General features: G+C 37.9%; 1 protein-coding gene across 1 annotated transcript; it reads left to right on the top strand.

The window, feature by feature from the left end:
• The first annotated feature begins 43000 nt into the window (after positions 1 to 43000).
• LOC149834912 (uncharacterized) lies at positions 43001 to 43534 on the top strand. Its single transcript, XM_090009483.1, has one exon. It carries the CDS (start codon positions 43001 to 43003, stop codon positions 43532 to 43534), a length of 534 nt encoding a protein of 177 aa, XP_089865609.1.
• Positions 43535 to 72089: the final 28555 nt, after the last annotated feature.

The raw sequence follows: 72089 nt of genomic DNA, 5'->3' as shown, positions 1-72089 counted from the left end.
CTTTATTCGAGCTCTGATTTGAGCTCTTCATTTTCTTTTGTTGGTCCGAGTTCCGACTCATGATCTCATTACTTTACTCGAGCCCTGACTCGAGCTCTTCATTTTCTTCTGTTGATCCGAGTTCCGACTCGCAATCCCATTATCTTATTTGAGCTCTGATTCGAGCCTTTCATTTTCCTTTGTTGATACGAGTTCCGACTCGCGATCTCTTTATCTTATCCAAGCTCAGATGCGAGCTCTTCATTTTCTTTTGTTGATCCAGGTTCCGACTCGTGATCTCTGTATTTTATTCGAGCTCTGACTTGAACTCATTATTCTCCTTTGATTGATCCAAGTCATTTCAATCATCTGGGTCTGTCAAATGCTCAAATTTGATATTTTGCCCTCCAAATTTCAATTTAAATCTTCAAATCAGGCAATTCTCCAATTCCGACCTCTGGGGTCACCCAATTTCCAATTCTCAATTTCAATTACCAATTTCCAATTTTCGACCTTCAGGTCAATCAATTTCCAATTTTCGACCTTCGGGTCAATCAATTTCCAATTTTCGACCTCCGGGTCAATCAATTTCCAATTTTCGACCCTCGGGTCAATCAATTTCCAATTTTCGACCCTCGGGTCAATCAATTTCCAATTTTCGACCTTCAGGTCAATCAATTTCCAAATTTTCGACCTCCGGGTCACCCAATTTCCAAATTTCGACCTTCGGGTCACTCAATTCCAAATTTCGACCTTTGGGTCGCTCAATTCACAATTTCGACCTTTTGGTCAACCAATTCTCAATTTCGACCGTCAGGTCATCCAATTTCGACCTTCGGGTCATTCAATTTCCAGTAACCAATTTTCCAATTTCCAATTTCGACCTTTGGGCCAATCAATCTCAATATCCGATTTCAATCATTTTCTCTTGCGAGAGACCCTTTTTAGGGAGAGTTCGAGGGAGCTCGTTCTTTTCGCATGCTATCCAATTTGTTCACTTAGCCCCTTTTCAGGGAGAGTTTGAAGGGACTCACATCTTTGTGAACCGTTTGCAAAACAATTTCTAATTTCACACAAGGAACCCTTTTAAAAGGGAGAGGCTCGACGGAGACTCGCTTTTCTTGTGACACCCCCAATTTCATACTAGGCCATTTTTCGTCATGAAGGACCCTCTTTGCAGGGAGAGTGTGATGGACTCGATCCTTTCATGACCCATATTTCAGACCTCACTATTATCGGCCCCCTTTCCATAAGAGAAGCCTAATATTAGAGAGCTTTAACGAAAGCTCAATTTCTCTTCGAAAGTCCGTTTTGCAAACACCTCCTCTTCAGGGAAGAGAGGAGTATTTCCCATTTTCCATTCAGGTAAGGGCTAAGCCTGAGTCTCTCTTTTTGGGGAAAACGAGAGGAGAATTTTCGTCACAGATGTATTGAGCCGGATTTCAAATACTCACTTTCACCAAGGATTTCAAGAAAATTTTGTCAATCAATTGTTGATTTCAAAATCTTTATTGCACAAATCTTTATTTCAGTTTACCTTCAGCATTACTCCCAAGAGAGTGAAGCTTTTGGCGAAAAGAGATTCAAACTTCAAATTCTTTCTATTGGCCAACCAAAAAGGATGAAGGATAAGTCCTCGATATGGCTAGAAAAGAAGATTCAATGTTATTGAAAAGCCGTAGATGATCGATATTGATCGCAGTTAATGGCGCATCCTTAAAGGCTATTCTTGTAAAGACGAGGCAGTGGAAATATCCTCAGTGCTAGAAAAGAGAGCATTTACCCAAGCCCTGTCTCCTCAAAATCACCTAAGCTGTAATTAAATATCCGCAAAAGGGATCTCTCACCTGTCGTCAAGATGAAGGCGAATTAGGCGAGTAAACCCTCGGGGCCAAAGAAGATTCGAAATATCTCCAAGATGACGGAGTTTGTGACGGATCCTTCCAGGGAAAGTCCAAAGCACTGTCAAGATAAAGGCAGATGCGATGAACCTCTCGACAATCCCTAAAAGATATTTAATTTCAGCTATCATCCAAAGATCTCCAAACCCATCGCCCAAGAAGGATCGAAACATCTCCAAGATGAAGGAGCTTGTGACGTACCCTCTCAAAAGAGAGAAAGAGAGGAAAAAGAAAGAGAGAAAAAGTAAGAACATCTCCAAAATGAAGGACAATGTAGCCAAAACACCAAAGAGTCAAAAGAGTGCAGAAAGAGTATCAGGAGAGAAGCTCCCAGGATATCAAACTGCCAAATCTATCAAGAATTCTCTTTAAATTCGTGAAATTCTACTATGTCATTCTCTGCTCTTCTTAGAAAAAGCAAATGACACATGTCATTTTCTGCCTCCTTCAGAAAAAGCAACAATTCAAATATTCAAACTCCAGGCTGAGGTGGCGCAAATCCTGAAGTCTCCTCCCTAAATTCATTTTTTGAGATGGAGCCACATGTCCCTTTCCCTCCTTTTCCTCCCTCTTGCCACATGTCATTGTAGGAGCCACCCTGAGATGGCGCCACATGTCAGTCTCTCATTTCCTCAAGAAAAAGCAGAAATTTAAATTTCAAACTCTCTCTGAGGTGGCACCATCTGAATCCTCTGCCTTTCCTTCTGACACATGTGAATGAAGATGCTCTGAGATGGCGCCACATGTCAGTCTCTCCTTTTATCAGAAAAAGTAGAATTCAAACCCCTCTGAGGTGGCATCTTCTGCTTCTTCTGCTCCTACCTTCTGACACATGGCAGTGTGGAGCCACCCTGAGGTGGCACCACATGGCAATCTCTTCTTTTTCCAGGAAAACCAAGATTTGAATTTCAAACTCCAAGAGTACATCCTCTGAGGTGGCGCCATTTGGGAGACTCCTGCAGAGAAAATCAAGCAAGCTTTTTGAAAAATTCCAAATTCCCCTGCTGAGGTGTCTCACTCACAAAATTCTTATTTTTATTTTCTTAAAAAATCAAAATGGCATGCCCTGAGATGGCGCCACATGGAAGGTCCAGATTCACTGTGTTTGAATTTTGAAAATCTCCAAAATTTCTACAAATACCCTAGCCCATGCTCAGCTCAGGGAGAGCCCTGTTTGAGAATTGAACTTCATAATTCCATTTTCTTTCTTTCTTGGTTTCCTCTGGATTCACGCCCCTCTGGAACCCCTTATCAAGGTAGTCGCTCTTTTCGGGAGTTTTAAAACCGCTAGAGAACACAAGGTAAGCCTCCATTCCTATTGATTTCACCATGATAATGCCTTTGGTTTGATTCACGTGTCGTTTGAAGAAAGAGCTCATCCGAGGAATGAATCGAGCTATTCTCATGAAACGACATATATAAAAATATTCAATTATGCTTCCTTGATGATTTTTAGCATTCATGCATTTAGCTAGATTTAATTTGCATTTTATTTCGTTAATTTAGCATGTTCCATGAGTTAATTAAGATTAATTTAGCATTTATTTCAATTCTGATCAGTTTCAGTAGTTCTCTGTTTTTGTCAGTCAGTCCACACGTCATTTCATGCGTGTAATGTTTGTTAAAAAATCCAAAACAATCGTGGAATGCGCCCTTAGGTGTCCATAAAAAGGTGCCAAAAATTCAGAAGCATTTGAATTCGTTTACTGTGGTAAACGTTCAAAAAGGTGAGTCGAGTTTTACTACCCGGGATGCATTTTAAATTTTTATTTCTGACTTGTAAAATCGAGATATCCCTCATGGGAGATCCGATTTTACATTCGAAAGTTGTTCTGAACTCGGTAAGATGTCTAGTTTTTAATATGATTTTTTCAGATTTTTTTGATTTTTTTTATATCTGACAAAAATCCGAGAGTGCGGGACACGTGTAAGAGCCTGATTTGGGCCTTTGAGATTTTGGATCGACTTAGGTCTATGGGTTCTCTTTGGATGTTGCTCCAAATCTGAATCTGTAAAAAGTGAAAGTTATTTCTGAGATGTCCTCTGTTTGAATATGAAAGCTTGTGATTTTTAGAACAGTAGTAATACCTGTTTCGGATTTTTCTTGTCAGTTCTCTGTTTTGTCACATTTGTCTGTTCTCTCAATTTAAGATTAAAAGGTTATATTTGTATCCATGTCTATGTTGGTCAAATGCCAAAGTCATGAAAATAAAAGTTGTTTATAGGTGTCTTGAGTAGCTCTGTTAAATATCAGAAATTTCCATGGCTGTTTTCTATTTGTTTAGCATTTTATATCAGATTAGGTCGATTTTACCTTCATCAGAATCAAATCCCCATTACCGAACTCACCATAGTTCAAATCCCGAGGCTGTAAAAACCAAAAGTGTTCCATTTCGAGTCCTTTAGCAGTCTGCAAAATATCAGAAGTTTTCATGATGTAAATATTGCATTATCATATTAAGCATTGCATTTGGTTCGGGTCCGTAGGCAAAATCCACCCTTTTTAGGACTTTCTTTAAATTTTAGCATTCAAATCATATCATTTCGTGATTTTTAGCATTCTAGGTTGTTCATCAGAGTAGGAATATGCTTCATACCGAATTTGGTGTAATTTGGAATTCATTTGAGGCTTGATTTAGCCATATCATCAAAACAGGGCCCCGCGGGACCTTGATCCAAGCGAAAAACAAGCAAAATTCGTTATTTTGGATAAATTGCAAAATGTCAAATTCTGATTTTACAGTCTTAATGTTTTTAGCAGCATGTCATCATGCCTCATACTGCATTTCATCATCATTTGAATCCATTTGAATTTCGAAATCTCAATTTTACCAAGTTTTCCTTCAAAAAACCCAGATTTTAAAGGTATAACTTTATAATTAGGGTTATTTTGGTCATTTTGACTACCATTTCGAATTTCAAACTATTTTCTACTGAATTTCTTGAATTCTCATTATTTCAAATATCAAGGAAGCATGAGAATAGGGTTTATATCCAATTAAGTCCAATAATTTCATAATATTATTGGAAAATCTTGGAAAAACCCACATATTTGAGCTAACCTTATTTCAAGTTGGCAGAGACATTCAAAAGAAAGAGCTCAAGTCTGCAATTTCCATTTATTTCATTTATTTAGTGATGTAATAAAGTGAATTTTGGAATAAGAGATTTAATTTTCTGCTTAGACTATGATGCATATCATATAGTTTGAATTCCTGCAATACCATGTTTATGTGATTCATGCACATTATTTCAAAAGCACTATGGATGTCCACGAATGGCACGTGCACCAACTCTTAGGGAGTTGATAGACTCGGTGGAATCCATATTTATGGCCCTAGTCGGAATATGGACGAGACCCAGATCCATCATCTTTCTACTAGTCACATTGAGACTTCACTCTTAGGCTATCTTAAAATGCACATCATATTTCTAATGTTTTCAAAATATTGTGCATTAAATCAACTAAACTCTGAACATATTCATGGCCACAGTCAGGATATGTGAAGGATTTATTTTGACTTAATGCACATTTTCCAACAAGTTTCTTAGGAAATATTTCAAAGTGCATTCATTCACTCATATCATTTGCATCATGAAATCATTGATTTTCTCAGGATTTTCCCAAAAAAGTTTCATTCTCAAGAAAATCGATTTCTCAAGAAACTCTCAGTATTTTCCAAAATCGGTTTTCCCAAAAGTCAAGTTTTCACAGTTTTCCATGGAAACCAGTCTCTCAAGAAACTTCTAAGTTGGATTTCCAAAATCAAAGTTTTCCCTCGATTTTCCCTGGAAAATGTTATTTTCTTAAGATTTTCAAAAAGAGTTTTCCAATCTTTCTCAAGAATCAAAAATCAATTTTCAAAGGGGTTTAAGGCTAAGATTCCCAAGATTTCAATTTCCCAAGTTAAGTTTTCTTCTCCAATGAGTTTTCCTATAAATTTTCCATCATTTTCCTAAGAAAATTCTCAAAGTCTGAGTTTTCCTAAGAAGTGTTTCCCTTTTTTTTTCAAATGTTCACCTTTTTTCTCAAGAATCACTTCTATTTTCCCAAGATTTTCAACTATTTATGATTTTCCCACATCTTTATGAACTTTCACGTGATTTCAAAAACCCTTTTTCATCTGAGTTTCCTGAGAAATTGACCTTTTTCCTGAGAAATGTTTTTCAACTCCAAAGTTTTCCAAGCATACATCATAGTTTTCCAACTTATATTTTACAAAGTCTCATAGCACATGCCTGAATTCTCTGTGCATTTAGGATAGAACACGATTTTGATGATTTAACTAAGTCAAGCATGGTTTTGGTCCTTGGTTCGATTACCCCTGTTAATGGCGGCAGGAACGGTCGAACCTCGTACCGACAAGTCGAGCCATCCCATGGATTTTCCCACAATTTTCAAAACGGAGGCGAGTATTTCAAAACAATTTCCAAAATCCAGTCAAGTTTGAATCGCGAAAGCATTTCTCCCTCTCTCTTCCGCAAGGAAGGGAAGACGGGGAAAAATTTTGCGACGATAACAGGATTGGCGACCGTGATGGGACCTGTCCTTGTCTGATTAAAATTATGCTTGATTTAATTCAATTATCAAAACTATGTTCACAAAATGTCAACTCTTTACTTTCTGATATCATGCGAACCTAGGAGCCTAGATTTTGACCTAGCTGACATTAACTGCATATAGACTAGGCATGGTTTGGTAGGACCAAATTGAGGAGATACTTTCATGTTCACATAGACTTAGGTCTAAACACAACTCTCCTCAATTTAGGATCTGAATACAAACAATGTATGCTTCTTCAAAGTTTTCAAAATCTATCTCTCTAGGATTTAGAGCCCTCTATTTCTTGCATGTGATCATTTTTCAAAATCTCCATTACCTATCATTACCCGGTCTTCACGTTGCTGGGCTCTCTTCCAGAACCCTAGTTCGGGACAGAGCCTCACAACTGGGCCACCTATTTGGGTTAACTCCCCCCTACCACGTACCGCGGGCCACAGTCCGAAGTATATCGATAGGCGCTCAAGGATGTTGGAAAACTTTACCTTAGAACCGGAGTTGAAATCATATGCCACGTACCTCGAATTTCAATTCAGGTATATCGGCATAACTGGATTGGACAAAGATGATCTGAGCCTAGAGTTAGGATTAAGGTCCTACAGTTGTTTTTAATGATGCATCTAGAGTCAGCCTTTTAGGGAGTGTTGTATGTGCATAAATATTTGTGCAAGATGTGATTGCTCGTATATTACCTCTATTTTCTTACATTTTTCCCAAAATATTTTCAAATTTCCATATTCTCATCCTTCCACTTTACTTTTTCAAACCCTGGATGACTTTCTCAAATATCCAATTTTTTTCAAAACTCCAGGTGATTTTCCATTCTACCTTTCTATTGGATCTCGAATTTTCAGCTGCATTTTTATCCTGCATGCAATTTTCAAAAATCATATGTTTTCTCTCATTGTATTTTCAATCCTTTTGTCTATTTGCAAAATTCTTCATCTTATTTTCCCCGTGCATACCTTGATTTTTTGCGGTGAAAATTGTTTACCCACTTGCCGTCTCCTTATTCTAAATCCATTTTCGGATTGTTTTTCTAAAAGATATCTCTTTCCTTCAAAATGGCATTTTCCTCGTGGTTGACGACCTCGCCTAGGTAACAAGGCACATTTTTCGTTGTTCATTTCTCTTGCAAAAGGATGACAACCCAATTGTCGTAATGCTTACGACGACTCAATCCCTAGTAATGGGATAATCTTCCAATGGTCTACCATATTTTTCTCAATATTTTCTTCCAAAAATCCAAAAATTTGATCATGTCTTTGCCCTGTAGAGTCCTGCAGAGAGCCTTCTTTAAATTTTATTCCCTCTTCCCAGTTACACTGGGGCATCTATTTGAAAATTTGTTTTCAAACATTCTGTATGCAGGCAGGGTCAAATAAAATCTCTCACCATTCATTTGCATTTCAGGTGCATGCGCATTGCATTTGCATTAACTATGCACCCAATTCCAGTTCCCATTCAGGATAAGGGATAAATCCTGAGACTATGAAGGATTTCTCATCCTAATCATCAATCTCTAACTCCAGTTTACAATCTCTGTTGATTTCTCCTCAAAATTCTGCAGATAGAATCCTCTTTTCAAAAATCCAGTTCTTGCACTAACAATTTGCAAAATTTTGTTCCCCTAACCGGGTTCTCCTCTTAAGATCTGAATTCCGATCCAACTTTCAAGTTGGTCCACATTTTTTTCTTTAAAAAACCGAGTTTCGACTCGGATTTTCCTTCAAATTATATTTTCTTTGAAAAACCGAGTTCCGACTCGGATTTTCCTTCAAATTATATTTTCCTTGAAAAACCGAGTTCCGACTCGGATTTTCCTTCAAATTATATTTTCTTTGAAAAACCGAGTTCCGACTCAGGTTTTCCTGTAAATCATTTTCATTTGTTGATCCGGGTTCCAACTCAAGATTTCTTTATTCATTCGAGCTCAGATTCGAGCTCTTCATTTTCATTTGTTGATCCGGGATCCGACTCGAGATCTCTCTACCTCATTCGAGCTCAGATTCGAGCTCTTCATTTTTCTTTGTTGATCCGGGTTCCGACTAGAGATCTCTTTATCTTATCCAAGCTCTAATTCGAGCTCTTCATCATTTTCCTTTGTTGATCCGGGTTCCGACTCGAGATCTATTTATTCGAGCTCTGATTTGAGCTCTTCATTTTCTTTTGTTGGTCCGAGTTCCGACTCATGATCTCATTACTTTACTCGAGCCCTGACTCGAGCTCTTCATTTTCTTCTGTTGATCCGAGTTCCGACTCGCGATCCTATTATCTTATTTGAGCTCTGATTCGAGCCTTTCATTTTCCTTTGTTGATACGAGTTCCGACTCGCGATCTCTTTATCTTATCCAAGCTCAGATGCGAGCTCTTCATTTTCTTTTGTTGATCCAGGTTCCGACTCGTGATCTCTGTATTTTATTCGGGTCACTCAATTCCAAATTTCGACCTTCGGGTTGCTCAATTCAGAATTTCGACCTTTTGGTCAACCAATTCTCAATTTCGACCGTCAGGTCATCCAATTTCGACCTTCGGGTCATTCAATTTCCAATTTCGACCTTTGGGCCAATCAATCTCAATATCCGATTTCAATCATTTTCTCTTGCGAGAGACCCTTTTTAGGGAGAGTTCGAGGGAGCTCGTTCTTTTCGCATGCTATCCAATTCGTTCACTTAGCCCCTTTTCAGGGAGAGTTTGAAGGGACTCACATCTTTGTGAACCGTTTGCAAAATAATTTCTAATTTCACACAAGGAACCCTTTTAAAAGGGAGAGGCTCGACGGAGACTCGCTTTTCTTGTGACACCCGCAATTTCATACTAGGCCATTTTTCGTCATGAAGGACCCTCTTTGCAGCGAGAGTGTGATGGACTCGATCCTTTCATGACCAATATTTCAGACCTCACTATTATCGGCCCCCTTTCCATAAGAGAAGCCTAATATTAGAGAGCTTTGACGAAAGCTCAATTTCTCTTCGAAAGTCCGTTTTGCAAACACGTCCTCTTCAGGGAAGAGAGGAGTATTTCCCATTTCCCATTCAGGTAAGGGCTAAGCCTGAGTCTCTCTTTTTGGGGAAAAAGAGAGGAGAATTTTCGTCACAGATGTATTGAGCCGGATTTCAAATACTCACTTTCACAAAGGATTTCAAGAAAATTTTGTCAATCAATTGTTGATTTCAAAATCTTTATTGCACAAATCTTTATTTCAGTTTACCTTCAGCATTACTCCCAAGAGAGTGAAGCTTTTGGCGAAAAGAGATTCAAACTTCAAATTCTTTCTATTGGCCAACCAAAAAGGATGAAGGATAAGTCCTCGATATGGCCAGAAAAGAAGATTCAATGTTATTGAAAAGCCGTAGATGATCGATATTGATCGCAGTCAATGGCGCATCCTTAAAGGCTATTCTTGTAAAGACGAGGCAGTGGAAATATCCTCAGTGCTAGAAAAGAGAGCATTTACCCAAGCCCAGTCTCCTCAAAATCACCTAAGCTGTAATTAAATATCCGCAAAAGGGATCTCTCACCTGTCGTCAAGATGAAGGCGAATTAGGCGAGTAAACCCCCGGGGCCAAAGAAGATTCGAAACATCTCCAAGATGACGGAGTTTGTGACGGATCATTCCAGGGAAAGTCCAAAGCACTGTCAAGATAAAGGCAGATGCGATGAACCTCTCGACAATCCCTAAAAGATATTTAATTTCAGCTATCATCCAAACATCTCCAAACCCATCGCCCAAGAAGGATCGAAACATCTCCAAGATGAAGGAGCTTGTGACATACCCTTTCAAAAGAGAGAAAGAGAGGAAAAAGAAAGAGAGAAAAAGTAAGAACATCTCCAAAATGAAGGAGAATGTAGCCAAAACACCAGAGAGTCAAAAGAGTGCAGAAAGAGTATCAGGAGAGAAGCTCCAGGATATCAAACTGCCAAATCTATCAAGAATCCTCTTTAAATTCGTGAAATTCTACTATCAGTACTCTTTCATCAACTGCTTTCACAATATCAAATTCTCTTTTCTGTTCATATCAAGGAAATTGATAACTTCCTTAAAGAAGGTCAATCGCAAGTAATTTGGATGCTAAATCTTGATTCTACGAAGTGAATCTCGTTTGGAGGTAATACTTTGGGTAGAAAAGAAAGAATATTTTACAACAATGCGTATCATTTTCAAATACTTTGCATCAACAACAAAATTCTTAACATTTTGACAATATTTTCTAGTTATCCTGACGTGAAGTGAGAGCTTGATGTCCGTTTTTGACACATCCTGACACCAATTTTAAATCCCTCCTAAGGACTTGATTCCTTCCCTTCTTTGAGAGCATGAACTCTCAGAATTGCACACTTCCCTGTGTCCCCACTGAACCACCATAAACAGTCCCATTTCGGTTCGAGGTTGAACCACCAATCATTTCCCGCAAAAGGCAATTTCAAAAGCTATTTAGTCTCAGCAATGAGACACCCAAAATCAATCCCTTTTCAAGCTTTAGGGACCCCATTTTCCTTACTTTTGCAAAAACCCTATCGGATTTATTGTGCAAGATCCAAAGGTTCCATCATAGTCTCTTCCTTCGAGGATTCCATCCATTTTCGGCCCGATCAGGATAAGGGTACAAACCTGAGCCTCATCTAATGAGGTATTCCATTTTCCACCCGATCAAGATAAGGGTACAAACCTGAGCCTCCGTTGATGAGGTATTCCATTTCCCACCCGATCAGGTTAAGGGTACAAACCTGAGCCTCATTCAAAGAGGTATTCCATTTTTCGCCTGATCAGGATAAGGGTACAAACCTGAGCCTCATTCAAGGAGATATTCAATTTTCCGCCCAATTAGGATAAGGGTACAAACCTGAGCCTCCGTTGATGAGGTATTCCATTTCCCACCCAATCAGGTTAAGGGTACAAACCTGAGCCTCATTCAAAACGGTATTCCATTTTTCGCTCGATCAGGGTACAAACCTGAGCCTCATTCAAAGAGGTATCTCATTTTCTGCCCGATCAGGATAAGGGTACAAACTTGAGCCTCAATCAATAAGGTACTCCATTTTCCACCCGATCAGGATAAGGGTACAAACCTGAGCCTCATTCAAAGAGGTATTTCATTTTCCGCCCGATCAAGTTAAGGGTACAAACCTGAGTCTCATTTCGATGAGATATTTCATTCCCCAATCAGGTCAAGGGTTCAAACCTGAGCTTCGTTCCATACGAGGTATTTCTGTCCCATCCAGGTTAAGGGCAAAAATCTGAACTTCACTCTCATAGATTTAATCTTTCCTCTTCATTCTCCATTTCATATCTACCATCTTCCTTGGGATAATTTCTTCATACTCAGTTAGATCCTTCTAAATGGGGCATTTTTATATATATATAACCCAAATTTGGTGTGTTTTTCTTTGCCACTAAGCTCGGCCATGAGCCGGCTTAGTAGCAAAGAGGGGCATCTGTAAACACCCCAAATTTTCACTCACCTCCACGACATTTTCACCAAACATCATCATCCAGCCTTTTGAAATCGTCGGAGGGCAAAATGGTCATTTTCTGAGACCGGACCTTGCAAAAGTCTAAATTTCATCTGCAACTCCCAAAATTTCTCTATTTTTAGCTCAGATGTTCAAAATTTTATTCCTGACAGAAAACAGGAATCTCCAAGTCTTGGTTCAAGATTATATTGCATAAGACATGGCATTGCATATCATTGCATGAGCATCCCATATCACTGCACTGCACAACATGCCAATTAGTCCAGGTGTTATGAAAATTCCAAAAAGAGGTTTTGTTGTCTTGTCTTTATAAAGAAGCAATGTGGGACCCACATTAAGGTGGTGTCACATAGGCTTTTCTTTTGAAAAACCTGAATTTTGAAAAAACCCAAAAATATAGGAGCCTTGTCCCCTGGATTGGTGCCACTTGTCTTTTTCTCTCTCCTCCCATTTACCTGCCAAATGTCAGCGTGGGGTTCACCTAGAGGTGGCACCACATGTCATTTCTCTCTCCTTCCATCCTCCGACACGTGTCAGTGTGGGGGCCATCTTAAGAAGCCGCCACATGTCATTAGACATCCTCTTCATTTTATGCCATGTGTCAGTGTCCACCATCTTCACCCTGTGTCATGTGTCATTCCAAGGTCACCATGAGATGCCACGTGTCATGTGTTGTCCTGTTTACAAAAAGTAGAGCTTGTCTCCCCTGAGGTGGCACCATTTGAATTATGTCTCCTGCAAGTGACACATGTCACTCTCTCCTTTCCTTAAGAAAAGTAGAAGACATATGTCACACTCTGCTCTTCTCAGAAAAAGCAAATGACACATGTCATTCTCTGCTCTTCTTAGAAAAAGCAAATGACACATGTCATTATCTGCTCTTCTCAGAAAAAGCAAATGACACATGTCATTCTCTGCTCTTCTTAGAAAAAGCAAATGACACGTCATTTTCTGCCTCCTTCAGAAAAAGCAACAATTCAAATATTCAAACTCCAGGCTGAGGTGGCGCAAATCCTGAAGTCTCCTCCCTAAATTCATTTTTTGAGATGGTGCCACGTGTCCCTTTCCCTCCTTTTCCTCCCTCTTGCCACATGTCATTGTAGGAGCCACCCTGAGATGGCGCCACATGTCAGTCTCTCATTTCCTCAAGAAAAAGCAGAAATTTAAATTTCAAACTCTCTCTGAGGTGGCACCATCTGAATCCTCTGCCTTTCCTTCTGACACATGTCAATGAAGATGCTCTAAGATGGCGCCACATGTCAGTCTCTCCTTTCATCAGAAAAAGTAGAATTCAAACCCCTCTGAGGTGGCATCTTCTGCTTCTTCTGCTCCTACCTTCTGACACATGGCAGTGTGGAGCCACCCTGAGGTGGCGCCACATGGCAATCTCTCCTTCTTCCAGGAAAACCAAGATTTGAATTTCAAACTCCAAGAGTACATCCTCTGAGGTGGCGCCATTTGGGAGACTCCTGCAAAGAAAATCAAGCAAGCTTTTTGAAAAAATCCAAATTCCCCTACTGAGGTGTCTCACTCACAAAATTCTTATTTTTATTTTCTAAAAAAATCAGAATGGCATGCCCTGAGATGGCGCCACATGGAAGGTCCAGATTCACTGTGTTTGAATTTTGAAAATCTCCACAATTTCTACAAATACCCTAGCCCATGCCCAGCTCAGGGAGAGCCCTGTTTGAGAATTGAACTTCAGAATTCCATTTTCTTTCTTTCTTGGTTTCCTCTGGATTCACGCCCCTCTGGAACCCCTTACCAAGGTAGCCGCTCTTTTCGGGAGTTACAAAACCGCTGGAGAACACAAGGTAAGCCTCCATTCCTATTGATTTCACCATGATAATGCCTTTGGTTTGATTCACGTGTCGTTTGAAGAAAGAGCTCATCCGAGGAATGGATCGAGCTATTCTCATGAAACGACATATATAAAAATATTCAATTATGCTTCCTTGATGATTTTTAGCATTCATGTATTTAGCTAGATTTAATTTGCATTTTATTTCATTAATTTAGCATGTTCCATGAGTTAATTAAGATTAATTTAGCATTTATTTCAATTCTGATCAGTTTCAGTAGTTCTCTATTTTTGTCAGTCAGTCCACACGTCATTTCATGCGTGTAATTTTTGTTAAAAACTCCAAAAAAATCGTGGAATGCTCCCTTAGGTGTCCGTAAAAATGTGGCAAAAATTCGGAAGCATTTGAATTCGTTTACTGTGGTAAACGTTCAAAAAGGTGAGTCGGGTTTTACAACCTGGGATGCATTTTAAATTTTTATTTCCGACTTGTAAAATCGAGATAGATCCGATTTTCGATTCGAAAGATGTTCGGAACTCGGAAAGATGTCTAGTTTTTAACATGATTTTCTAAAATTTTTATGATGTTTTTTGTATCTGTCAAAAATCCGAGAGTGCGGGACACGTATCAGAGCCTGATTTGAGCCTCAGAGATTTTGGATCGAATTAGGTCTATGGGTTCTCTTTGGATGTTGCTCCAAATCCAAATCTGTAAAAAGTGAAAGTTATGTCCGAGATTTCCTTTGTTTGAATATGAAAGTTTGTGATTTTTAGAACAGTAGTGATACCTGTTTCGGATTTTTCTTTTCAGTCCTCTGTTTTGTCACATTTGTTTATTCTGTCAATTTAAGATTAAAATGTTATATTGTTATCCATGTTTATGTTGGTCAAATGCCAAAGTCATGAACATGAAAGTTTTCCATGTAGGTGTCGTGAGTAGCTCTGTTAAAAATCAGAAATTTATATGGCTGTTTTATATTTTTTTAGCATTTTATATCAGATTAGGTCGATTTTACCTCCATCAGAATCAAATCCCCATTACCGAACTCACCATAGTTCAAATCCCGAGGCTGTAAAAACCAAAACTGTTCCATTTCGAATCCTTTAGCAGTCTGAAAAATATCAGAAGTTTTCAAGGTGTAAATATTGCATTATCATATTAAGCATTGCATTTGGTTCGGGTCCGTAGGCAAAATCCACCCTTTTTAGGACTTTCTTTAAATTTTAGCATTCAAATCATATCATTTCATGATTTTTAGCATTGTAGGTTGTTCATCAGAGTAGGAAGATGCTTCATACCGAATTTGGTATAATTTGGAATTCATTTGAGGCTTGATTTAGCCATATCGTCAAAACAGGGCCCCGCGGGACCCTGATCCAAGCGAAAAACAAGCGAAATTCGTTATTTTGGATAAATTGCAAAATGTCAAATTCTGATTTTACAGTCTTAATGTTTTTAGCAGCATGTCATCATGCCTCATACTGCATTTGATCATCATTTGATTCCATTTAAATTTCGAAATCTCAGTTTTACCAAGTTTTCCTTCAAAAAACCCTGATTTTAAAGGTATAACTTTATAATTAGGGGTATTTTGGTCATTTTGACTACCATTTCGAATTTCAAACTATTTTCTACTGAATTTCTTGCATTTTCATCATTTCAAATATCAAGGAAGCATGAGAATAGGGTTTATATCCAATTAAGTCCAATAATTTCATAATATTATTGGAAAATCTTGGAAAAACCCACATATTTGAGCTAACCTTATTTCAAGTTGGCAGGGACATTCAAAAGAAAGAGCTCAAGTCTGCAATTTCCATTTATTTCATTTATTTAGTGATGTAATAAAGTGAATTTTGGAATAAGAGATTTAATTTTCTGCTTAGACTAGGATGCATATCATATAGTTTGAATTCCTGCAATACCATGTTTATGTGATTCATGCACATTATTTCAAAAGCACAATGGATGTCCACAAATGGCACGTGCACCAACTCTTAGGGAGTTGATAGACTTGGTGGAATCCATATTTACGGCCCTAGTCGGAATATGGACGAGACCCAGATCCATCATCTTTCTACTAGTCACATTGAGCCTACACTCTTAGGCTATCTTAAAATGCACATCATATTTCTAATGTTTTCAAAATATTGTGCATTAAATCAACTAAACTCTGAACATATTCATGGCCACAGTCAGGATATGTGAAGGATTTATTTTGACTTAATGCACATTTTCCAACAAGTTTCTTAGAAAATATTTCAAAGTGCATTCATTCACTCATATCATTTGCATCATGAAATCATTGATTTTCTCAGGATTTTCCCAAAAAAGTTTCATTCTCAAGAAAATCGATTTCTCAAGAAACTCTCAGTATTTTCCAAAATCGGTTTTCCCAAAAGTCAAGTTTTCACAGTTTTCCATGGAAACCAGTCTCTCAAGAAACTTCTATGTTGGATTTCCAAAATCAAAGTTTTCCCTCGATTTTCCCTGGAAAATGTTATTTTCTTAAGATTTTCAAAAAGAGTTTTCCAATCTTTCTCAAGAATCAAAAATCAATTTTCAAAGGGGTTTAAGGCTAAGATTCCCAGGATTTCAATTTCCCAAGTTCAGTTTTCTTCTCCAATGAGTTTTCCTATAAATTTTCCATCATTTTCCTAAGAAAATTCTCAAAGTCTGAGTTTTCTAAAGAAATGTTTCCCTTTTTTTCAAATGTTCACCTTTTTTCTCAAGAATCACTTCTATTTTCCCAAGATTTTCAACTATTTCTGATTTTCCCACATCTTTATGAACTTTCCCGTGATTTCAAAAACCCTTTTTCATCTGAGTTTCTTGAGAAATTGATCTTTTTCCTGAGAAATGTTTTTCAATTCCAAAGTTTTCCAAGCATACATCATAGTTTTCCAACTTATATTTTACAAAGTCTCATAGCACATGCCTGAATTCTCTGTGCATTTAGGATAGAACACGATTTTGATGATTTAACTAAGTCAAGCATGGTTTTGGTCCTTGGTTCGATTACCCCTGTTAAAGGCGGCAGGAACGGTCGAACCTCATACCGACAGGTCGACCCCCATCCCATGGATTTTTCCGCAATTTTCAAAAGGGAGGCGAGTATTTCAAAACAATTTTCAAAATCCGGTCAAGTTTGAAGCGCGAAAGCGTTTCCCTCTCTCTTTCGCAAGGAAACTAGAAATGACATGTGTCCTCTACTTTTTCTGAAGGAAACTAGAAATGACATGTGTCACCTACTTTTCTGAGAAAAGTAGGGGAAGACATTTGTCATCCTGCTTTTTCTGAAAGAAGCAGAGGATGACACATGGCAGAGGGAAGAGAAGGAGGGCCAAGTACATGTGGTGCCATCTCAGACAAAATAGAAAAGGTGAAGTTCAGGATTTGCGCCACCTCTCGAAGGATTTGAATATTTGAATTCTAGCTTTTTCTGAAGAGAGCAGAAAATGACATGTGTCATTTGCTTTTTCTGAGAAGAGCAGAGAATGATATGTGTCATTTGCTTTTTCTGAGAAGAGCAAAGAATGACATGTGTCACTTGCTTTTTCTGAAGAAGGGAGAGATTGACACGTGTCCTCTGCAAGAGACACACTTCATCTAGCTGTTATCGTCGCAAAATTTTTCCCGTCTTCCCTTCCTTGCGGAAGAGAGAGGGAAATGCTTTCGCGCTTCAAACTTGACCGGATTTTGGAAATTGTTTTGAAATACTCGCCTCCATTTTTTAAAATTACGGGAAAATCCATGGGATGGGGCTCGACCTGTCGGTACGAGGTTCGACCGTTCCTGCCGCCTTTAACAGGGGTAATCGAACCAAGGACCAAAATTGTGCTTGACTTAGTGAAATTATCGAAATTATGTTCTATCATAAATGCACAGAGAATTCAGGCATGTGCTAGGAGATTTTGGAAAATGTAAGTTAGAAAATATGATGTATGCTCAGAAAACCTTTGGGATTGGAAAACATTTCTCAAGAAAAAGGTGAAAGTCAATTTCTCAGGAAACTCAGATGAAAAGGGTTTTTGAAATCACGAGAAAGTTCATAAAGATGGGGGGAAATCAAGAATAGTTGAAAATTCTGGGAAAATAGAAGTGATTCTTGAGAAAAGGTGAACATTTGAAAAGGGAAACACTTCTCAGGAAAACTCGGACTTTGAGAATTTTCTTAGGAAAATGATGGAAAATTTATAGGAAAACTCATTGGAGAAGAAAAACTGAACTTGGGAAATTGAAATCCCGGGAATCTTACCCTTGAAATACTTGGAAATCGATTTTGATCTTTGAGAAAGGTGAGAGACTTTTTTTTTGAAAATCTTGAGAAAATAACCTTTTCCATGAAAAACTGTGGAAAAACTTGACTTGGGAAAACCGATTTTGGAAAATCCTCAGAGTTTCTTGAGAAATTGATTTCTTGAGAATGAAACTTTCTTTAAGAAAATCATGAGAAAACCAATGATTTCATGATGCAAATGATATGAATGTATGAATGCACTTTGGAAGATTTTCTAAGAAATTTGTTGGAAAAATGTGTATTAAGTCAAAATAAATCCTTCACATATTCTGACTGTGGCCATGAATATGTTCAGAGTTTAATTGATTTAATGCATAATACTTTGAAAATATTAGAAATATGATGTGCATTTTAAGATAGCCTAAGAGTGTAGGCTCAATGTGACTAGTAGAAAGATGATGGATCTGGGTCTCGTCCATATTCCGACTAGGGCCGTAAATATGGACTCCACCGAGTTCATCAACTCCCTAAGAGTTGGCGCATGTGCCATTCGTGTACATCCATAGTGCTTTTGAAATAAAATGCATGAATCACATAAACAGGATATTGCATAAATTCAAACTATATGATATGCATCCTAGTCTAAGCAGAAAATTAAATCTCTTATTCCAAAATTTACATTATTACATCACTAAATAAATGAAATAAAAGGAAATTGCAGACATCAGCTCCTTCTTTTGAATATCCCTGCCAAACTTGAAATAAGGTTAGCTCAAATATGTGGGTTTTTCCAAGATTTTCCAATAATATTACGAATTTATTGGACTTAATTGGATATAAACCCTATTCTCATGCTTCCTTGATATTTGAAATGATGAAAATGCAGGAAATTCAGTAGAAAATAGTTTAAAATTTGAAATGGTGGTCAAAATGACCAAAATACCCCTAATTATAAAGTTATACCTTTAAAATCAGGGTTTTTTGAAGGAAAACTTGGTAAAATTGAGATTTTGAAATTCAAATTGAATCAAATGATTATGAAATGCAGTATGAGGCATGATGACATGCTGCTAAACACATTAGGACTGTAAAATCAGAATTTGACATTTTAAATTTATCCAAAATAACGAATTTCGCTTGTTTTTTGCTTGGATCTAGGTCCTGCGGGGCCCTGTTTTGATATTATGGCTAAACCAAGACTCAAATGAATTCCAAATTACACCAAATTCGGTATGAAGTATTTACCTACTCTGATAAACAGCCTAGAATGCTAAAAATCATGAAATGATATGATTTGAATGCTAAACTTTAAAGAAAGTCCTAAAAAGGGTGGATTTCGCCTATGGACCCGAACCAAATGCAATGCTTAATATGATAATGCAAAATTTACACCATAAAAACTTTTGATATTTTGCAGACTGCTAAAGGACTCAAAATGGAACACTTTTGGTTTTTACAGCCTAGGGATTTGAGCTATGGTGAGTTCGGTAACAAGGATTTGGTTCTGACGGAGGTAAAATAAACCTAATCTAATATAAAATGCTACAAAACTAGAAAACAGCCATAGAAATTTCTGGTATTTAACAGAGATACTCATGACGCCTACAAAGACAACTTTTATGTTCATGACTTTTGGCATTTGATCAACAGAAACACAGGTAAAAATATAACTTTTCATTTCTAAATCGACAGAACAGACAAATGTGACCAAACAAGTGACTGAAAAGAAAAATCCGAAACAGATATCACAACTCTTCTACAAATCACAGGCTTTCAGATGCAAACATAGGACATCCCGAACATGACATTCACTTTTTACAGATTCAGATTTAGAGCAATACCCAAAGAGAACCCATCGACCTAAGTCGATCCAAAGTCTCAGAGGCCCAAATCAGGCTCTGACACGTGTCCTGCACTCTCGGATTTTTGTCAGATATTAAAAAAAATCAGAAAAATATGCGAAATACATGTTAAAAACTATCCATTCTCCTGAGTTCGGAACATCTTTAGGATCTAAAATCGGATCTCCCATGAGGGAGATCTCGATTTTACAAGTCGGAAAAGAGATTTTAAAATGCATCCCTGGTAATAAAACCCGACTCACCTTTTTGAATGTTTACCACAGTAAATGAATTCAAATGCTTTTGAATTTTTTGCACATTTTTAGGGACGTCTAAAGGCGCATTCCAGGATTTTTTTAGAATTTTTAATGAAAATTAAATGCATGAAATGACAAGTGGACTGACTGACAAAAACAGAGAGCTACTGAAATTGAGCAGAATTGAAATAAATGCTTAATTAAACCTAATTAACCTATAAAACATGCTAAATTAATGAAATGAAATACAAATTAAATCTAGCTAAATGCATGAATGCTAAAAATCATCAAGGAAGTATAATTATATATTTTTATATTTGTCATTTTATGAGAATAGCTCAATCCATTCCTCGGATGAGCTCTTTCTTCAAACGACACATGAATCAAATCATGATATGAAATCAAGAGGAAAAAAGGTGCACCTTGATTCGTTATGCAGCTTGAAACTCTTGAAAGGGACTGCTACCAAGGGCTTCGTTCGTCCTTCGATCCGGGCTTCGGATGATTCTCCAAGGTCGACCCACGCTTGAATCGAATTGGCCACAGCACGAGCACTGTAGGTACTTCACTGCACCTTCTCCACTGAGCCCAAAGGGGGCGTGAATTCCAAGGTTCAAAATTGTGTTCTGAAGAAAATCTAGGTTGAATTTCAAGGTCCAAAAGAAGCCCCCTTAGGCTGGGCGTGGGGCCTTGTATTTGTAGCATTCTTCTGAAAATTTCGAATTTCAAACAGGCTCAATCTGAGCCCTCCATGTGGCGCCATCTCAGGGCATGCCATTTTGATTTTTGAGAAATTAAAAATGAGAATTTTGTGGGTGAGACACCTCAGCAGAGGATTTTTTTGGAATTTTCAAAATATAGCTTGATTTTTTCTGTAGGAGGCGCCCAAATGGTGCCACCTCAGAGGGTGCTACCTGGGGTTTGAAATTCAAAGTTTGCTTTTTGCAGAGAGCCCTCATGTGGCGCCACCTGATGGTGGGCTACTTTTATTTTAAATAAAATAAAGATAAAAAATGAAGCCAAGTGGGGGCTCTGGAATGGCGCCACCTCAAAAGGTGATTGAGATTTGAATCTAGAAGCAGTAGGAGCATGCCATGTGGAGCCACATCAGAGTGGCTCTTGACACGTGTTAGAAGAACAGGGCAGTGGGCTCAGAAGGTGCCACCTCAGAGGAGTTTGAATTCTACTTTTTCTGATGAAAGGAGATCTAGACATGTGGCAGCCCAGGATGGTTCCATACCTGACAAGTGTCAGCTTGCTGGAGGAGGTTCTTCAGATGGCGCCACCTCAGGAGGCATTTGAATTTTAAATTGGGATGGCTCTGGAAGAATGGAGGGTGGACATGTGGCGCCACCTCAGGGTGGCTCCTACAATGCCATGTGGCACGAGGGAGGAACAAGGAACATGTGGCGCCATCTTAGGCCAGATAGAAAAGGTAAGGTTCAGGATTTGCGCCACCTCAGCCAGGGTTTGAATTTTTTTGAATGATTGCTTTTTCTGAAGAAGGCCAGGGAATGACATGTGTCATTTGCTTTTTCTGAGAAGAGCAGAGAATGACATGTGTCATTTGCTTTTTCTGAGAAGAGAAGAGAATGACATGTGTCATTTGCTTTTTCTGAGAAGAGCAGAGAATGACATGTGTCATTTTCTTTTTCTGAGAAGAGCAGAGAATGACATATGTCATTTGCTTTTTCTAAGAAAAGCAGGGAGTGACATGTGTCACTTGCTTTTTCTGAAGGAAGCTGGAAATGACATGTGTCACTTGCTTTTCTGAGAAAAGCAGAAGGTGACATGTGTCAGTCTGCTTTTCCTGAGGAAACGAGAGAGTGACATGTGTCACTTGCAGGAGACATAATTCAAATGGTGCCACCTCAGGGGAGACAAACTCTACTTTTTCTGAACAGGACAACACATGACACGTGGCATCTCATGGTGACCTTGGAATGACACATGGCACAGGGTGAAGATGGTGGACATTGACACGCGGCATAAAATGAAGAGGATGTCTAATGACATGTGGCGGCATCTTAAGGTGGCCCCACACTGACACGTGTTGGAGGATGGAAGGAGAGAGAAAATGACATGTGGCGCCAAAGGGGACAAGGCTCCTATATTTTTGGGTTTTTCAAAGTTCAGGTTTTTCAAAAGAAAAGCCTGTGTGACACCACCTCAGTGTGGGTCCCACATTGCTTCTTTATTGAAATAAGGAAAGACAACAAAACCTCTTTTTGGAATTTTCACAAAATCTAGACTAATTGGTAAAACAGAAATTTTTGGAAAGAGTTGGCCCCTGTAGGGTGATTTTGTAAAAGAATAATAGTTAAAATAGCTGACAAAAGGGCAAAATCTGAGGTGAAGTGGCTGAAATCCATATTGAAAACTATCCAGATCGTTTTCCTGAGGAAATATTTTGAAATTCGGAGCCCTGGGGGTAAAATGGGAAGAATTGATAATTTTGAAGACCCAGGGTTTTGAAATTGATTTTAAAAAGAGTTGAAATTCAAATCTGGATTGAAAATTTTGAAATCGAGAGTTCTGGATCTCGAAATGACATGCTGTGTAGTGCAGTGATATGAAATGCTCATGCAATGCTATGCAATGACATGTCTTATGAAATGTAACCTTGAACCAGGATTTGGAGATTCCCGTCTCCTGTTAGGTGTAGAATTTTGAACATCTGAGCTAAAATAGAGAAATTTTGAGAGTTGCAGATGAAATTTGGACTTTTGCGAGTTTTGAGCTCAGAAAATGACCATTTTTTCCTCTGGCGATCTCTGGGGAGGAGTTGTGATGTTTGGTGGAAATGTCGGGGAGGTGAGTGAAAATTTGGGGTGTTTACACTAGCGCCACCTCAGGACATACAAGCTTTACTTTTTCTGAACAGGACAACACATGACACTTGGCGTCTCCTGGTGACTTGGGAATGACACCTGGCACAGGGTGAAGATGGTGGACATGTGGCACCATCTTAGAGAGGCCCCACACTGACACTTGGCAAAGAAATGGAAAGATAGAGAAAATGACATGTGGCGCCACCTCTAGGTGAACCCCACGCTGACACATGGCAGGTAAATGGGAGGAGAGAGAAAAAGGTCCAGTGGCGCCAATCCAGGGACAAGGCTCCTATATTTTTGGATTTTTCAAAATTCAAATTTTTCAAAAGAAAAGCCTATGTGACACCACCTTAGTGTGGGTCCCACAATGCTTCTTTATTGAAATAAGGACAAGACAGTAGATCCTTTTTTTTTTTTGGAATTTTCATAAAATCTAGACTAATTGGCAAAACAGAAATTTTGAAAAGATTTGGCCCCTGTGGGGTGATTTTGCAAAAGGAAGATATTTGAAATTGTTTGACAAAAAGGGCAAAATCTGAGATGAAATTTATTGAAAATTATCCAGATTGTTTTCCTGATAAAATATTTTGAAATTCAGAGTCCTGGGGGTAAAATGGGAAGAATTGATAATTTTGAAGACCCAGGGTTTTGAAATTGATTTTAAAAAGAGTTGAAATTCAAATCTGGATTGAAAATTTTGAAATTGAGAGTTCTGGACCTTGAAATGACATGCTGTGCAGTGCAGTGATATGAAATGTTCATGCAATGCTATGCAATGACATGTCTTATGAAATGTAATCCTGAACCGGGCTTTGGAGATTCCTGTCTCCTGTCAGGAGTAGAATTTTGAACATCTGAGCTAAAAATAGAGAAATTTTGAGAGTTGCAGATGCAATTTAGACTTCTGTAAGATCCGGGCTCAGAAAATGACCATTTTGCCCTCCATCAATCTCCGGGGAGGTGAATGATGATGCTGGGTGGAAATGTCGGGGAGGTGAGTGAAAATTTGGGGTGTTTACAGTTGGTCGTTAAATGAAATGTTCCAACTTCTTCGTTGGTCGTTAAATGAAATGTCCCAGCTACTTCGTTGGTCGTTAAATGATTAAATGAAAAGTCCCAGCTACTTCGCTGGTCGTTAAATGAAATGTCCCAGCTACTTCGTTGGTCGTTAAATGAAATGTTCTAGCTACTTCGTTGGTCGTTGAATGAAATGTCCCAGCTACTTCGCTGGTCGTTAAATGAAATATCCTAACTCCTTCGTTGGTCGTTAAATGAAATGTCCCAGCTACTTTGCTGGTCGTTAAATGAAAGGTTTCAGCTTCTTTGCTGGTCGTTAAATGAAAGGTCCCAGTTTTACTGGTCAGAATGTCCAAAATCATAAATTGCAACTAAAGGTCGCATCAAAATCTATATTTAGTGATTATTTCACAAAGAATTCATGAAAACTTTGCCAATTTGCTAAAAATATTTGTTGATTCCAATATTCTTACTACATAAAAGAATTATCTCAGATTACCTCTAGTATTTCCTTCAAAAAAGGTGAAACTTTTTGCGAAAAAGAGGTAAAATTCAAATCTTTTTTCTGTTGATCAACCAAAAGGATGAAAGAAATATCCTCGCTATGATTAGCGAAAGAAACATTCGATGACATTGAAAAGCCGGAAGCGAATTTGATATTGATCATAGTTATGACGCATGTTTTAAAATGATTTTCTGGCAATTAGGCAGTGGAAGTATCCTGACCGATAAAAAGAATCCACTCAATCCATATCTCCTTATCCATTTTTAAAGCTGCAATCAAATATCTGCAAAAGGGATCTCTCAATTGTCGTCAAGATGAAGGCGAATATGCGAGCAGACCCCCGGGGCCAAAGAAGATTTGGATCATCTACCGAGATGAAGGAGTTTGTGAAAGATCCTTCCAGGGAAAGTTCAGATCACCGTCGAGATGAAGGCGAGTGTGATGAACCTACCGACAAACCCTAAATGATATTTGATTTCTGCTATCATCAATAGACCTCTTGAGCCAATATCATCAATAGAATCCCTGAGATAAAAGAAGGATCGAAACATCTCCAAGATGAAGGAGTTTGTGACGTACCCTTCCCTGAAAAAGAGAGAAAAGTCAGGACATCTCCAAAATGAAGGATGATGTAAAAAACCCGAAAAAGTTCAATGACTAAAAAAGAGTGCAAAAAAGATTATCATGAGAAAACACCCAGATATCAAACTGCCGAAATTGCCAGAAGTCATATTTTCTCATGCAAAATTCTTTTATCAATGTCTTTTCACTACTTACTTTTATGAAATTAACAATATTTTTTATCTTCTCATATCAGGGAAATGGATAGCTTCCTTGAAGAAAATCATCAGCGCTGAAATTTTGAATTTGACTCTTAAGACCGAGAAGTTAACCTCGTTGGGGGAAATACTCTGGGTAAAAGAGGGAATATCTTTTCACACATGTGCACATTTTCAAGCGTTGAAGTCAACTATAAATTTATCTTATTGGCAAAATTTTCTAGATATTCTAAGAATGAAATAAATATTCAATATCCATTTTGATATAACCTAGAGTTGTTTACATTCTCCGTCTTTCGCTTTTGTCAAGAGACTCACCTTCTCCTTGATAAAAGGATTGCCTTCTCCGTCTTTCGCTTTGTCGAGAGACTCGCCTTCTCCTTGATAAAAGGATTGACTTCTTCGTCTTTCCCTCTGTCGAGAGACTTGCCTTCTCCTTGATAAAAGGATTGCCTTCTCCGTCTTTCGCTTTGTCGAGAGACTCGCCTTCTCCTTGATAAAAGGATTGCCTTCTTTGTCTTTTGCTCTGTCGAGAAACTTGCCTTCTCCTTGATAAAAGGATTGCCTTCTCCGTCTTTCGCTTTGTCGAGAGACTCGCCTTCTTCTTAATAAAAGGATTGCCTTCTCCGTCCTTCGCTTTGTCGAGAGACTCGCCTTCTCCGTCTTTCGCTTTGTTGAGAGACTCGCCTTCTCCTTGATAAAAGGATTGCCTTCCTCGTCTTTCGCTTTATCGAGAGACTTGCCTTCTCCTTGATAAAAGGATTGCCTTCTCCGTCTTTTGCTTTGTTGAGAGACTCGTCTTCTCCTTTGCCAAAAGGATCACCTTCTCCGTCTTTCGCTTTGTCAAGAGACTCGCCTTCTCCGTCTTTCGCTTTGTCGAGAGACTCGCCTTCTTTGTCGAGAGACTCTCCTTCTCCTTGATAAAAGGATTGCCTTCCTCGTCTTTCGCTTTGTCGAGAGACTCGCCTTCTCCTTGACAAAAGGATTACCTTCTCCGTCTTTCGCTTTGTCGAAAGACTCGCCTTCTCCTTGATAAAAGGATTGCCTTATTCATCTTTTGCCTTGATCAAAATTTTTGCCTTCTCCTTGCTAAAAGGATTGCCTTCTTTATATTTCACATCTTGCCTTCTCTTTGCTAAAAGGATTGCCTTCTTCATATTTCACATCTTGCCTTCTCCTTGCCAAAAGGATTGCCTTCTTCATATTTCATATCTTGCCTTCTCCTTGCTAAAAGGATTGCCTTCTTCATATTTCACATTTTGCCTTTTCCTTGCCAAAAGCTTGCCAAAAGGATTGCCTTCTTCATATTTCACATCTTGCCTTCTCCTTGCTAAAAGGATTGCCATCTTCATATTTTACATCTTGCCTTCTCCTTGCTAAAAGGATTGCCATCTTCATATTTCACATTTTGCCTTCTCCTTGCTAAAAGGATTGCCATCTTCATATTTCATTTTCGCCTTCTCCTTTCTAAAAAAATTGCCCCCCTCATCTTTCGCGTTGATCGAAAGATTTGCCTTCTCCTGTCAAAAGAATCACCTTGTTCCATCTTTCGCCTTGTCAAGAGATTCGTCTCCTTGATACAAGGATCGCCCTATTCATCTTTTCACACCCTCGAAGGGTTTGCCTCCTGTTACCTTATTCATCGTTCATTGCCTCACATCTTCTCATTTTTTTTCATCTCTCATATTTCTAGAAGAATTGCCTCATTCAGCTGAAGTATCTCTCCTGTCCCATCACGGTTTCGAGAAATCTGTATGGTTGTACCCAATCAGGTTAAGGGTCAAATCTGTATTTTCTGCGAGAGGTCGTCAAATTTCAAAAGCTATTTCAGTCTCAGCAAAGAGACTCCCAAGTTCATCCCTTTTTCAAGGCTTTAGGGAACCCCGTTTTTCTCCTTTCGCAAACCCCTTTCGGATTTGTTCGTCCAAACTCCGAAGGTCCCATTATGGTTTCTTCATTCGAGGATCCCATTTGGTCGTCCTCTTCAGGTTAAGGGTTAGTCCTGAACTTCGCCCATCGAGGTATCTTCCTTTTTCAGGTTTCGGTTAAACCTGAATCTCGTTCCAACAAGTTTCCCTCATTTTCGACGAGGTGTTCTCCTCCAGTCCCATTATGGTTTCTTCATTCGAGGATCCCATTTGGTCGTCCTCTTCAGGTTAAGGGTTAGTCCTGAACTTCGCCCATCGAGGTATCTTCCTTTTTCAGGTTTCGGTTAAACCTGAATCTCGTTCCAACAAGTTTCCCTCATTTTCGACGAGGTGTTCTCCTCCAGTCCCATCATGGTTCTTCCCATTGAGGAATTTGTGCTTTGTATATTCATCCAGAATAGGATCCTACTCGAGCTTCATTTTACAAGGCATTTTCCCAAAAATGTCCCATCAAGGTCCTCATATATTCCTTTCCCCATCCAGGTTATCTTGAGATATCTTCGTCCCATCCAGGTTAAGGGCTAAACCTGAATCATTCCAAAGATTGATCTTGTCTCACCCATGAGACTTGATCAAAATGCTTATCTTTCATCATTTCTCAGGAAAAACACAAAAAATTAGTTTTCCCGTAAAACTTTAGGATTTTATTTCAAAAAAATACAAAATAAATATATAGAAAAAAAAACAAAAAAATTCAGTTTTCTTTGAAAATACCTTTTTTTTTTTAAAAATCAAGTTTTTTAAACCCTCTTTGTAAAAACCCGAGGGTAAAGGGAGCCTCTTTCATAAATAAGTTTTTATGGTTTTCTTTGAAAACCCTTCATAGGAAAAGAGGGTGAGGGCGCCTTCTCCCTCTCTCACCGAAACCCCCTCTCGCAAACCCTTCCTCCAAAACCCTACGCGTCCCACCATTGATCTACAACCAACCTCTCTGAAGTCTTCCTCAACCTTCCATCTACAACTGAACGTCTCTCTCGAAACCTCCCTTTGCTCTTTAAAAGGAGAGCACGCAGGAGAGAGGGGGGACCCGTTTTCACCCTTCCACCGCACCTCCTCTTTCACAAGACTGCTTCTTCACCTTCGCACCCCCTTCTTCCTTTCGGCTTCTTCTTCCCTCTCCCATTGCCCCTTTTTTTTTCTCCTTTTGTGCTCATACCTTCTCCGATTCCCTTCCAAAAGTCGATTAAAGAGGATGAATCAGTAAGGATTTCGTCTGTTCTTCCCTCTTTTTTTTTGTTTTGTTTTATAAAAAAATCTGAAGATAGTCTTTCTGCTGTTTTCTTTTTTTTAGCCTCTCTATAATGTCGATCTATCTATAATAGAATCAGTTTATGGATGGCACAATCAATGGAATGCATGTATTCCAACAGATTTTCTCATTTTTTTTATTTTCTTTCATTTTTAGTCACCATTTGTTCTTTTTTTTATTTTCGTTTATTGTTAGATTCATTTTCTATCCCTTTTCTTTGGCTGCATTTCAATGTCTCAATCAGATTATGTTCTGATCTTTGATCCCCTGTTTGCGTTCCGGTTTAAATTCGTGTGGCTTTCTTGTGGCTTTTCTATTGATCAGAAATATTTGCGTGATGACAGTATCATGATTTGTGAGCCCATACCCAGGTGTTTTGGTCTTGCATAACATCATATTCATATGGCATATCATCTCTTCATTTGAACCTTTCTATGGTTGTGATTGTCATCCACACTGTAAATACTTTGAGGCTTATTACCTCAACTTCATTTTTGTCATTCAGGTGGTTTAGTCAGTAATACTTTTTTGAAATTTCTCTTCACCATACTCCATAACGATATACCATGACCATGGAATTCAGTCTGTACCATTGATGTCATGCTTTGGTCAACTTTTTTTTATTCATAAATAATGTTTCTAAACTGTTGTGAACATTAGTTTGATCTTATATACGCCAAGTGTATTTGTGTTCACCGATTTTTGATCAAGGCATGAAAAAGGGTGAACTCTTTGATGCTCATGAAAATCTGATTATACTGGAGAAGGATTATGAAGAGCTGAAGCCAAGGGTGAAGACAGTGTTAAAAGGGGATGAATCTTGTCGTGTGTTTCATGATCCTATTGCTGGTGTCTGGATTACCATTTGAAGAAATGAAGTGATCCATCATAGTGCTTTAAAAGCACGTGACAGAGTGCTGCATAGTAGAGGTTCATGAGTGAGGTTCATTTTATGCATATTATCTTACTCAAAGATGCTATTCTTGGGTTATGACTGTTTGACTTACTGTTAATAGATTATGAGGTTGGATTGCAGTTAATCAATGTACATTCTTTCTCTTCATGTGCATATTTCTCCATCAAGATTCTTTGTAATCAACGGGTTAATTCAGAAGATCGAACCTTGATGAGACTTATCGGTTTCATAATCCTGTGATATTTTCTTTTTTTTTCTTATATATATTTGTTTAATTAATCTGATTTTGTGAATGCTTGAAGGAGATGCCCCCAGTTCCCTAGGATGTATTGCTCCAGTGTCCGGAATGATAACATTGGCCTATAGAGAGCAGTACGATGACATTATAACACAAAGATATGGTGCCACGTTCAGAATTAGCTACTGAAGGTTTTATCAGTCGACTGGACAAAATGTCTGTTTTTTGGAAAATTAGCAGCAGTCGACTAATGGTTTTATCAGTCGACTGAACAGAACATGTGTTTTCTGAAAAATTAGCAGCAGCCGACTAATGCTTTTATCAGTCGACCAAACAGAATTTTTTTTTTTCAGAAGATTTTAGCAGCAGTCGACTGAAAGGTTTTTCAGTCTACTGATGATATTATCAGTCGACTAATTTTTCTCTAGTCGACTAAGTTTCAAAAGTTCAGATTTTCAAACGGATCGATTAACAGATCAGTCGACCAACGATAACTGACAGTCTACTAATAACTAACTATTAGTCGACTAACTGATGTTTCAATCGACTAATTTTGCTATTTTCCTGAAACTTCAAAAAGGCGTGTCTTTTCATTTTTCAAACATTTTGATCGTTCAAAATGGACGGTTTTGACACCCTTTCATACTCTCAACGTATGGAATCTTTCAACTATAAATATGAGTGCATTTTACACTAAAAAAAACTGGAATTCAATCGATTTGAATCATTTACTTCTTGCTTTTCACTCCTATTCATTCAAGTATTTGTTTTCTCACTCACTTGATATTTTCACTTCAGTTTTTCACTCAAATCACTTTGAGAGATAGTGAATTCATGAGTAGAGTATTTCAACAACCTCAAAAGCCAATTGCATCTCATTTGCATTCAAAAGAAAGGCTCATAGGTTGTATTGTAAGTTGTTACTTATTTTCTATAAAAAGGACTCCTTGGTTTAAAGGAGTTGTTTGCTTTCAGTAGGGTTGTTACTGAAAGTGGGACCGGTTTTGGTCTGTGTGATCTTGTAGTTAACAAGGTTGATAGTAGAAATCTCAAGTGGGTTTTGCTTGGGGACTGGATGTAGGTCGGGATAGATCGAACCAGGATAAAATCTTGTGTTCTTTGTGTGTTTGCTTTTCAAATTGCAAAATCCTTCAATATTTCGCAGACAATTTATAAAAGCACTATTCACCCCCCCGTCTAGTGTTCGTTGCCTCGATCCTAGTGCACTTTTAACATAGATTACAAAGGGTTTAAAATACAAACAAATAACAAGAATGCCATTACATAGAAAGAAACAGACTTAACGTGATTAGACACACGAATCTGGATTTGATCTAGATGCGGTGATGTTTAAATCCCATTTTATCACCCTCCCTCAAGTTGTGTATGGTCCTGTACCATGAACAACTTGTTCTTTAAGAACCAAAATTGATGCTTTGTTAGGCCTTTAGTAAACAAGTCGGCAACTTGACTTTATGTATGAATGTGACAAGACTCAATCTCCTTGTCTTCAACCTTCTGTCTGATGAAGTGTTGATCTATCTTAATATACTTTGTGTGACCATGCTGTATAGGATTATAAGCAATGTTAATAGCACTCTGATTATCACCCAACAAAAATGATTGTGAGATTTCTTCTCCAAGATCTGCAAGAAGATGTCTGATCGATGTAGCTTCAACTGTCTCAACGGCCATGGACCTATATTCCGCTTCAGTACTAGACCTAGCAATGACTCTTTGTTTTCTGCTACTCCATGACACCAATTTTTTTCCAATGATTATACAATAGCCAGAAACAGATCATCTCTGATCAGGATCCCTTGCCCATTCTGCAAGGAGCGATTAGACAGGTGGGTTTTAGAGAACATAGTTTGTGATTTCCTGTATTCTTTTATTTCAGTAATTTAGATTAGTTTTGCTTTGTTATTCCATTTACTTAGTTAGTTAATTCTGACATAGTTAATTTAGAATATTTTTATTAGTTGTTCTTTATTTTTGTTATTTGCATTTTAGTATTTAACTTAGTTTAGATTTAGATTTAGGTCGGTTGCCTACATCTGGTCTTAGTACCAGTGTAGCAGGAGCGAAGAGCTTTGGGAACCCCATTACATCCATTTGTTGACAACCCAGAGAGAATTTTACATTTTCCTCGAAGTTCGACAATAGTGGGTGATATGGATCCTCCAGCTCTAGCTCCAGTTCCTCCACGTGGTCTGAGGGAGTACTTCACTCCCATAGACTATGTTCAGTCATCCTGCATTCGGAGACCCGATGTAGGAGCACCCCACTATGAGATTAAGGCCAACATTATTCAGATGCTTCCATCATTCTATGGCCTTAGTCACGAGGATCCCTACAGACATACGAATTCCTCGAAATCTGTTCTACAGTTAAGATACAGAATTTCGATGATGATGCATTGAGGTTAACCCTATTCCCATTTTCATTGAAGGACAAAGCCAAGTATTGGCTAAAGTCCTTAGATTCAGTAGAGATAGGGTCATGGGATCAGTTACAACAGGAGTTCCTGAGAAAGTATTTTCCCATCGGTAGGACGAACCAGTATAGGCGAGCCATCACTAGCTTCCCGGAGCTACATGGTGAGCAATTCCATGAGACCTGGGAAAGAATGAAGGATCTCCTTAGGAAGTGTCCCCATCATCAGGTGCCGAGATGGCAGCTGGTGCAGAGCTTTTATGATGGATTGTCTGACAAGAATCGTCAGATGATCGATTCTTCATGTGGAGGGACCTTCATGTTGAAGAGCGAAGATGAAGCATGGAGGTTGTTCTATACTTTAGCAGAAAATTCTCTCCACCATGCTTATAGTTCTTGGTTGGTACTTTTGGATGCATATTTTTAAACAATAATTTTTTAATGAAAACAAGGGAAAATCGTCAACCAAAGATATAAAAATCCGACTTTCCACAGAAGTGGCGAGTACGGGTCGAATCCACAGGGAAAGGGATACATTCTGAAATAATTCTAAAATAACACTTTATTAATATAACAAAGTTTACAATCTATGTCAATATTACATTTTGAATGAAATAACACTCTAAAATATGAAAAGAAAACTAAAGTAGGAAGCTAAGTCTTCAACAGATCTCCAGGGGCAAAATTATATTTTCACCACATGTGCAGTTGCACTTCATCTTTGAATTACACCTGTAAACCTGTTCTAACTTATCAACCTACACAATAAAAACAAATAGTCACTAAACTAATAAAAATTAAATCTACATTACATCTACGACTATTTCTAAACAAAGCCATAAATTCAACTACAATTAAATAACTAAAGAAAACTAAAATTATAACTTCTAAACAAACTAACTAAGAAAATAAATTCTAACTACTGTTAATTCACTAACTACAATACTAGAAAACATGAAAACTACAATAACTTAAACAATTAACTAAATGATTGTTCTGTCCCTAAAGAATGCAAAAATGGACTCTGATAGCTTTTCGCAAATCGAATGTTTGACAAATCAAACGAATTTCAATTTTTCCGAAATTACTTCTGTTCTGTAACTGACAGATTCAAGAATCTGACACATCTTACATATTTGAAAAATACGTTTTGGATCTCTAGATATAAGTGTTTCAAAATCGGGATAATCTTGGAAATCGCAGGACCCGAAATTTTAAAATCCGAAAAAGCTGTTTTCATAAAACACTTAAAAAACCAAACCAAATCAACTCGGATCGAGCTGAAATTTGGTATGCAGACAGTTAACATGCAGATGTGGAGAATAGAAAAATATTTTTTATAAAACTTGAGAAAAATCCACATGAAATGATGAGTGCCCGACATGATAAAAATCAGTTTCAAACTTCAGTGCACTATTCATTTAGTTAAATCCACTAATGACATTAAAGCCTTAAACCACGAACAAAGACAGTCTTAAATAACCTAAACTACTGCTAAACTACAGAAAGAACAACAATTACGCTAATTATCTAAAAAATTGAAAATAAATTAAACAACGAATATTAAACATAAGCTAAAGCTATCATTAATTCTAATCTAACCTAAACTCACTAACTAACTAACTAAATTAATTAACTATCTAACTAATGTTAAAATCTAATGGAAACAACTACTAACCTACGGTTATGTTAACTAAGGTTAGGAATTAATTAAAATCGACTAAGGTTAGTTCTACTTGGATTAAATACTAACTAAGGGTACTAACTACCTAGGATGATTCACTAGTTAAGTTAGACACTAACTAGGAGTACTAGGGTATGGTTAGGATTAATTAGAGTCATTAACTACCTAGGTTAGTTACTAACTATGGTTGGATACTAACTATTGTTAATCTAATAACTAGGGTTAGCTAATTGCCTAGAGTTAGGAACTAATTAACTAGGATTATTCTAACTAGAACTAACTACTAACTAAGGTTAGTTGGGGGTAAACTATGGTTAGACTAGGGGGTCGGTTATGGTTTAACTATTTAAAATGACTAATATAACTAGGACTAAGGTACGGTTAGTGTTAGATACCTAGGGTTAATAGGGTTTAACTAACTAGGGTCGACTAGGTTAGTTTCTAACTAATATAACTAACTACGGTTAGCTAACTAAGGTTAGTTTCTAATTAAGGGAAGTTAGGATGGCGGTTTAGGATAGGGCATTGATTGAGATTCACACCACCTTAGGTTAGACTAATTAAATTTGCTAATAACTAAGGTTAAACTTCACTACCTAAGGGTTAGTCTAATTAGGACTAATGACTAGCTAAACTAATTATCCTAATAATTAAGGGTTATTTCCTAAAACACTAAGGTAACTCTAAATTAACTCCTAACTATATTGTAAACTAACATTACTACTTACCTAAATAGCTATTCACGATTTCTACAATCTAATATTAATACTATACTTACTAACTTAATTAATATATAATTAAGGCTAAGTCAAAATGGGCAATTAGTAAGTAGGGCTATAATACTAGATCACAAATTTGGTAATGGCCTCCTCCTCCTTAATTATCTTAATTACTCATTAGGAAAGTTTGCAAATTGTAAAAACAGTCCAGCCTTTTTGGCTCATGTGTTTTTCCTTGTCTCATTAAAAACAATCTATCCAATTTGAAAATCTTTCCAAAATCACAATACACGATTTTGGTTGGCTTTAAATGAAAATAAACATGTCAACTCTTTTCCCAAAATCGTGTAAATACGTTTAGAAGGACCTTTGAAATTCAAAAGTGTTTCCACATTGAAAAAGGTAACTCATTTAAAATTTGGTTGGAAAATAGAGCTTTCCTTAAAAGCAAATCTCGAATTTGGAGAAGGTGTATTCATACCAAAAACGCCTATCAATAAAATGACCTCAATGCCCATATCTAAAATACAAAATAAATTACCATATGAAGAAATTCCTCCCATGCCCCACGATGGTGCTCATCAGCCTGTTCCTAGCTCAACCGTGATGTGTTGTGGCTGGGAAGTGTGGTCTTTCCAATGTATCAACTGGTAAAAACCAAAAAAAAAATGTAGTTCAATGGGTTCCAATGTCACTACTGATAAAGTTACCAATGAAGTTTCAAGGATTATGGCTCTGTCAGTGATCTCATTTATCATTGTGTAGCTTTCACAAGTTTTTGGGCCAGTACTGTTGTCATGGTCGCACTTCTTATGATTATAATCTTACTAATTTCCCATTGCTTTCATCAGGTGTTTGCGCCATGGATCAAAAAAAAAAAAAGGAGAGAGAAAAGGGGCATTACAGGTAAACAAAATGGAAAGAGGAAGATAGTTGATGAGTTTATTCTGTTAGTGAACAATGTTACACATCATTTATTAGACATGATTTAGTTCCAGTTTACTCACTTTTAGGTCCCCTGTTGCTTTATGTATGATTATATGATAGTCAGGGTCACGATGTGATTTAAATTTGCAGGGTAAATTGAAAAGCGCAAATACCATGCCCACATGCACATAGGTTTTCTAATGCTAATTTTCCTTTGAAATTTTAATAGCATAACAAAGACTGACAGATACAGGTCATCCTTTTATCCTATGAGCTTTCTCTCATATATCAGGTATTGTATTCCTCTTTACTTCTCTCTTTTGCAGGAATAAAGGATTTCTGATTTTATATGTTCTAGGTAAACTGGTTCTCTTAATCAATGTGGTGATACTTGCATGGTTTCACATGTTTATACCTTTGTTCTGAACGTTATTTGATCCCAGTTATATGAATTCTGAATCCAATTTGCTTTTATATCAAAACCTTTCCAAATTGCAAAAGGTAACTTTACTAGTTCGCAGTAATGCAAAAGGGTGATGAAAATTTGGATTCTAGATTGACTGAGGTTGCACTTTTCTTGCGAGAACTGGATGCTTTATGTCAGTTATCTGCTCAACTTGAAATCCTAGCAACATGTTCTTTTCTTTTTTTTTAAACGCAAGGAAGTTCTGCATAATCTAGTGACTGAGTGAACATGCCTTAAGTTGAAGGGTTCCAACACATGAAAAAGTCAATCCTCAGAAAAATTGGATCCCAACTACTAATTATTTGCAAGCACATCATGATTCATGGGTGGTGTTGTTACCTTGACCCTACAAGATTATGGATCAGTAGAAATTTTCAGTCTATCCCAGCTGTATGTACATCTTGATGGGACCGTATTTTGGTGTTTTGTTCTACTGGTCCAAATAATTCTTACCTAATTTTGATTTCTAATGTGTATGGTGCAAGAAAATCTGGTTGGCCCTTGTACAACAAACACTATTTTGTATCGAGCGCATGGTTCACTAGAGTAGGCATTCTTACAAATATTTTCCCTCATTACCATGTCAGAAATTCTTTTTCTTTTTCTTTCAATTTGAAGTCCCATTTGGTATTTAGATAGAGGTATATTTTTGTGCAGCAGTTGCAAGAAATGATTATGATCGCTATATTGTAATTTCTTGTTTATCAACATGAATGAACTGATCATACTTGAGCTTGAAATACATGATTACTCTTTCTGTGTAAAGGTCGTGTCACTTTTACTTGTTTAAGTGGCATCAACAGTATTTTTTTTTAAATTACCACTCTTTATTTGTAATTTTCTGGTGACACGCAGTGACGATTCATCATATACCTAGTTGTTTTATGTAGGCTTCATGCTTGTGATTGAGTTCTATCTCCTGCCTCACAGCTTTGTAATAGGACCAAGTTTGCCCAGTTCAGATTTTGACAAGTCTTTTAGCATTGCTTGATGTTGAAGCTATTGCTAGAATTCTTTAAATAAATGAATTGTTTAATCAAGAATCATTCTAAACATTAACATACTCTTATTGTTTGCAGACAGTGATAGAAGGACTGCACTACACTGGGCAGTAGACCGTGGCCACTCAGCTGCTGTTGAACTGCTTGTGAGTAAGCATTCAGATGTAAATGTCAAGGATAATAAGGGCCAAACTCCTTTGCGCTATGCAGCTTTGTGTGAGAGGTAGGCAATTTGTGAATATCTCATCGACCATGTCGGTGACCTTAACATTGAGGATAGTGATGGTTTTGGACCAGTCTCCTAATGGTCCCCTATTGAATGAGAGACATACCTGAATAGACTATTATTAAGGTATGAAAGTGATGGTAAAATCCTCAAAGTTTGCTGGTATTTGATGTTCTTATCAATATGGTGGGTATCATGGAGGGACCTCTATTGGTTGCTGCAAACACTGTCCTGTCCATTCTTACTGTGGGCTACCCTATTCAGAAATTTGCTTGCTATATCTTAGATAATGGTGGTGCCGAGTTGACATTTGAAATGTCTGCAGTGATATTTGAGTTTGCTGAAGGGTTTCAACATTGAGTTGTGATCTTCTGCATAGTCATACTCTACAATACCAACTACCTTGGTAGGGATTCATTGTGTAATAGAGACACCAGAAGGAACAAGGTAAACTGTATGTATAATTCAAACCCTTTAGTTTAGTCTTGTTAACTTGTTTAAATAATTGAATCCATTGCCATAACACTAAAAGACTTCACATTGTACATGATGGCTCACTGCTGGCTGCGTCTATCTTCTATCCTGTCCATCTTATACTTCATAAATGCACAATAGCCACCTTATGGTTTGCTGCACAGTAATATTGGGATCTCATGATATAGCATTGTTATGTTTTCTAAAGCAATACTGTGATTCTTTGGGATTCACGACAGTCTGCCAAATTATGGTGATTTCATGCCTATCACACAGCAGTCCAAATTGCCATGGTCTCATTGGCTCAATACAATCTCATAGGCATATCATGGCAATTCTGCTATGATATTTGCACATGGTTGAAAGTCACGACTATGTCGTGACCAAATTACCATGATTTCATCCCATCCTCCACCTACTATGGTTGCAGAAGCCAAACTGGCCTTTGCTTCTGATCTTGTTAAAGAAAGACATCTGGACTTACATTGTGAAGTGAATAACTATATGCTTCTTCTTTTTGCCAAAGGCGGAGGACCATTGTGCTCCTTCTAGGTATATCTTTTCCTCTTATATCAAATGTGCTATTCTACTTTACACTTATGTCTGATAATATCTGAAAGTTTCTTGTGGGATATTTATTATGCACATACTCACAGCACATACATATCGTGCATACACCCTTGCATCCCTTTGTTTACAGCAATGCTGAAGCTCTAATTCCCACTGTTATCATGTTCAGCTACTTACCAGCCACATACCTGCCTCAATTCCTGCAAAAACAATTATACCAACACTCTCTCTCTCTCTCTCTCTATATATATATATGTATATATATGTGTACATATATATGTAGATATATGTATATACCTATATATATGTATGTGTATGCATGTACATTGCCTACATAGATGTATATCAGTTCTCAGTATTACGTTTGTTTATTATATGTCTTGTGCTAACTCTGTTTTGCAGGAAGATATAAGAAGTTTGACTTTCTCTCTTGGACTGGAAATTTCTGATATTGGCAATTCCAAGTTGTAATAAAGTAGATATAAATGAGAAATTTCTCCTTTCAGCTTTAGAATATAATGAATGAGCATTGTAAATATCATAAATTGTTTGTTTTTCATGCTTGTACCTTTATTTTTCAAAAAATCTCACAATGGTGAAACACGAATGACACGTGCACCATTTCGTAAGAGGTAATTAATCCTAAGTTGATGATTTACATCAATGGCCATAGTCAGGATATAAACAAAACTTAGGATTTTTATCTTTTATAAAATAAACATTGGATCCACACTGAATCCTATTCAAAAATCATCATATTTTCAAATATTTCCTTCTTTTATTAAAGTTTAACTTAAAATTGGCTCAAAATATATACCAACGACCATGGTCAAGGTATATTGTGAGTTAATTTCATTTTAAACTCTATGAAAGCACAAAAGTATGTTTTATTCTTCACCTGAATTTAAATATAGATTATTATATAATACATTCAATGACCATAGTCAAGGATGTATTATATTTTCAATCTTATTTCAATTCATGTAAAGAATGAAATACAATTTTCAAAATCCAATTTCAAAATTTAAATTCATTTCATCATTTAGGATAGAACAACATCATATTTCCAAAATTCCTTTTTCAAAATTCCAAGTGATCTCAAATATCTTTCTTCAATCTCTATTTTAATTCATTCTTCTATCTTATTTCAAAGATTCAAAATTCAATTTCAAAGTTCAATTTAACTTTGAAATTTCTGATTCATCTTCTGGTTCCCAATTCAAAACTTTAAATTCAAAAGTTTAATTTGACTTTGAAATTCATTTGTATATCCAAAATTCAAATTCTAATTGAAATCAAATTCAAAGTTCAATTTAACTTTGAAATTCTTGATTCATCTTTTTTTTCCAAAATTCAAGTTTTCAAATTCAAAGTCCAATTTGACTTTGAATTCATTTATATATTCAGAGTTCAAAATCTCAAATCAAATTTAAAATTCAAAGTCCAAAGTTAGATCCAAAATTCATCTCGGATTCCAAAATTCGGATCCAATTCCTATTTAAGATTATGGATCCAGAATCCAATTCTACTTTGGATCTCAGACTTCAGATCCAAATCCATTTTAGGATCCAGAATCCAATGCCACTTTGGATCTCAGACTTCAGATCCAAATCCATTTTAGGATCCAGAACTCGATTCACACCTTGGATCTTAGACTTCAGATCCAAATCTATTTTAGGATCCAGAATCCAATTCTAGATTGGATCTCAGACTTTAGATCCAAAACCCATCTTAGGATACAGAGTCCAACTCTATATTGGATCTCAGACTTCAGATCCAAATCCATCTTAGGATCTAGAATCCAATTTCCACTTTGGATCTCAGACTTCAAATCCTAAACCCATTTTTTAAGATCCAAAATCCATTTCCAAGTCTCGATTTCAAATCCAATTCCATCTTCAGATCTAATCTGAATCTTTTAAATCCATTTCTATTTTTAAATGCCATTTGATTTTCTCAGATCCATTCTAAGATTCAAATAAAATATCACTTCAAAATTTCATCTTCTTCTCCTAAATCTATGATTAAATTAAAAGTCCATTTATGACTTTGAAACTTCATTTCCTTTCATTTCAAAGCTTCAAATCATACTTTCTCAAAATCAAGATTTATGCTGCCAACTCTGATTTACTTCAAAGACTTAGAACTTCTCTAATCTATCTCAAGTTCTAAAGTTAGATTCAATCATTTCTTCACTCTCTCATCAAGTTCATCTTAGAATACTTGGAAATTTTCAAAACATCTTTTCAAAAAGAGCATACATCCTTGCATTGCACAAGCATGATTCTTTGTGCATTTAGATCTTTAGGATAAATTCTTATATGATATTTAGGCAAAGCAAAAGGCATAGATTCGATCCTTGGTTCGATTACCCCTGGTAAAGGCGCTAGGAACGGTCGAACCTCGTACCGACGAGCGAATCCCGTCTCTCCATTTTCCCGCAAATATTTTCAAAACGGAGGCGAGTTATTTGCTAAATATTTTCAAATTAAGGTCAAGTGAAACTCCGCAAAAGAGTTCCTCTTCTCTTTTTCTTTCTTTTCTTTTCTCTTCTCTCTTTCTTTTCTTTCTTTTATTTCTCTCCCTTCAAAAAGGAGGAAATAGAGGTTAGAAAAGGAAAAGAGAAGGAAGAGAGAGAAACCACAAGAGAGGAAAAATTTTGCGATGATCACAGCGGTGTGCTCCGTTGACCGCGTGAGGCTGAGCATGTGAATGGGCAGGCTAAGTCCTCGTTTTGCGTACCCTACAGGGACCACGAGGCAAATTCCTCATAGTAAGGTATGATTGAAACATGAGCCTTAAGAAAGATAAACCTGCTTCGCCCCATTCACAAAATGGTTCACCTTGGGAGAGAGTGGATGGTACAACTTTGAGTGACTTGTTGTTACTACGACACGTGTTTTGACAGGAGCTGTAGCATCTTTTGGCCTCCCGTCACTCAGAGTCAGGGAGGTTGAGGTGCCTTTCTAGGACCTCACTACTGCAGTAGTATGGATTGCAATCCTTGCCTATGCGAGTATTTTCTCCTAGCAGTGTGTTGCTCGCATGAGGTTGACTCAGTCTGTAGCTTCCCCGGTTACCACATTAGAATTTAAATAACAGACGCTGGGTGCATGTCTCACAGAATGCGAGCTTTCCTTTGCGTACCTAAAGGAGTAATCAGAAGAACTTAAAGACTAACCAATCAGCTGACTTACTGTAGTTGCTATCTTACTTGGGCTGTGGACTTCACTCCAGTTGCTTTACTTGCTTCAGCTGTTACTTGGTTACTTGTTGTTCAGCTCTTGTTACAGTTATTACTACTTTGAGCACTTGCTTACAGTTACTGTTGCTTATGCAGTTACTTGCTGCTCAGTTCGTTGCTTTAGCTACTTGTTGTAACTGTTACTATGGCTTGTTGACTAGTACTTGTTACTTTGCACTTACTTGACACAGACACTTACACTTGTTAGCTTTTCCTGCTTTTTCTGTGTACATGATATATATACCTGCTTGTAGTTGTTTCTTCACCACCTCGCAAGAGGACTGACCCCATTTTATGGGGATATAGGTGACGAAAAGGTATAGTGCTGATGCGGTGATACACGGCAGAGGCTCTGAGGACCCACACACACTTGACCTGCAGTTCCTGTACCTGGTGGTTTTCTTTTGGGTTTTGGTTGTTGTTGGGATATATTCCCTGTTTTGTATCTTTAGTCCTTACATTTGTAAACTCTTAAAACTGTTGGGGTGTTTCCTGTTTTTACTTTACAGTTACACTTTTTGTACACACCGTTGGTTACACTGTTTCCACTTGTTGCACTTATCTGTGGTGGTCGCCCAGACTTGCGGCTTTGTTGTTTTCCCCACACTTGCTTTCCGCTGGTTTTCTACTTAAACCCTTTAAAATAAAATCACTGAAAATTCCTAGTTTTTCCAAGGTTGGGGTTTGGGGCGCCACAGTGTTTGGTATCCGAGCAGAGTTAAGTGTGTGGTCAGAGCTTCATCGTGCATCATCCATCGCACTGTAAGTATAAGATTAAGCTTCTTTATTTCCTTTATTTCCTGCTTTTAGATAGTCTGTGTTTGTGGTTCTGTGTATGTGATAGATGTCGACAAACCCTACCTACGGCAAGATTTTGGTGGCTCTCCAAAACCTGACTCAAGGCGAAGAGGCCCTGAGTGGAGCTGTGTGACATTTGGCACGTAATGTGCATATGTTGGCACCTCCATGTGCCAAGTGTTTGGAAGATCACGCGGAGCAAATCTGTCCCCGTGAGTTGGCCGAGTGCCCCAAGTGTAGTCTTCATGGGCATGTCGAAGAGGAATGCCAAACGAAGCAGAGGGATGAGCTCTGAAAGAGCAATGCGGAAGACATCGAGAATGTTTCTTTGGTCTATGGACCATTGGTGGTGGAAGTGGATAGCCAGGATGGAGATAGGCGTGGAGCGATTGATTCTCCCAAATATTCTTCAGAGTACGTGCTGCCGATTCTAAGGGAAGTTCAGAAGATCTCTAACACGACACTAAGGAATGTTGTTTCTCCTCCACGTGTTAGACTGAGGCGTTGTGGTAGTCAGAAGGACTACAGAGACTTCTACACCAGCAAATCATAAATTTGTGATGTGTTGTTTTGATGTTAGAAACATTGAGTCAGTGTTTCATTTTTGGTTTTGTTATGCTTAAGTTGTTGCCAGTGCTTGTTTAACCCTATCTTGATGAAGGGTACTTCTGTAATATTATAGTTTCTTACTAATAAAATGGAATTTTCCTATCCCTGTGTAATTGTTGGTTGCTTACGTATAGACTTTTGCGTATTTAGATGGCATGGTGCACCGGGTGTGATGACCTTATGGAGACTCTGAACAACCTTACCGAGGTTGTGGGTCGACAAGCAGAGACTATGCGGAACATGGGCGAGCACCTCCAGCAGGCCGCCCAGGGATAGGGAGCACCTACCCAGGTTCCTGTTGTAGCAGTCCCATACAAGCAGTTTATGAGCTTAAACCCTCCCTCGTTTGACGGGAAGTCGTCGCCAGAAGCAGCCGAAGATTGGATTAGAGAAATAGAGCGTATCTTTCGTGTCTTACAAGTTGGTGATGATCAGAAAGTAGATTTTGGGACATACCGTCTCAAGAAAGATGCAAAGAGGTGGTGGGCAACCACCTGGGAGATCAAATTTGATAACCAGCCAGTTGATTGGGAGCAATTTATAGAAGCATTCTACGCAGCCTATTTTCTAGCTCATGAGAGGAGCCAGAAAATGCAGGAGTTTCTCGACCTCCAACAGGGTAGTTCTTTTCTCTCTGAATATGTCACGCGTTTTCGCAGCCTGGAGAGGTTTTGTCCGCACTTATACACGACAGAGAAGGAGCGAGCGCTTAAATTTGTGCGAGGGATGAAGCCAGTCTTACGGACGAAGGTGTACACCCGTGCACCTATGACGGTCAATGAGGCTTTAGACACAGCCTCCTTGCTTGAGTATGACTGGACCGAATCGCAGAAGACTCCTGCACCACGTCAGCAGTAGCAGAATCCTGGCCAAAAGAGTTGGCCAAGGAAGAGACATTTCCAGAAGAACCAGGGTGGAAGGAAGTTCCATCCTAAGTCAAAAAAGCAGCGCAACAACAACAACGACAGCAACACCCGCCAGATTCAGTATCAGAACCGTAGGCCTCAATACCAGCAACGCCAGCAGCCGCAGCAGAATCAGCTTACCGCGGCTAGTTGTCCAAAATGTACCACAGATCATCCAAGGCGACCTTGCCCACAGGACACAGGTGGATGCTTATATTGCGGAAAGATGGGTCACTATATTCGGGATTGCAGGAAGAAACAGGCAGACGACCAACGCATTAATACGCCGAGTACCTCCCAGCCATTACAACAACGACAGCCTGCTACACAGCAGCAACAGCCGCAGCTACCACAGTCATATCCACCGAGGCCAACGAACCAGAAAGTCATTGCCAGACGAGCATACGCGGCAATAGTTGAGCAAGTGACCAAGGCAGAGTTGGTCCAAGGTACGATCTCAGTAGCCGGACATGAAGCATTTACTTTGTTTGATTGTGGTGCTATTCATTCGTTTATAACATCTAGATTTGCTTGTACCTTGCCTTTGGCAGTCGAGCCTCTGAATTTTCCGTTGGAGGTTCGCATTCCAACTGGAGAACAGTCTTTTTGTAACTCGTATATTGTGAACATTGTGGTGTCAGTGGCAGGGCAGAACCTGTCAGTTGACGTTATCCTGTTAGATATGACCGAGTACGATATGATTTTGGGCATGGATTGGCTTTTCGAGTACCAAGCTCAAGTCTTTTGTCAGGAAGGCAAGGTCGTTCTTTTTCGGCCTAATCGTCCTATTTTGGAGATCAAGCTTCCTCAACCTCTGCGCGATAGCCGCATGATTTCTTCTTTCAAGGCTCAGAAGTATCTGCGGAACGGGGGTACTGCTTTTCTAGTCAGTATTGCCCCAGTTGAACCTGAGATGGTGTTGATCGATGACTTGGACGTGGTTCGAGACTTCGCCGATGTGTTTCCAAAGGAACTGTCGGGGTTACCTCTGAGGCGAGAGATCAAATTCGGTATCGAGTTGATGTCTGGAACGATACCAATTTCCAAGGCACTATACCGTATGGCCCCAGCGGAACTTGAGGAGTTGAAGCGTCAGTTGGAAGAACTTCTCGATCAAGGTTTTATTCGACCTAGTGCTTCATCGTGGGGAGCACCAGTGCTGTTCGTTTGGAAGAAGGATGGATCCCTGAGGTTGTGCATCGATTATCGGATGCTCAACCAAGGGACGATTAAGAACAAGTATCTGTTACCGAGGATCGAAGACCTTTTTGATCAGTTGCAGAAGGCAAAGGATTTCTCGAAGATTGATCTCAGATCGGGCTACCATCAGCTTCGCATCCGAGAGGATGATATTGCGAAGACAGCTTTCCAGACAAGATATGGGTTATATGAGTTCGTGGTGATGCCTTTTGGCCTCACAAATGCTCCAGCAGCGTTCATGGATTTGATGAACCGGATCTTTCATCCATTTGTGGACTCGTTCGTGATAGTATTTATCGACGACATCTTGGTCTATTCGGAGAGTCCGAAGCGGCATTGAGAGCATCTGCGGATTGTTTTGAGCACTCTTCGTGAGCATCAGTTGTTCGCCAAGTTCTCTAAGTGTGAGTTTTGGCTCAAGCGCGTCATGTTTCTTGGCCATGTGATATCGATAGACGAAGTATCCGTTAATCCAGCGAAAGTCAAAGCAGTTTTGGGCTGAAAGCAGCCGCAGAATGTGTCCGAGATTCGTAGTTTTCTTGGATTGGCCGGTTACTACCGACGTTTTATCCAAGACTTTTCGAGGATCGCTTTACCTTTGACGAAGCTGTTACGTAAGGGTGTTAAGTTCGTGTGGAATAGTGCCTGTGAGGACAGTTTCCAGATCCTGAAGATGAAGTTGACAACCTCGCTGGTGTTAGCGTTACCTTCTGGTAGGGGTGGTTTTGTGGTATATACAGACGCCTCTGGTACCGGTTTAGGTTGCGTGCTTATGCAGCATGGCCGAGTGATTGCCTATGCCTCCAGACAATTAAAGACTCATGAATGGAATTATCCGACACATGATTTAGAATTGGCAGCAGTCGTGTTTGCTTTGAAATCGTGGTGACATTACCTATATGGGGAATCGTTTGAGGTCTTTTCAGACCACAAGAGCCTCAAGTATTTGTTTTCTCAGAAGGAGCTGAACATGAGGCAGCGATGATGACTTGAGTTCATCAAGGACTACGATTTCACGTTGTCTTACCACCCGGGTAAGGCGAACGTTGTGGCGGATGCGCTTAGCCGCAAAGCGAGGGTGTTTTGGCTAGTCTTGTGTGGAGCCAGAAGCTCATTGAAGATTTCGTAGCCTGAAAACCTTTTTCTGTTGGTGATGGTTCGATCAGATTGTCTGGTCTAACCATTCGATCCGAGTTTTTGCCAAAGATCGTAGAGGCTCAGAAGTTTGACGACCAGTATGGCAAGTTTCTGGCCTTGGCTGGGCAAGCAGATTCTTCTTTTAGGGTGTCTGAAGATGGCAACGTTCGTATGAGAGATCGCCTTTGGGTTCCAAGTAACCTTGAGCTGAAGAGAGAAATTCTTGACGAGGCTCACATGTCGAAGTACACGATTCATCGAGGAAGATCGAAGATGTTCAAAGACTTACAACGGAAGTATTGGTGACATGGCATGAAGCGAGAGATAGCGGCTTACGTTGCAAGGTGTTTGACTTGTCAGCAAGTCAAAGCGGAACATCAGCATCCCGGTGGCACCTTGCAAAGGATTAAGATCCCTTAGTGAAAATGGGAGGATGTTACGATGGATTTTGTGGTTGGTTTACCACTGACGAGGCGTAAACATGATGTGATTTAGGTAGTCGTGGACAGACTTTCCAAGTTTGCCCACTTCTTGCCGATCAGGATCAGTCAGTCGCTCGAGAGCTTAGTCGACTTGTACATTAGAGAGATCGTTTGATTGCACGGTGTGCCAAGATCTATCATTTCAGATCGTGATCCCCGATTCACTTCGCGACTGTGGGGTCAATTTCAATCTGCTTTGGGGATGAAGTTGAAGTTTAGCACAACCTTTCATCCTCAGACGGATGGACAGTCCGAGCGGACGATTCAAATGTTAGAAGATATGTTACGAGCTTGTATGCTTGATTGGAAGGGTGAATGTGATTCACGCCTATGTTTGGTAGAGTTCGCGTATAACAACAATTATCACGCTAGTATCAAGATGGCACCGTATGAAGCATTGTATGGTAGACCTTGTCGGTCGCCATCTTATTGGGATGACATCAGCGATAGAGCGAGCGAAGCGCCGATTGTTCTTCAGCACTACACGCAGCAAGTGCAGAAGATTCGTGAACGTTTGAAGGCAGCGCAAGATAGGCAGAAGAGTTACGCCGATAAGAGACGTCGCAAATTGTCTTTCGATGTTGGAGACATGGTTTTTGTCAGAGTTTCACCTACAAAGAGCGTATTTCATTTTGGGAAGAAAAGGAAGTTGAGTCCAAGGTATGTTGAACCGTTCGAGATCGTGGCAAGGATTGGTGAAGTGGCATATCGTGTTGAGTTGCCTCCACAATATGCCCACATTCACAATGTTTTTCACGTGTCGATGCTCAAGAAGTACATTCCTGACCCATCGCATGTCATTTGTTATGAAGATGTGGATGTGCAGGAAGATCTGACTTTGTCAGAAAGGCCTATTGAGGTTGTTGATCGACAAGATCAAGTTTTGCATACCAAGACTATTCCGCTAGTTAAGGTACGATGGCAGCACCATGGCATTGAAGAATGCACATGGGAACCAGAAGCGAGCATGAGAGAGATGTATTCGGAACTTTTTGTAACCTCCTAAGGGTGATTTCGTGGACGAAATCCTTTTTAAGGAGGGGAGGATGTAAGATCCACAATTTTCATTTTTATGTATATTGTGTAATTATATGGAAATCAATGAATTTTTATGTTTTGGCAATTTCTAAAGATTTGCTTATTTTGAGAATTGGGTTAAATTGCGTAATTTTATGTAAATAGAGGCATTTCGGGAAATCTAGAGCGGGTCAACCCCCAAAATTTTTAGGGTAAGTTTAGAGTAGGGTTGTAGTAATACACCCCGAATTTGTAACCCGAACGACGAACAAACCTCGTCAGTGCATGTGAATTAAGAGTCTTGACCTAATTTTGGACCCGAAACTTAGAACGATTAATTTTAACGAACGAGAGACTATTTTCTCAAGAGGCATCAACCATTCTACGTTAATTAAAGTTATAAAGAGAATAATATAATTTGTTGGAATCAAATTATTATTTTAATTCATTAAATAGGTGTTTTCTTATGACATACTGTGATCATCGCAAAATTTTTCCTTTGTGGTTTTTCTCTCTTTTCCTTTCCAACCTCTATTTCCTCCTTTTTAAAGGGAGAAAAATAAAAGACAGAAAGAAAGAGAGAAGAGAAAAGAAAAGAAAAGAAGAGAAGAGATAGAGAGGAACTCTTTTGCGGGGTCTCACTTGACCTTAATTTTGAAAATATTTAAGGAAATAACTCGCCTTCGTTTTTGAAATATTTGCGAGAAAATTGGGAGACGGGATCCGCTCGTCGGTACGAGGTTCGACCGTTCCTGGCGCCTTTACCAGGGGTAATCGAACCAAGGGTCGATTTCATGCCTTTTGCTTTGCTAAGAAATTATCTAAGAATTTATTCTAAATCTAAATGCGCAAAGAATCATGCTTGTGCGAATGCAAGGATGTATGCTCTTTTTCAAAAAATGATTTTGAAAATCTCCAAGTGTTTTTAAGATGAATCTGATAATAGAGTGAAGAGATAGTTTCTAACTTTAGAACTTAAGATTTAAAGTTTTTGGAATAATTGGAGCTTGGGAAAAATGAATCTGAATTTCGAAAGGAATGGTTTTGAAGTTGAGATAAAAGGAGAAGAAAGGAAAATTCAAAGTCATGAATGGACTTTGAATTAGGATTTTGAATCACAATAGAGATGGAATGTGATTTGAATTTCAATTGTAAAGCTTGAAATCAGAATAAGATTTGAGAAATCAAAATAGAATTGAGAAATCAAAATAGAATTGAGAAATCAAAATAGAATTGAGAAATAGAATTAGTTTTTGGAATTTCGAGAATCAAGATAAACTTGGATTTTGAAATCTGGAATGAAATGGAACTGGATTTGAGAATAGAAGTTGATTTTAAATCTGAAATTCAAGATGGAATTTGAATCCAAAGTTTGGATTTTAAATAGAGTTGAGATTGAATTCTGGATTTAGAATCGTGAATGGGAATTGAATATGAAATCTGAGATCTAATGATGGAATTGGATCCAAAATTTGGAATGGAATTTTGGATCTAAAATCTAAGATCCAATGATGATGTTGAATTCTGGATCCTAAATGGAATTGGATCCAAAATTTGGAATGGAATTTGGATCTAAAGTCTGAGATCCAAGGTGGAATTGGATTCTGGATCCTAGAACGGATTTTGGATTTGAAATCTGAGATCCAAAATGGAATTGAGTTCTGGATCCTAAAATGGATTTGGATCTGAAGTCTGAGATCCAAAATGGAATTGGGTTCTGGATCCTAAAATGGATTTGGATCTGAAGTTTGAGATCCAAAGTGGAATTGGGTTCTGGATCCTAAAATGGATTTGGATCTGATGTCTGAGATCCAAAGTGGAAATTGAATTCTGGATCCTAAAATGGAATTTGGATCTGAAGTCTGAAATCCAAGATGGAATCGGATTCTAGATCTTAAAAGGGATTTGGATCTGAGGTCTAAGATCCAAGGTGAAATGGGATTCTGGATCCTAAGATGGGTTTTGGATCTGACCTTGTATTTGGATTCTGAAAGTCCAAGTGGGACTTTTAAAGATGGATCTGGGTTTTGAAAACCCAGATTGAATTTAAAATTTAGGAAGAGTCAAATTTTGAAATTTAAAATCAATCTCAAACTTTGATTTTGAATTTGGAGATGAGAAAAATAAACTTGATTTTGAAACAGAAGATAACTTCAAGGTTAAATTGAACTTTGAAGTTTGGATGTTGATTTGGAAATTGAAATTTGAATACAAAATGATTTGGAAATTTCAAAGTCAAATTGGACTTTGAAATTGAATTTTTTGATTTTTGAAATGAGATAGAATTGAATTTGAATTTATAAATAAGATTTGATCTGAGAAAGAAATCACTTGGAATTTTGAAAATATGATGCAATTTTATCCTAAATGATGAATGAATCTAAATAATTTTTGAAATTGGATTTGAAAATCATATTTTATTCTTTAAATGAATGTAAATAAGATTAATGATATAATACACTCTTGACTATGGTCATTGAATGTATTATAAAATAATCATATCTAAATTCAAATGAAGAATAAAATACACTTTGGTGCTTTTATAGAGTTTAAAATGAAATTAATTCTCAATATATCCTGACTATGGTCATTGATATATGTATTAAATTAATTTTAAACTAAACTCTAATAAAAGGGGAAAATATTTAAAGAAAGTATGATGAATTTTGAAAAGGATCTAGTGTGGATCCAGTGTTATTTTACAAAAGATAAAAATTCTAAGTTTTGTTTACATCCTGACTATGGCCATTGATGTAAATCGTCAACTTAGGATTAATTACCTCTTAAAGATGGTGCACGTGCCATTCATGTTTTACCATTTGTGAGATTTTGAAAGATAAAAGAAAATAATGAAACAGAGGATATTTGCATGCTTATTCATTTTATCTAAGCTAGAAACATAAACTTCTCATTATATTCTAAATTATTACAATCTTTAAAATTGAAAATGACAAAATCTCAATCTAAGAAAGGATTTGATGTATTTCCTGCAAAACAAAGTTAATCACTAAATTGCAAAAGATGGAGGACCAAACAAACATCCAAATGTTATGCTTTATGTAGAAAAAGAAAGAACGAGCATATATGGATGCCTTGGTTCAGATAGATATGGGAAGGTGTCATCTAAATGCCTTGGTAAATGCAATGGAGGTGTACAAAGCTATACTTGTGGTTGGAAGAGTACACATGCCTATGTTGGGTTCTAATCGGAGATGGAAGCTCACGCCAATGAATGTATCTATGCCTAGCTGGGTTGAATGCTCATATTGATGCCTAATTGGGCTGGAAATTCATGGATGATGTCACAGGATAGAAGTGCAATGTACTAACTTGTTATGAAGTTTAATAGGAATACTGAGCACTACATAACCCTTAGCAGCACAGTTGTATATGCAAATTAACATAATATTATAACTAATACCTTTATATAGCTAACATTCAAACTAATCATGTACAATGTGAGGAATATACATAGCTCAACTGGGACTGATCTATACATTATTACTGACTAACAGTTTAATCAATACAGATTAACTGTCAACACTTACCAATACACCTTACACAGATTTGATCCCTTTGCCTAATACTAACCCTACTCCATTGTTACTGGTTCACCATGTTGACACATATTAACTACACCTACAGATTATCAAAGTTTATCTAACACATTTTGTGTCAATATTCAACATGAACTCCTCTAATACACACCTAGATTGTCTGATATTTAACAGTCAAATTTTATATCCAAATTCAGAAACAATACTGTAAAGTTTGTATGTAGAACTTCAGAGGAAAGGAAAATTCAGGTATGATGCTCATTATAAATCTACTATAAATGCTCAGATATGAGTGCTTCTCCATGGCAGTTATCTGCTGCCCCACTGGAGAACAGTAACATCATTCATCAGATACATCTTTAGAGGACCCTTGAACAAATCATCCTTTACATCTGTTCAAAACTGGATATCAACTCATTCTTGAAACTTCGGCCGATTGAGGAACACCATAGAATGGAATTCAAGAGTCCCCACATGCCAAGCCAACCGCAGGATCAACCCTTATATATATACTATAAACAGAGAGTCCAAAAAAACTGAAGATTTACCAGAGATTGAGAGAAACACATATGTATCTAAATATTGGAGGTGAAGTAGTGACTGTGTGTATATATACAGGAAAACAGATATATGGAGATGGATGTAAGGCCCCAACAGATGAAGCATAGATGAGGCAATGTGCTGCCAGTAAAAAAAAAAGAAACATATATATAAGTGAATGTGGGTGATAACAGGTGTTACAGATTAACAGATATGCGGGGTGCGCATATGCTTTTGAGCTTAAGCTGCAAGAAGCAAATGCCATATATCGTATGTTTATTTGGCATAAAATATCGAGAGATCACCTGAATTAAAACTGAGGCACACCCCTTCAACCAACGCAAGGTTCACAGCCCCACTTACAGTATCAAGGTACCCTGTACAAGATTAACAATAGTAAGATAAAAAAATTCCAGGACACATATCCTAGCAGTAATATACTTTCAGTGTATTATGCCACTATATCGATTTTGAGAAGACGAAGAAAACTTACCCTGTCAACCATATATGACATACATGGTTACATAATGAAGTCAGCGACGTCCCCAAGACTGCCTCAACAATCAGTTGCTACTATGTTTAACATCCATGGTGAGGGTTTTATGGCTCACACCCAACTCCAGACGATGAGTAATCAGATAAAAGAAAATGTTGGCATTCACTCCCAGTATTAACCATGTAAAGATAGGTCCATGCCGCTAACAGGCAGACTGTGCCTTACTGTCAGTTGTAATGAACTCCAGACAATGAGCAATCAGATAAAAGAAAATGTTGTCATTCACTCCCAATATTAACCATGTAAAGAGAGGTCCATACCACTAACAGACAAACTATGCCTTACTGTCAGTTGTAATGAACTTCAGACAATGAGCAATCAGATAAAAAAAAATGCTGTCATTCACTCCCAATATTAACCATGTAAAGATAGGTCCATATCACTAACCATGTACAGAAAAAAAAAATTCTGGATATTAGGATAATCATTCAATTAAACCCGACGACTTATTAATGGTATTGGAAACGATACGTGAATCAGATATTAAAAGGGGAGATGAATGATTGGCAAAGTAATGATCTAATGAAATGAACTAATGGTGCATAAAGGAAAAAAGAATAGTACACAAATATATAGAAAGTGACAGAAAACTTTGAATATCACTAATAGTCGACACATCACTGTTGATTCTCACATCAATGTTATTTTCAACAAATATTTCCAATATGTATCATTAAAGAAGAACGAGTGAAAATGGTGGGAATGCTCAGAAGTTGGCATAGCAATTCCATAAAAGCAAATAGAACGTGCAACAGGGCACCGTCTTCCACCCCCAGTTATGCTGGAGCTGTATGCTTAAAGTATTGAAAATACACAACAAAAATGAATATGCTGTAAATCAAAATGAAACGACAAATAACTCCATACAGAACAAGACATGCGTATGCTATAGATTAAAAAAATTGAGGAAATGAAATGAATCAGGTATCTATAAGACATTAACTCGTATATGATGAGATATATAATTGTTGAAAGAGGAAATCAAGCGGAGGAAGGCTGTAAATTACCAACAGAAGACGATTTAGAGCCTTCCCACTATTTTCAATGACCCACTCACGATGACACAGAAGAACATTTAACTCAAGGATCTGATAGATCGTGTGCTTACTAAGGCATAGGGCATACCTTTTTTTTTACATAGATCAAACCATAAAAAAAGGAAAGAGAATCGAACGTGTGTGCTTACCATGATGTGAAACTAGATTAGGGTGCTAACTAAAGGGGAATCCACCGAAATTAGAAAATAGAAGATAATAACAACAAGTCAAAAGGGGTTCTATAGCAATAATTCGTAAACTGAAGGTTCGAAGAAGCTGAAAGAAGAGAGAGAGAAAGAGAGAAGAAGAAAAAGAAAAGAAGAAGAAGAAGAAGAAATTGGGTATAAATTAGAAGTTAAAACCCGAGGTAAATACCAGAATAAAGCATGAAATCAAAATGGCTTACGATGCTTATGAAATCATGGAAATACAAAAAAAAAATAAAAAAAATTGTGGCCCAACAATGGGGCAAATTCCTGTTTGCAAGATGCAAATCGATATCACTATAGATGAACCAATATTGCATACAATGCTTATACTAAAAGAGAAAAACAATGTCTAAATTAGCAAGAAAATGAATGGAGAGAGAAGATTGGGTACTCACCGCGGATGAAGCCGGTTTCGATCGGAGAAACCCTTCTCCTTAATTCTGTTCTTGTTGGACAGTACACCCTTATCGATCGAGTAAGCAAAGGTAGAGAGGAAAAGGGGATCTGAGGAGGAAGAACGAGGAAGAAGAGGGATGAGGATCAGATCAGAGATGCGATGGGGAAGGGTGATAACGGATTGCTGAAGGTGAAGGAAGGTGCGGGGGTGAGAGACGGTGGCTTGAGAGGAGGGAAATGGGCAGAGGAGGTTAGCGATCGGCAGAGTAGAGAGAGGGAGAGAGTGCCATGGAGGAGGGTTTATCAGAGAAAAATCAGACGAGAAAGAGAGATAAGCACCCTTTTTAGGGTTTTTTTTTTCTGTTTTTTAAAACAAGTCCCTCTACTTTCATAAAATTTTCCAAAAAACGTGGTAAAAGATAGGTTTTATAAAAAAAAAGGGCGCTTATTTCTTTATATTTTTCTTTTTGTTTTCCTGATATATATATGTTTTTTTTATGTTGTCTTTTCATTTTTCGTATTTTTAGAATAAACTCCTAAGATTTATGAGGAAATAAAGACTTAAAACTGTTTTTTTTTTGTATTTTTTGCAAAATATTTACAAAAGGGAGTTTTTCTGAGAACTCAAGGTGATTTTTGGGAAAATTTCTTCAGAAAATGGGTTTATATCCGGATTTTTAGGAAATATTCGAGGTTTAAAACCTTGAATCGATAAATATAAAGTTGTGGATCCAACAGGATGCTGGATGAACTACCCGAGCCATTCAAAACCATTTTTTGGGTATTTTTGTAATTTTAATTTGGAATTTGGACAACGAGGCTCAGATTTGGATTTAAAATACTGGGTTTGGATCCAAAATTGAATTTGAGTATATCAATATGGAATTCAATCCAGAAAACCTGAAGAACGATTTAAATTTAGCTTTGGTTTTCTCAGAAAATGGAACCAGGGGCAAAAAGGTCATTTTTACAAACCTTTGAAAAATTTGAGGTGTTCACACATACATAATCTACGGGTTTTGGTTTTGGATCCGGAGCACCTAGTGGATCCAAGACCCATGGACGACCCCGATAGTGGACGTCCATGGCCATGGTTGTCCAGCTGGTCAATGCTTGACCAGCTGGATGGCAATTTCGAAAATTTCTTGCATGGATTTTAAGTAGAGGCCTTCATTGGCCATGCATCATTCCAACACCCTCATGATGAAGCCTAGGCTCCATCATGAGGGGCGTCTTTTCCAAAAGAAGGCTATAGGGCTGGCGCCCCATGGCAAAATTGTAATGTTTTCAAAAGATTTTAAATACTTCGAATCCATTAGGCACGATGGGTGGCAGCCAAGGGTGCCCCCCTGTAAAAATCCTAACTTTTAAAGCTCTTAATGAATGGCATTTTTGAAATTTCTGTAAAGCCTTTTGGAAGGCTTGACATGCATTGGTTGTTGGGGGGCGTGGAGCTCCCCAACCCTTCATCTTGGAGGGATTAAATCCCACTCGTCCATCCCTAAGCCCACACCTATAAAATCTTTACAAAAAAAAATGGGTCCCCCTTGTTTTGGGCGATTTTCCGTCTCTTCTCTCTCTCTTCTCTCTCCCAAATCTCCTCTTTCTCTTGTTCCCCACTTCCAGCCGTGGGTGTCTCTTGGAGTAGAAAGCTGCAACCTACCTTCTTCTTCCTCAAATAGCTAAGGTGAAGATCCGACTATTTTCTTTGTGGTTCGTTAACTCATGAAACCGAAGATGCTAATCCACCTATGCGTGCACGATCTTTCGGTGGATTAGCAAGACATACAATACTACGTTCTTTGTTACTGTCATTTCCCATCCTTATAGCATGTAAATGATTTTGTTTTCCTTTCTATACCGTATTGCTCAACCCCTTGTCTCATCGCTGCATGCAGAAATTTTTATATATATGCAGTCGGTTTTTCAATAGCATTTGTTTTTCTGTTTTGGTTGTTTTCCTCTTTTTGTTTTCTTTTTTTTCCTTGTAGTTTCGTGGCACTGAGCCTTCACCCTCATAACGAGGTTCAAAGCATGAGCAAGGTCTTAGTAGGCTCATTGGGGTGTGCTGGACCGAGCTGAGCTCGTCCAACCTACACCCAGCTCTAGATAGCACCTTCTTGTAGCGTTTTGGTAGCTGCAACCGCCCTGTTTGATGTTCTTCTTTTTATGCATTGGGTTCAACCCAATCCCAACCCTTTCGGGAAAGGGTGATGTGGCTCGTGATGGCCTGGGTCACGGCTTGACCAGGTCCCCATTGGGTTTCTTTCTTTTTTTTTCTCTTTGACGCTGGTCCAGCCCACTTAACCCTCTTGTTTTCCTTTTTGGGTACCTAGCAGTTTAGGCCGACCTTGTGCAGGCGCCCATTGAACCCTTGGTACCTATGAACCAAGCCCTTGGGCTCTAGTTCATGTTGGCGGATGATGGCATGGTTTGGTCCAATGGACCAGACCTTCTGGCCAACCCGGTTTGCGCCATGGCTGGGTTGGGCGCCCTGCAGATGGTCTGTGTGCCCAACGCATGCCTTCGCACCTGCTTTGTTTTGTACCAAGAGGTTTCGGTTGCAGGCAGGTCTGAACCCAGGGCTCAGACCTGTGTGTGTGTGCTTTGGCAGCAAGGTTGGCACCCGGTGCCAGCCTTGGCCTTTCTTAGGGTGAGCCGAGTGCTAGCCGCAAGGGCTGGGCACCCGGGCTATGGTTGTCGACCCTTTTTGGGTTTCAGATATTTGAATCATCGAAGTTCTAAAGGTCCTCTGGTTTAATTTCTTTCTAAAAAAAAAGAGAAGAAAGCTTAAAGCATCACTAGAAAGCTGAATGTTACAGTTTGTAGAATAAATTTTGTCCAGAAGAAGTAGGTAGTTGACCCTTGACCATGGGGGCAGGAGTGATAAAAGTGAATGGGAAGTATCCTATGGTCTGGCGTGAGCTAGGAACGGTGCTCAGAGGGATGAGCTCTGACAATGCAAATCATATTATATTACTACAAGGAAGACTGATAAGACTGGAGGATGTATAGCCCCATTGCAGCCAATGTTCCTTATTTTATAAAGGCAAAAGGGTCTCAAGTGTCAGAAAAAAAAATTTTTTTTTGATCACCTGTCAAGAATCAGCCACACTTCACCCATTGTCTGTGTACCATCGGCATACATCCATTAATAGCATTTCTTTCCCTGCACTAGATATCACCATCAGTGCCAGTTACAAAATCTATATTCATACAGCATATCAGCTGCAATCTCGGATACCCCTGTTGCATCATCCACAACGTCTACAGGGATTATCTCCAAGTGTTAATTCATGTTGTATCTACCCTTCCATCACCTGTAAACTCCCTACATTTATAAGAGCGTAAAGAATCCCTATTGCATATTCCATCATCAGCATCTCAGTGCCAAGCATCAACCACCTCCAAACCTCCTGCAAAAGGTACTATTCACAGTACCTACATACCTCAACCCCCCACTTACGTAGCATATTGCTGCATCTTTCATCTACAACATCCTTACCATGTCATACCCACAGTTGCTAAAATTTCAGCAACATTCCTATTTATTGCATCATTTTCACATTTTCCTTTATACTACCTTATCTTCGACCCCATCTCCTCCACATTTTGCAACCGCACCTCAACTCACTGTTTGCTATCAACAGTACAGAATTTCTGCAGACATATGTCAGCTCATCACCATTTTCTTCCAGTCTTTGTTATACAATTACCTTCCAGCTGTAGCATCATAGGCCCATGTGATCCACAACCACGACCATCTCAACTCCTTTCGAACCACCTGCTAAACAACATGTTTTTTGTTAAGGTACCCATGTTATCAACCATTGACATCGCACTCTCATGCTGCCGGCAACACCCAGGCCATCACACCTTCACTGCTGCCTCGGCATTGCCATCAACCTCCTTACATTCAGTCTGATATAACGTCTCCAGATTGCATCATCTTGCAAATCTACTCCTTTATCTATAACTAGCTGTCTCGTCACACTGTTGCTACAGCATTACCTGTGTATATAACATTTCTTGTCACCAGGTTCAGCCACTTACCAGCACTTACCTCACCGACACCTTCAGATTTCCTGCATCATCCCACTATCACCAATTCTCACAACAATGTTGTACATACCCTCATCACACAACAATCATAAGTCTACCTGTCTCATCTCCTTTATAGTTACAGCTGCAACAATCATTCATAAACTTCACCAAACTACATATCTCCCCTTTACCTGCTGTATAATGACATAGCCTTCCACTTCCATTTCATCAACTGGCAATTTCATTTTCCCCCAGCACATATGCTTCACTCACACGAACCCCACAGCCATAGCATTCATGGCTATCATTATCTCCCAGCTATGACTCCATTCCAGCATCGTCAGACAGTCTTTGTCATTATAAACATTTCCAGCTCTATTCCACTTTCACTTTCAACTTCCCTTGTATAAACTTCATTTAACTCACAACACTACCTCTGTCATTCCCATCACTCTATGCTCCACTGTATATCTGCATTGCTGCCATAATGTACACTGTTGCTACAAACCACCATGTTATTCTGTCCACCACCCTCACTGTTGCACCCACTTCGCCCGTGCACATTGCCGGCACATGTTTTCACTGTTGCACAATATCACATCCACCATGTAGGTGTTAGATTCATGAATGTCATTTATATCACCATTCCACATACATACATACATATATATATATATATATATATATATATGTATATGTATGCATGTCTATATGTACATAGACATATATCATTTTTGGTTTTTTCACACTTTAGATTTTAGATACCTTGACATATGAGTACTTTTTACATTGACATCTTTGAGATCCATGTGATATGTACGAATTCTTTTCTATCTTCCATACTAACCCAAGTTTTGCAGGAATATGTTGAAAATATCATTATTTGGAGTTGTAAATTCAATTTCATGTATTGTAATAGGTAGGCCTTAATGAGAATTTACATTTCTTGTTTTAGATAGAATGAATGATCATTATAAAATCATAATTTGCCTGTTTCCATGCATTTTGCCTTTTATTTCTCAAATTCTCACAAATGGCAACACGAATGGCACGTGCACCATTTCATAAGAGATAAATTAATCCTAAGTTGATGATTTACATCAATGGCCATAGTCGGGATGTAAACAAGACTTAGTATTTTTATCTTTTATAGAATATCATTGGATCCACACTGGATCCTTTTTAAAAAATCATCATATTTTCAAATATTTCTTTCTTTTATTAGAGTTTAACTTAAAAATATTTCTCTTATTTTCAAAATTCCTTTTTCAAAAACTCCAAGTGATGTAAATATCTTCTTCAATCAATCTTCAATTCTTGTAAAAATCCAATTCATCTTTTCATTTTCAATTCTATTTCATTCCCAATCTCAAAGTTCAATTTAACTTTGAGATTTCAAATTCATCTTATATTAAAAAACTCAAATCAAACTCAAAGTTCAAAATAAACTTTGAAATTTCTGATTCATCTTCTGATCAAAACTTCAAATTCAAGGTCTAATTTGACTTTGAAATCCATTTGTATATTCAAGATTCAATTTCTAAATTTCATTTTTTAAATTCAATTCAAACTTGGAAATTCTTGATTCATCTTCTACATTCCAAAAAATCAAGCTTTCAAATTCAAAGTCCAATTTGATTTTGAAATTAATTTATATATTCAGAGTTTAAAACCTCAAATCAAAATTCCAAAGATAGATCCTAATCTCAACTTGAATCCAGATTTCCAAGTATAAATCTCCACTCTCTGGATCTCAGATTTCAGATCCAAAATCCATCTTAGGATCCAGAGTCCAATTCTATTTTGAATTTCAGATCCTAAACCCAACTTCAGATCCACTCCATTTTAGGATCCAGAATCCAATTCCACACTGGATCTTAGACTTCAGATCCAAATTCCATTTTAATATCCAGAATCCAATTCCACCTTTGGGTCTCAGACTTCAGATCCAAATCCAAATCCATTTTAAAATCCAAAATCCAATTCTACTTTGGATATCAGACTTCAGATCCAAATCTATTTTAGGATCCAGACCCAATTTCACTTTTGGATCTTAGACTTCAGATCCAAAATCCATCTTAGGATCCAGAGTCCAACTCTATCTTGGATCTCAGATTTCAGATCCTAAATCCATTTTTAAGATCCAATTCCATTTCCAATTCTAGATTTCAAATCCAAATTCTATTTTCAGATTTCATCTGAACTTCCTAAATACATTTCTATTTTTAAATACCATTTGATTTTCTCAGATCCATTCTAAGATTTGAATTCAATATCACCTCAAAATTTCATCTTCTTCTCCTAAATCCATGATTAAATTTAAAGTCCATTTCTGACTTTGAAACTTCATTTCCTTTCATTTCAAAGCTTCAAATCATTCTCTTTCCAAAATCAAGATTTATTCTGCCAACTATGAATTACTTTAAAGACTTAGAGATTCTCTAATCTATCTCAAGTTCTAAGCTAGATTCAATCATTTTCTTCACTCCATTACCAAGTTCATCTCAGAATACTTGAAAATTTTCAAAATATCTTTCAAAAAGAGCATACATCCTTGCATTGCACAAGCAAAATTCTTTGTGCATTTAGATTTTTAGGATAAATTCTTAGATGACATTTAGGCAAAGCAAAAGGCATAAATTCGATCATTGGTTTGATTACCCCTGGTAAAGGCGCCAGGAACGGTCGAACCTCGTACCGACGACCGAATCCCGTCTCTCCATTTTCCCACAATATATTTCAAAACGGAGGCGAGTTATTTGCTAAATATTTTCAAATCAAGGCCAAGTGAGACCCCGCAAAAGAATTCCTCTCTCTTCTCTTTCTTTTCTCTTTCTTTTCTGTCTTTTATTTTTTTCCCTTCAAAAAGGAGAAAAATAGAGGTTAGAAAAGGAAAAGAGAAGGAAGAGAGAGAAACAACAAGAGAGGAAAAATTTTGCGATGATCATAGTTTTGGCGATTGAGATGGGACTTGTCTTCGTCCGGTCGAATTTAATGCATTTTCCTTTGCTTTGATATTTTCTAAGTTTTTATTCTACATATGTCAGCTTCATTTCCATGCAAACCTTAGGAGCCTAGACTCTATCCTAAGCTGACATCATTGCAGATAGGATTTAAGTATGGTTTGGTAGGACCATATTGAGGAGATTATTCCATGCTCACATTAGACTTAGGTCTGAAATACAACTCTCCTCAATTTTAGGGATTAAATGCAAAACAATGTATGCAAGTGTATGCTTCTCTTCATTTTAATTTATCTCTTTAAGACTTGCATTAGAGCCATCTGATTTCTTGCATGTTGAACATATTTTTGAAAATCTCCCTTACTTATATTGTCTCGGTCTTCACGTTGTTGTGCTGTCTTAATGAACCATAGTTTGGGTGAGAGCCTCACAACTGGACCATTTATTTGGGTTCGCGTCCCCCCTACCACGTACCTAAGGGCCATAGTCCGAGGTATATCGGTAGGTGCTCAAGGATGTTGGGAAGCCATTACCTTAGAACTGGAGCGATATTTTTATGCCGCGTACTTCGAGCTTCGGCTTGAGTATATCGGCTTACCTTGATTGGAACCAGATGATCTAAATCTTATAGTTAGGATTAAGGTCCTATCAGCCATTTTAAAATATTGCATATAGAGTCAGCTTTAGGGTGTGTTGTTTGTGCATCCTTGCTCGTATATCTGTGATTATGTGATATTTTATATCTTCCTTATATTTTCCAAAACCCTGGGTATATATTTCAAAATTTCCTCTTTGTTTTTAAAACCCAGGTGTATTTTTCTTTCTCTTCTTCTTCTTCTTCTAAAATTTCTTCAAAAAAATCTTCTGATCCTGCCTGCAAGTTCTTCAAAATTTAAATCTTTACCATTTATCCTCAAATTTCATTTATTCTCTTATTTTCTTCTGATTTTATATTCTTGTTTATATTTTCATAAAAATCTCTTTCCATCAAAAGATATCCTTTTCAAAAGGGTATTTTTCATATGTTTAGTTGGTTACTCTCCCTCGTAGAGTAAACAATACAATTGTCACAAATTTTATGACGACTCAATCCCTAGTAATGGGATATAATTTTTAATAGATTTCAACCTAAATCCTTCCGTTTGTCAAAACTTCTCGAAAAAGTTTCTTTGGTCTAAAAACCTCCACTTTCTTCCACAGAGAGAGCACTGATATTCAAAATGGTTCAGAATAGAGCTGGAAAAGAAACAGTTCCTCAACACAGCGACAGTGAGGCAGAAGGGATGAGCTCTCCTAAATCAGTCAGGGGATAGGGTCAGAACAGGGGAGATGACATTGACCCCGCTATGTATGATATGTTCCAAAAGATGATGGCAAGGATGATGTCGGAGCAAGCCGAGGCCAAGCTGAAAGAGGCAGTTCCTAAAAGCAAGCTGAGGAAGAATCTTGTAAGGAAGCAAGTCAGAATCATCAAAAAGAAGGTACAACCCGACACGACTTCTGAGGAATCAGAGTCAGTCGAGGAAGAGTCAGAAGAGGAAGAGCAAATTGTCTACAAACAGAATCCTCCGAGACAGTCCACAAAGATAGTTGCAGAAGAGCCTGAATTCGTCAACAAGCCCAAGTCTGAGGCCCCAGCAGAGGACCTGATGAGCAAGCAGATGAAGGAGATGAATCGAGCAATTAAAGACATTCAAGGCAAGGGTAAGGGCAAGCAGACCTACACCGACGAGGATTTTTACGATGGTCTAGATGGGGATGATAACCTGGAGAACCTTCCTCGTAAATTTCTCAAATTTGATGGAACTGGCAACCCTAAAGCCCATTTAGCCATATTTTAATGCAGAGTGCAGCCGTTTCAGGAAAGACAACAGGGATCTGTTCATCTGTTTTCCTCGCAGTCTAGAGGGCGTAGCAGCCAGATGGTATGCTGATCACGTAAATCCTATCAAACTACGAGAGTTCGATAAGGTAGTAAATTTGTTCATCGAGGGCTTCTTATTCAACACTGAAGCCTCACCTACATTAAATCATCTTTACAATCTGAAGCAAGGAGAGACTGAAAGAGCAGGTGATTTCATTCACAGGTGGAGAAGCACCTGTAATAAGATGAAAGTTCCCATTCCAGAGGTGCACGCACTGCAGGTGATCCTCAACAATTTCTCTCAGCCCATAAGGAGCCTCATCGCCACTTCCCCGGCGAAATCCTTCATCAAGTTGATTGAGCGAGCCGAATGGCTCGAAGCAGGGATAGAAAGAGGACTTTATGAGGGCACGCCTCTGGTCAAGAATATCCAAGACCAGAAGAAGAAGGCGCAGTTCGCCTATTCAGTTGAGGCCTCCAGCAATAATCTTGGCAGCAGCAACAAAGGAAACAAGAACAACAGTGGCAGTGGACCGAGAATAGATCAGAGTAAGGGGCAGAAGGAGAGATCTTATAAGAACAATGACAAGCCGCTTCCAATTGGCCCTCAGCAAAAGGGTGATCTTCAAGAGAAGCCTAAGTACATCAAGTGGGAGAAAGATCGAGTCTTCACCCCGTTATCTCAGAGTTTAGAAGTGATTATGGATTACCTTTTGAAGCACGAGATGATCAAGCTCCCTAAAATAGCAGATCCTCCTGTAATCTTGGGAAAATTCAAGCACCAATTTTGGAAATATCATAGGGCAACGGGGCACGACACAGAGCACTGCTTTGTCCTCAAGCACATGATACAAGACTGCATTGACAGAAGTGAGCTGATAGAGGACGAGGAAGAAGAGTGCCCAACAGTCCTGACAGAACCATTTCCAGATCACTCCAAGAATTGAGGATGCCCAAGTTTTTTTTCTGCACTGTCATTTTTCTTTTTGTTAGTAATCTTGTAGGGGCAAGTCAGCCCAGTCTTTTTTGAATCCTTTCTGTTTGAAGTTCTTGTAAATATTTAGTTTGTTATCGAACTTTTGCTTATTAATGAAATGTCAATTTCCTTTATATCTTTTATATTCCATACTTCTTTGCCATACAGGGGCATTTAAATTCCTGTTCTTTTCAGAATGCGGGACAATCCTGACATCATTCATGAGAGAAATGATATTATCTATGAAGGCTTTTCAAAAATCATGAAATTTTAAAAAAGTCTTCGTTATGACCAAAGAATTCAAATATTCTTTGGTCCAACCTTTGTCAAAAATCAACCCTCATGTTGATCATGTTTTCAAAAATAGGTTTTCGAACCATTGCATTGAAAAATCAACCCTTGTGTTGATCATGTTTTCCAAAATAAGTTTTTGAACCTTTGCATTGAAGGATCAACCCTTTTGAACCATTGCATTGAAGGATCAACCCTTGTGTTGGTCTTATCTTCCAAAAATAGGTCTCAAATCTTGTGTTGATCATATTTTCCAAAAGTTGTTTTTCAAACCGTCACATTTAAAGATCAACCCTTGTGTTGACCTTATCTTCCAAAATGGGTTATAAATCATTATATTCAAAGATCAACCCTTGCGTTGATCTTATCTTCCAAAATGGGTTATAAATCATCATATTCAAAGATCAATCCTTGTATTGGTCTTATCTTCCAAAAATGGGTTTTAAATCATTATATTCAAAGATCAACCCCTATGTTGGTCTTATCTTCCAAGATTGGTTTTTAAACATTATCTTCAAAGATCAACCCTTTTATTGATCTTATTATCAGTTTCAAACTGTTATTTTTAGAAATCAGATCTATTGTTGATCTTCTTCTTCAAAAATAGGTTTTCAAAACCGTTGCCTTCAAAAATTGACCCTCATGATGATCTCTCATGTTTGATTTGCAGGATCAGTCCTCGCACTGATCATTCTTCTTGTGGTTGATTCTTCTTCAAAAATGACTTCTCACTTATCTTTTAAATAAACATTTTTTCTTTCAAGATCCCATATGCAGGCAGGATCAGAAAAACTTATTTTCCTCAAAACTTATAAATTTTCATCTAATTTTATTATCTTTATCAGTTTCATTCATTATATTCGTATTTTTATCAAGTTTACATCAATTTTATCAAGTTTTCTCAAGTTTTATCAAATTTTTCCTCAATTCTATTAATATTTTATCAAATCCATTCCCTTTCAGGTTAAGGGATAAACCTGATGCCTCTTTTCCATGAGGCATTCTTTTATTCATTTACCCTTTCAGGTTAAGGGATAAACCTGACCCTCGTTGTCCGAGGTGTTCCTGCTTAGGTTAAGGGAAAAACCTGACCCTCGTTGTTCGAGGTGTTTCCATTCAGGATAAGGGATAATCCTGAGACCCCTCGTAGGAGCAATAACGCTACCTATGAGGATTCTTTTGTAAATACAAGTTTCGTAAACTTTCATTTGATTTTTCTAAATTTATATCAATTTTTCTTCATTTAAATTCCTTAAATTCTTTTTCTATTCAGGATAAGGGATAATCCTGAGACCTCTTGTAGGGGCAACAATGCTACCTATGAGATTTCTTTTTTGCAAATACAAGTTTTATCGATCTTTATTGATTTCTAAATTTATATCAATTTCTCTTCAAATTCTTTTCTTTTTCCCATTCAGGATAAGGGATAATCCGGAGATCACTCATAGGGGCAACAATGCTACCTATGAGAATTTTTTTTTGCAAATACAAGTTTTATCAATCTTTATTGATTTCTAAATTTATATCAATTTCTCTTCAAATTCTATTCTTTTTCCCATTCAGGATAAGGGATAATCCTGAGATCACTCATAGGGGCAACCATGCTACCTGTGAGAATTCTTTCTACAAAAATAAATCAATTTCCTCAAATGTTCTATATTTTTTTCAAAGTTCTATATCCTTCTGTCTTCTCAAAGTTTATTCTTTCTATATTCCCGGTCAGGATAAGGGTTTAATCCTGAAAATTGGACCGCATACCTGGTCCATCTAAATCATAGATCATAAATTCTAAATCTTGTCATATCCCTTCTAAATTCAAGTCTCAGGTTATCTCTTCATAAAATCTTTTGTTTCCCGCTCAGGATAAGGGATAATTCTGAAACCCCGACAATCATTCCTACTTGAAATCTCTAAATATCTTAAAAATGTCGGTCTCCTTCCCGACTTTCGGTCGAAAAACCCAGTCCTCGCACAGGGTTACCTCTCAAAATCTTTAAATCTAAATATCAAGTTCATTCACAAAACTCAATCCTCGTACTGTTTGTCTTTCAGAAAGCTTCAAATCTTAGATCAAATCATTAAATCAAAGGTCATTAAATGAAATGTCCCAGCTACTTCGCTGGTCGTTAAATGATTAAATGAAATGTCCCAGCTACTTCGCTGGTCGTTAAATGATTAAATGAAATGTCCCAGCTACTTCGCTGGTCGTTAAATGATTAAATGAAATGTCCCAGCTACTTCGCTGGTCGTTAAATGATTAAATGAAATGTCCCAGCTACTTCGTTGGTCGTTAAATGATTTAATGAAATGTCCCAGCTACTTCGATGGTCATTAAAAGATTAAATGAAATGTTCCAGCTACTTCATTGGTCGTTAAATGATTAAATGAAATGTCCTAGCTACTTCGCTGGTCGTTAAATGATTAAATGAAATGTCCCAACTACTTCGTTGGTCGTTAAATGATTAAATGAAATGTCCCAGCTACTTTGCTGGTCGTTAAATGATTAAATGAAATGTCCCAGCTACTTCGTTGGTCGTTAAATGATTAAATGAAATGTCCCAGCTACTTCGCTGGTCGTTAAATGATTAAATGAAATGTCCCAGCTACTTCACTGGTCGTTAAACGAAATGTCCCAGCTACTTTGCTGGTCGTTAAATGAAATGTCCCAGCTACTTCGCTGGTCGTTAAATGAAATGTTCCAGTTACTTCGCTGGTCGTTAAATGAAAGGTCCCAGTTTTTATTGGTCATTAAATGAAAGGTTCCAACTACTTCGCTGGTCGTTAAATGAAAGGTCCCAGTTTTTACTGGTCATGAAATGAAATGTTCCAGCTACTTCGCTGGTCATTAAATGAAAGGTTTCAGCTCCTTCGCTGGTCGTTAAATGAAAGGTCCCAGTTTACTAGTGAGAATGTCCAAAATCATAAATTGCAACTAAAGGTCGCATCAAAATCTATATTGAGTAAATATTTCACATAGAAGTCATGAAAAATTTGCCAATTGACTAAAAGTATTTGTTGATTCCAATATTCTTACTACACAGAAGAATCACCTATGATTACCTCTAGTATCCTTTCCAAAAAGGTGAAACTTTTTGCGAAAAAGAGGTAAAATTCAAATCTTTTCCATGTTGATCAACCAAAAGGATGAGAGAAATATCCTTGGTGTGATTGGCGAAAGAAATATTCGATGACAATGAAAAGCCGGAAGCGAATTGACATTGATCATAGTTATGACGCATGTTTTAAAGATGATTTTCTGGCAATCAGATAGTGGAAATATCCTGAGCTATAAAAAGAATCCACATAATTCATATCTTCTCATTTCTAAAGCTGCAATCAAATATCTGCAAAAGGGATCTCTCAATTGTCGTCAAGATGAAGGCGAATATGCGAGCAGACCCCCGGGACCAAAGAAGATTTGGATCATCTACCGAGATGAATGAGTTTGTGAAGAATCCTTCCAGGAAAAGTTCAGATCACCGTCGTGATGAAGGCGAGTGTGATGAACCTACCGACAAACCCTAAATGATATTTGATTTCAGCTATCATCTAAAGACCTTTGAGCCAATACCATCATATATAATCCCTGAGATAAAAGAAGGATCGAAGCATCTCCAAGATGAAGGAGTTTGTGACATACCCTTCCCTGAAAAAGAGAGAAAAGTCAAGACATCTCCAAAATGAAGGATGATGTAAAAAGCCCGAAAAAGCCCAATGACTCAAAAAGAGTGCAAAAAGACCATTGTGGGAAAAACACCCAGATATCAAACTGCCAAAATTGCCCGAAGTCATCTTTTTTTATGCAAAATATTTGTTATCAATATCTTTTCTTTACTTGCTTTTATGAAATTGAGAATGTTTCTTCTCTTCTCATATCAAGGAAATAGATAGCTTCCTTAAAGAAAATCATCAGCGCTAAAATTTTGAATTTGACACTTAAAACAGTTGAGTTAACCTTGTTAGAGGAAATACTCTAGGTAAAAGAGAGAATATCTTTGCACACATTTTCAAACGTTGAAGTTAACTATAAATTTATCTTTTTGGCAAAATTTTCTAGATATTCTAAGAATGAAATAAATATTCAATATCCATTTTGGTGCAACCTAGCGTTGTTTATATCTTCCAGAAGAGTTACCCCATTTAGTTGAAGTATCTCTCCTGTCCCATCACGGTTTTGAGAAATCCGTATGGTTGTTCCCACTCAGGTTAAGGGTCAAAACCTGTACCTTCTGCGAGAGGTCATTAAATTCAAAAGCTAATTTAATCTCATCTTCCCCCTTTCGCAAACTTCTTTCAGATTTGTTCATCCAAATTCTGAATGTCCCATCATGGTTTCTTCACTCGAGGATCCCATTTGGTCGCCCCTTTCAGGTTAAGGGTTAAGCCTGAACCTCGTGCCTCGAGGTATCTTCCTTTTTCAGGTTTCGGTTAAACCTGAATCTCGTTTCAACGAGTTTCCCTCGTTTCGATGAGGTATTTTCCTCCAGTCCCATCATGGTTCTTCCCATCGAGGAATCTGTGCTTTGTATATTCATCCAGGATAGGATCCTACTTGAGCTTCATCTCTCAAGGCATTTTCCAAAATGTCCCATCAAGGTCCTCACATATTCATTTCTCCATTTAGGTTATCTTGAGATATCTTCGTCCCATCCAGGTTAAGGGCTAAACCTGAGTCATTCCACAAGGCTGATCTTGTCTCACCCATAAGACTCGATCAAACTTCTTATCTTTCATCATTTCGGGATCTTCACCCGAAGTCCCACCACGATTTCCTCATTTCTATTATCTAGTCATATCATTTTCGAGGATTTCTCCTTCCCAAAAGCCATTCAGGATAAGGTTTTAAGCCTGAAAACCATATCTTTTAAATCAATTCTTCCACACCCAGTTCAGATCTGCTGACTGGGGCATTTTCAAAATTTAGAGTGTTATCTTTGCCACTAAGCTCGGCTTTCAACCGGCTTAGTAGCAAAGAGGGGCATTTGTGAACACCCCAAAATTTTCAAAAGTTTGTAAATATTCCTTTTTTGCCCTTTATCTTCATTTTCAGGTAATTGAGTCACTTTTAAATATAAATCCCATTTTATTTCTCAAGTTTTCTGAAATTAAATTCATTTTGTATATCTGACTCAATTTCGGATCCGGATCCAGATAAAAGATCCAAATCTGAGCTTCGTTGTCCAATGTTTAAAATCAAATTCTCAAAATTTCCAAAATAACTTTTGAAAGGCTCAGACACTTCGTCCGGTATCCGCTTGGACCCATCGTGTTATATTCCTCGATTCGAGGTTTAAAACTCGAATATTTTCTCAAAACTTGGGTCCAAACCCATTTTCTGAAGAAATTTTCCCAAAATAGCCTTGAAAACCTTCTTTTGTAAATATTTCTCAAAAATACAAAAAAATTAGTTTAAATCCTTGTTTTTTTTAGGATTTTATTCCAAAAATATCAAAAAAAGAATGTGGAAAACGAAGAAAAGAACAAAAAATATATATATATATACATATACATAGAAAAGAAAAAATAGTTTTTATAAAGAATCACTTTTTCAGAAAAAACTCGTAAAGGAACCCCCTTTTTGTAAAATCCTGAAAATGAAAGGGGCCCTGTTGTAAATCTGTTTTTTAGGGTTTTTGAAAACACTTTGAAAAGAAAAGAGGGCGGCGCCTCTTTCGCAAACCCTCCTTCCAGATCCTCTCCCTCTCAAAACCTCTAAGCCCTCCATCGCACAACCCCTTTTCTTCCTCCACCCATCTCTAACCAACCCTATTCCCGAATCATCTTCTTCATCTTCAAAAGGGGCGCGGAAGGCCTCTTTTCAGGGACCACTTCTTCACCCCCGCATGCTCTTTTCTTCAACTTTTCAGATCCATCCTTCACCTCTCCATGGCGCGTCCAACATCCATCCATTAACGCCAGCATCTGTGAACCACTTCATCTGCTTCTTCTCCTTCCTCTTTACAATCCATCTCCTACCTCTCCTCCTTCAGCCAAAAGCAAAGGATCCGATTCCAGAAGCTCTATGAAGGAAGGATCAAGCTACAAGAACCCTACAGTAGACTGCTTCTTCATCCCTCCTTAAAAGCTCCCGCCTCAATCAACCGCAACAAGGTAAGAATCTTCTCTTCTACCCCTTTTGAATCATTTTCTCCCCTTATTTCCGCCCCATTAATGCATCCTCTATAATTTCAATTTGCATATAGCAAATTCGGCTTATAGAAAGGCAACATTGATGGAATCTATCTATTCCAACATTTAAACTTCTTTTATTTTATTTCTTTTCCGGTTTATCGCCCTTTAAAGCACCCCCTGCGTGGCGTTGATTTGCTTATGGCAATGTTCAACCCACAGACGTGCTACATTACCAGGAAAAATGGCATTCAAACACTGGGTTTTCCCTTCTCCATAATTCCTTGTCGAACTCTTTCAATCTTTCCATGAGTTTTATATAATTTGCAATTCATCTATATATAGCATAGTTCATTCCCTATCAATTTCCTGGTTTCAGCCATTGTTTTATCAATAATTTTTGTAATCTCTCCATCAAGGCATTATTAGTTTTATCCATTTTTATTTTGTTACGTTGTGCTTTCGCTCACAACCTCCAAGGGCCCATCCCTCATTATATTGTATTCGGCTAATTTCATCTGTGTTTATCACCTACGCATCGATCATGGGTATCATCAGTGATGGCAATGAGTTGTTGTGTTGAGGTGGTAACCCCTTACTTTAAACAATCATTTCACCACCATTGTATAATGCTACAGAATCAAGATAAATTTATTACTCGGTGAAGCTCCATCTAATCAACTAGAGAACAAGCAAACAGGATGCATGAATTTAAGCAAATTTAGTAGCCCATTGAACTTTAGGAATCCACCAAGACCACAGCAGCAGCCGATGGTGGAATCCTACAGATCTTTGGAGTTGCGACTCCATGTTTGTAAAGATTAAATTAACGATTTGGATGGGAGTATTTTGAAATCATGAACTGGGATTCAAGTTCTGATATTGTTACCAGTATTCTCAACAGTGAACAAAATATAGCGTCTAAATAATTCTTTATATCAATAAAACTGGAAAAGGAGGGTTTATGAGCTCTTTAAAGGGGAACAATTGTTTATTTCGTTGGATCATAGAGGAACAGATTCACATCGACATTGGTCCATTGCAGCATCCACTTGTGTCCCCTAACATCTTCATGTCCTGCGTCTCCGGCATCATTTCTACCTGCAACCAAGGCAGGTCTGGATTGAGACTCCCAGGTATGTCCTCTTTAAACCAAAGATAAGAAAGCAAATAAGGTGGTCTCTCTCAGTGGATCCATCGTTTTGGCAACTACAGTAGCAGAACAGTTAATATATTGTGAGAAGTCTGCCCAGGATGAATTGTAATATTTTCCTCTATATCTATTGACCATATCCAGGATTTGGTTGGAATTTGTATTTTCAGTTGGTGTTTCTAAAAATTTTAATAGATCGTTTGACAGATCATATGGATTTCCATCTATGTTCTAAATTTACCTTGATGTATGAAGTGTTAATATTAAGCTCTGGTTACAGGTCTTGACATTGGGGGGGCAAATAATCAGCTACTCAAAGAAAGGTATGTGTCATCTTGCCCGAATTTGCTTCTTGTGGTATTTTGGATTTTAGTTTCCTAGTTGACTACTACTTTTTATCCACTTTCTTTAAGGAGGTTCAATCTTGGTTTTAGATATTTGAATCATCGAAGTTCTAAAGGTCCTCTGGTTTAATTTCTTTCTAAAAAAAAAATAGAAGAAAGCTTAAAGCATCACTAGAAAGCTGAATGTTACAGTTTGTAGAATAAATTCTGTCCAGAAGAAGTAGGTAGTTGACCCTTGACCATGGGGGCATGAGTGATAAAAGTGAATGGGAAGTATCCTATGGTCTGGCGTGAGCTAGGAACGGTGCTCAGAGGGATGAGCTCTGACAATGCAAATCATATTATATTACTACAAGGAAGACTGATAAGACTGGAGGATGTATAGCCCCATTGCAGCCAATGTTCCTTATTTTCTAAAGGCAAAAGGGTCTCAAGTGTCAGAAAAAAAAAATTTTTTTTTGATCACCTGTCAAGAACCAGCCACACTTCACCCATTGTCTGTGTACCATCGGCAAACATCCATTAATAGCATTTCTTTCCCTGCACTAGATATCACCAACAGTGCCAGTTACAAAATCTATATTCATACAGCATATCAGCTGCAATCTCGGAT

The sequence above is a fragment of the Nuphar pumila genome, chromosome 6 (assembly GCF_984573655.1).
Source record: "Nuphar pumila chromosome 6, dmNupPumi1.hap1.1, whole genome shotgun sequence".
Taxonomy (NCBI): domain Eukaryota; kingdom Viridiplantae; phylum Streptophyta; class Magnoliopsida; order Nymphaeales; family Nymphaeaceae; genus Nuphar; species Nuphar pumila.
This window is presented reverse-complemented; position numbering and strand designations above follow the sequence as displayed.

What these genes read in the sequence shown, in the direction of transcription:
- LOC149834912 (XM_090009483.1), top strand. Translation starts at nt 43,001, where the DNA reads ATGAGCTTAAACCCTCCCTCGTTTGACGGGAAGTCGTCGCCAGAAGCA.